The sequence below is a fragment of the Lucilia sericata genome, unplaced genomic scaffold, assembly GCF_015586225.1.
Source record: "Lucilia sericata isolate MDLA Ls3-8-SP2 unplaced genomic scaffold, ASM1558622v1 Contig000014F_arrow, whole genome shotgun sequence".
NCBI classification, from domain to species: Eukaryota; Metazoa; Arthropoda; class Insecta; order Diptera; family Calliphoridae; genus Lucilia; species Lucilia sericata.
Genome location: NW_023994053.1, coordinates 1,312,805 through 1,368,092, shown reverse-complemented (window position 1 = coordinate 1,368,092; position 55,288 = coordinate 1,312,805). Strand labels below are relative to the sequence as shown.

General features: G+C 30.9%; 1 protein-coding gene across 3 annotated transcripts; it reads left to right on the top strand.

Moving 5' to 3' along the window:
* The first annotated feature begins 241 nt into the window (after positions 1 to 241).
* Positions 242 to 17,618, top strand: LOC119605023 (beta-galactosidase). Of its 3 annotated transcripts, XM_037957969.1 has the most exons (7): positions 312 to 526; positions 1,778 to 1,938; positions 10,490 to 10,728; positions 10,855 to 11,005; positions 11,080 to 11,143; positions 13,949 to 14,366; positions 16,454 to 17,618. In XM_037957969.1, the coding sequence occupies exons 3-7, from the start codon at positions 10,490 to 10,492 to the stop codon at positions 17,493 to 17,495; spliced, it is 1,914 nt and encodes a 637-aa protein (XP_037813897.1). In that variant the 5' UTR covers positions 312 to 526; positions 1,778 to 1,938; the 3' UTR covers positions 17,496 to 17,618. The 3 variants fall into 3 exon arrangements, with proteins under 3 accessions (XP_037813891.1, XP_037813897.1, XP_037813904.1); XM_037957963.1 differs by lacking the exon at positions 1,778 to 1,938 and having other exon boundaries at positions 242 to 526; XM_037957976.1 differs by lacking the exons at positions 312 to 526; positions 1,778 to 1,938 and adding an exon at positions 2,751 to 2,769.
* Positions 17,619 to 55,288: the final 37,670 nt, after the last annotated feature.

The window sequence follows — 55,288 nt, the reverse complement described above, 5'->3', positions numbered from 1 at the left end:
CAAATCGAATTTCTTTTTATAATATTTCACAGAGATCTTAAATATACTAAGCCATTCCTGTAGTCAGATGTTCAAAATGTTATTTTTTGTTAAAAACGGTAATCTGGGACATTTAATTCCTTTACAGCACTGTCATAATACAATCTAACTTGCATGCATACATATTTACGTATGAATACATACATACATACATACATACATATACTATGTCGTATTTGTCTTTCAGTTTTGTATGCTTTGAAATTAAAGACGTGTTTGTTTAATTAAAATCATGCTCAGTTTCAAGTCCACACTGTTGTTGTCGTCTATCTGTTAAAGCGCCGGTTAAATAAAAATGTTTTTATTCTTAACATAGCAGTTTTGATCCAACTGAGGGATCGTACGGTTGTTTTACGAAAAAAGAAACAGAATTTAAAGAAAAGAAAGAATATTTTATACTCAATGAAGTTGTTGTGAATTGTTGTAATTTGATACGATACGACGATCAATAGAATTATAAAAACAAAAAATTGCAGACAAAACTAAAGTACGAAAAATATTAGTGAATTGTAAAATAAAACTTCTTATTTTGAAAATTTTTCAAAATTAAAAATAATTTAGAGTTTTACAAACATACATACATATAGTATTATAAAAATATTTAATATTATTGTAATTCCCATCTTTTGATTGATGATACAGCAAAACTATTTATTGATTACATTTTTTTGTCATTTACTATATTTGATGAAAAAAGAAAGTGTCATAAAAATGATGGAATAATTCCAATTTAACTTAAATAACATTTCTAAGACTTTAAATAACACGGGCCGACAAAATTGACGATTCCCAGAGACCAAGTTATACTTAACTAAAGGATTTGAGTTATCGTGTTCTAAAATTAAAAAAACACAATTTTTGGCCCTTTTTGAGACTTCATAACAGCGTCAAGACAACTTTATTGGTAAAATTTTGTATTCCACCTGAATGTCCATCTCAACTTCGAAATAACATCTGACATATCTTCTTTGTCATTCGCGATATCTTCTCCTAAAGCTTGAAAACTCCTGTCAGATGCTAAGTCTTTACTTTAAAGCTGACAGAATGGACTTTCAGATGGCATACACAATTTTATGCATAAAGTTGTCTTGACGCTGTTATAACGTCTCAAAAAGTCCAAAAATTGCGTTTTTCAAACTTCAGCATACGATATCTTGAGTCCCGGATGTGATGGAGAAATTCTGAGGCCAGATTCGGATTCAGAACAGCTTCTTCCCATAGAAAAGTACAATATGGTATGTAGGTTAAAAATTTGTCGGTCTGTGTAATTAAAAAAACACGAGAAGTTAAAAAATTTTTAATAAAACTTCATTAAGGGGAGATCACTTATAATAATTTTTTTCCCTTTATAATTTTTGTATCTTACTGACTGACATATTGTTTTCTATATAACTAAACAATTTCCTTCAGCCATTATCAAAAAATTTACGTTATTTTAACGCCAATAGCAGATTCTAATCGAGATATGACTATGGCATTACTGTTATTTCAGAAGAAGTCCTTTCTTTCGTCCAATAACTAAGAAGGTTTTAAAAATCAGTTTAAAATTTCACATAACTTTAAACAAATTTACATACTCTCGGAAAATGGAATTATTTTTATATATATATATATATATATATATATATATATATATATATATATATATATATATACAGTCCTTCTGACTGTCTTTTAAAAACACTGCAGGGTCAAACGAAGCGATCTAGAAAGTTAAAATTTTGCACAAATATTTTAGGTTGATGCAGTTTGTTTGGTATTAAAAATTATCAATATCGCTCCCAATTTCACCTAGCCCTTAATAGGTAAAATCGAAAGGACTATTTGCCGCATGTTCTAAAGATATACACATCCATACATATGTATACTTAAAGGGCCCTTCAGACGATCACACTTTACGTAAGTAAAGTCTAATGAAAGAGTAAAGGTCCAAACACAAACAATACTTTACGACGAACTGCGACTAACAGCTCGTGTTTACTGTATGTGTTTAAATGATAGCGGTTAACTTTGGCGTACGAAAGAGTAGAGAAAGAGAAAATGAAAACAAAAACAAAACTGTCAAAAATATTGTTTGTCCTTTTTATTCTGTTTAATTGTGATTTGTGCGTGTGTGAAAAACAGCATTTTTAAATTAAATATATTTTATATCAAATATTGAATTTTTTATATTATTAAAACATATTTAATTTTTTTCATACTTTATCAACGCAATGATTGGCCATCCCTTTTTTTACGTTGCGTAGCTGTCAATCGCAGTTCGTCGCAAAGTATTGTATGTGTTTGGACATTAAAATGGAACTACATCCGTATGTCAAAAGAGAATAAAATTCGTTTGATTTATATTTTTTGTGTTTACACGATTGGTATAATACAATAACAGAATAAGATGGAAACAGCTGTTTTTGTATGTGTTTACATAAAAATACATCCCTGATCTAATGCGATTTGCTTGTTTTTTAGAAGCACTTCAAAAATTTAAGAGTGCGTATGGCACTTTCATTACATTTACTACTTTCATTACATATGCGTTCTCTACTACACAAAATTTTGACAGATCATATTACTTGTGTGCTAGTGTGAAGGTGGCTTAAATGAAATTTTAAAATTAAGAACATAAAATTTATCTTTTATGCACTAATTTTTTTAATACTACTGGAACTTAAAGAAATTGCTAATAGTCTATTAAAAAATCTTGATATTACTTTAAGGTCCGTTATTACATAAAAGGTAATTTTAACTAAAATATGCAATAAATTTAAGTTATTATATATTTTCATTATTATAACATAAATTTTTGCACAAAATAAAACTTGGCCTACTTTTTACATTTAAGTAATTATTTTTTTCAATTGTAAAATTAAATTCGTAAAAAAAGGCTTTAAATAAAATTCAAATATTTAAGTGTTCAAAACTGTGAAGATGTCATTGAAATATTACCCATTTTCAATACCAAAGAAGCCATTTTAATGGCATCTAGCTGAGTTCTGAGGATCCAGAATATGTTAAACTTTTGGGAGTCTACAACCAATATTTTTTGTGTTACAAACGGAACGAACAAATATTGATGGTGGGTATAAGAATGAGAAAGAAATCAAATGTTTAAAAAAAACTACCTGCTGTAAGATTTCAGGAATTCCGAAAACACAGAATATAAAAAGAACTATTACTTGCAATTTCCATATCCACAAAAAAAGATTGTACAATTTTTTAATATAAATTAATTACCATACATTTGCATTTATTTATTTGATATTTTTTGATTGATGAATGGCCAACGAATTGTTTTTAAACATTTAAGAATATAAATAATAAAAAATACAATCAAGAACACTAACTAGAAAGAAAGAAAGAAAGTCGGTCGTAGTCGTTAATTCCCTAACTGAATACTCAATTAAATTATAAATAGTTGTGTGACGTTTTCAATGTCTGTCTGTGTGACGGTAAAACTGAGTGTAAATTTATAAAATTTGGATAAAATAACTACAACACTTTTTTAAATTTACTTTTTGGTTCTTTTTTTATTTAATAGGTCAGGGAATAAATAATTAAGAATATTTGTATATAATTTGGAAGAAAACAAAAATTGAAACAAAATAATAAATAAGAATTTAATTAACGTAAAATCAAATTTTTGTTTTGTTTGTTTTTTAAATTTGTAATAATTAAATCATCGTAAAATTCGTTGTTGTTTCAATAAATTATTATAAAAATGTCAAACTCGTAAATTTTCATAAAATCTTTAAAATGTCCGATAATATCAGAAATTAGTTACTTATATTAGTCGCACATTCTTTATTTGCAAAACAAATTGGCAAATGTTTTGATAAATTAGATTTTATATGACTTAAACTTTCTATTAATCACCTTAACCACAGAGTTCCAGGTGGTTTAGATTTAAAATAAAATTCTCGAGAGCTACTATTTATATACTAAAACCCTATGCATAGGGGGGGATGGTATTATGTGTTTGTGCTGATGTTTGTAACACACAGAAATACTGGTCCTACACTCACCTTTAAGAATTACTTTCTAGATTGATTTAACGATGTACGTGCTTGTCTCCATGTAAATAATGTTATTCAGTGCATAGTCTAGTTTATAGTCTAGTCTATAGTCTAGTCTATAGTCTCGTCTATAGTCTAGTCTATGGTCTAGTCTATAGTCTAGTCTATAGTCTAGTCTATAGTCTAGTCTATAGTCTAGTCTATAGTCTAGTCTATAGACTATAGTCTAGTCTAGTCTAGTCTATAGTCTAGTCTATAGTCTAGTCTATAGTCTAGTCTATAGTCTAGTCTATAGTCTAGTCTATAGTCTAGTCTATAGTCTAGTCTATAGTCTAGTAGTCTAGTCTATAGTCTAGTCTATAGTCTAGTCTATAGTCTAGTCTATAGTCTAGTCTATAGTCTAGTCTATAGTCTAGTCTATAGTCTAGTCTATAGTCTAGTCTATAGTCTAGTCTATAGTCTAGTCTATAGTCTAGTCTATAGTCTAGTCTATAGTATATAGACTATAGTCTAGTGTATAGTCTAGCTAGCTAGCTCAGTAGACACCGTAATTGGCAGAAGAGAACCTTTACAAAATGCACTCTAATGGTTTTGGATATCATATAGTCGGTCATGTCTGACACTTATTTTAAAATTAATATTTAATACAATAAGGGCTTTGAACGCTTTGACTTAAATTGTTCAAAATATTTAAATTTTTAAAGTGAAATTATTTAATAAAGTTCATTGTGTTTTACTTATTTACATACATTCTTTTAATTTTATTTTTAAACATACAATTCGTTATTATTTAAACAATAATTAAAACTCGTTTTAATAATATTGTTACAAATTCATTTAATATTTATCGCTATGGTTGCATATGTAGGTGGAATTTATTTTCCCCCGAATTCAGTATCTTGTAAAATTTTATTTTTAAAATTTGTATGAAATTTTAAATACTTTTTGTATAATTTTCATGCTTCCAAAATCTTTTGCAATAACTGATAAGTATGTAGTATATACGTCCATTAAGAAACTTTAACAAAATCCTATCAAGGAGATGTATTTCATTGAAAGGCATGGTCAAAGCATTTTATAGATTCTGTAAGTAGTGTTAGTAGCGGACTAACTGAGTTCCGTTTTTTGTCGTCCATTCGTCAATCGTGTTAGATACCCTAGACAGGGAATTATGCGTTAATTTTGCATTTGTTGACATATTAATTTTCCCGAATGCCCTGGAACCAATATTCATTCGACGCAAGATGTCGAATTTTAGATCACGGATGTGTCCCGCGAACGTATATCTCAGCCTGATAAACAATGCAGGCGATATCTGATGGAGACTACGATGTCATTGGATAAAATTGCCAAACCGGTAACAATTTTTAAGCCAGTCAGTGTAGACTAAGCGTACGTTGTTCTGAAGGAAAGAAGTCGATTCGGCAATAGCACTAGGTACAAGGTGGGGTGAGGTCCGCATAATCATTATGTTAAAAATTTGTTAATATAATTGAACAATTCTGAAATCCAATTGGAAATGGTAGATTATAACTTCCATGTAATACTTAGAAAGGAAACATTTTTAAAGGAAACATTATTTAAACAGTATATCGAGGGTTTATATTTAATAGTTGTTATCTGTCATTTTAATGAAAACTATGTAGACTAGATTAGAATTTCAAAATTCTAATGATTAAATTTTGATTTGAATATTGAATTGAGTTTGAGTTGGTTTTTGTTCATAGATTTTAATAATTTTATAAATAAACCCACAAAACATTTTAAACTGCAGATCACTATAAATTGACCTTATTGTATTAATATGTGCATATCATGTTCATTTTCAACATTAAATGATTTCTCAGAAATATAAAATTTTAATTAAATGTATGAGAAAATATTTTGTCGCTAGAAATTCAATATGTTTAATGAGTTTTAATTTTCATGCGGAAATGACAGTGGACAAAAAACTATATAATATAATACAAATTCATAAAATAAAGTTTTCAATATTTTTATTCCCAGTCCATAGTTGAAAGCGAAAGTAATTTAAAATATTTAAATATAATTTAATTGTTTTCAAGTTTTATTAATAAAAACTAAACATATTTTAATAAAATGAACAGACTAACATATCATTAATTTATGTCAATACTGTACTAACTAAAAGAAACCCTTTCCATATTAAAATTTTTAAGTTGGTTTAATTAACAATGTTTATAGGTACATATAATATTTGATTAAGGTGGAAGTACACAACACGCGTTTTACGCTTTTAAGAGTTTTCGCGCTTTATAAGCGGCAAGTTACACACCATGCGTTATTTTGATCTTTCTTTTAATGTTTTTTAAGACTATTACTGTTTTAAAGATCAAAATATTAGTTAGTTAGTTAGTTTGAAAGGAGGATGTATATACATCAAATCCGAAGAAATACACCTAGGCCTCTATAGGGCCTAATGTGCGCTCCTTAACCAGTGCCTCAGGTGGGAATCGAACCCACCACCTCCGGTCTACCAGACTAGAACACTAACCACTAACCTACTGGAGGCCAAATATTAAGTTATTGTATATTTTTTAATATTTTTCTTCCATTGTTGGAGAATTTGTTTTAATTTTAGTTTCTACACAAAACAAAATACAACCCTGATCAGCTGCCGACGAGTCAAAAAATGAAAGTTGTTAAACTTTTCGCGGCAGACGAGTTACAAACTACAATGTGTAACTTGTTAAATGAAAATACACTATTTCAACTTTTTTTGACAGAAGCCTTAACGCGTGTTGTGTACTTCCATCTTTAAAGTTTTTTGGTTACAAACGTCAAAGCTAAAACCAATGTTTTCTCTTATATTAGATACACATTATGTAATATACTCCACAAACAACGCTAGCCAAATTCCCACATTTGAGATCGAGTCAAATTAAATGAATTTATTTTACTTCCAATTCGTAACTTTTTTTCAAATAAATAGCAAGTAATTGCAGTCATTAAAACTTTAATTACACTTTATTCTAAAGTAATATAATTAGCATCTCCCAACTCTGATTTAATTTACTTTTAAAATAAACGATATGTATTGTATATGTATTTGAACCGAAATGTATTTTGATAATAGGAAAAACCTTGTTGAATTAAATTTACACTTAACATGAAAAAAACTCATGAACTTCCTAAGAAATATGTACATAAATATTTTATTTTACTTTATTTTTTAAGACCTGTTAGACAAATAAAATAATATTTATAAATATTTCCGTACAGTTACAGCCTACACCACTATAGTGGGGCGGTTATTATGCCTTTGTGTTGATATTTTTGAAAATATCGTATGGAAAAGTTTTCGAAAATACTTGTACCAAGATTCTATATAACCACATACAAGTGTTCTTTATGTATCATCCATCGGTTTTGAGTAACTATTAAGTATAGTGTAAATCGGAAAATTTGTTTGACCTTAATGAAACAGTTAAATATTGATACAATTGCACAGTTTGGTTTTATTATCAGGACAGTGTTGGTCATAAGGCAGTGCTGTCGTATTTTGCCGTCAAAAATAAAGTTAAAATCCTAATGTATACGTTTTGGACCCTTTTTAGATTCTAAAACGATCTAGCCATTTTCGTCTGGTCAAAAACACTATAGTGATCGAATGGGAAGTTCTAGACGGCTGCAATTTCCCACAAATAGTTTTTAATCGGTCCACAATTTCATCTAGCTCACACACATACGGTTTGAGTATAAGCGATGAAATAGAAAAAATAGTAAATTTATATAGGAACCAAAATCTCTGTATAAAATTTTGTGAATTTGGTCCATAGCAATACAATTTTACATATAAAAATTTTATAACAAAAATCTTTCTACAAAATTTTATGAGAAACGGTCCATAACACAGGAAAAGTTTCATTCGTTTAGCTTCCACATTATAGAAAATTTCGAAAGTTCTATTTGAACAAAAATTAATATAAAATACATACTTCTTATTGATTCTCATTTAATCAAAATTTTTAAGTTTATGTTTTCAATATTATATTAAATTCAAAATATATAGTTTGATGAACGAAAAAATACCAAAAGTCCCTTTCATTAGATTATCATTCACTTAGGTCCTTACATGTTAAATCTTATATTTCTATGTTCAACATCGTAAATAATTCAAAAAGTAGGTACCATCTGAAAAACGAAAAAGTCTCTCAATAAATTCTAATTTAATAAGGACCGTGTGTCATTTGTTCCGGTTCCCACTTGTAGAGAATCCAAAAGATAACATTACATTCTTATTCAATGATGACCGGTATGTTTAATAATCATGTGTTTTGAATTCATATTATAGAACATACAAAAAGTATCATTTGAACAAAGAAAAAGTACCAAAAGTGGAATTAATTGTATTTTTGTGGATGAAGTACTAATAAAAAGAGTACCATTCCCCCCTTTTCGAGGATTAAGTTTACAAAATGTTCCGTGTTTAAATTTATATATTACAGATAAAATTCAAACGGTTCACATCTGCATTCATTTGTTCCAGAAAAATTGTGCTTTCAAAAAGTACCAAACAAGTTACTCGAATTTACGTCAATAGATCGAAAAAGTTTTCTTAATGTGCTAAAAAAGTACAAAAAATGCCTTTAAACACAAAAAGGAATGCATTTTAAAAAACTACGAAACTGGTGTCTCATAATTTTGGAAGATATGTATGTCCAAAATATTTACAAGAATTTTATTATGTTTATTAGTTAAAAAGTTATAAATGGCCAAAAAAGGTACCAAAATCACATATGTTACACATTTTCATCCCTTAAAAGTTCGAATTTCACTAACTAACTAACGTAGTCCCATCTTCCTAGAGTTTAGAGGCAAATCGGTCAATATTCGCAACTTCTGTAAAATTACAGAATTTAATATTTTAATATTTGGGACACATGTATACAATAACGAGGACTAAAAGATCAAAACTTGGAAAATTGGTGGGTGATATGACTGATTTTTTTTTATTTCCATTTTCGGAATTAGCGCTTAATTAGCGAAAAATATTTAAAAAGATTTTTCATCATTGGTTTATGTAATTTTTATAAGTATACAAATACATGTATGGCGAAGAAATTCGACACAAACAAGTTTTAGTCCATAATTAACTCAATATTAAGCCCTCTTACAGAAATAATGTCAATGTGCTTAACGTGAACACTTGCCTCAACGGCCTTATTTCACGGTGGTCGTTTTCATCCATCCCTGAGTGTTCCTCATTGAAATCACTCAATTTTTGTACATTGTACATTGTTGCGGAAAGACAGGCAGAATGAGAACAATCTTAATGCATACCCCGACAAGGAAAAAGCAATCACCGATCTAAAGCCAATAAAAGGGGCGACCCCTACATCAGGTATAATCAATCTTCTGGCTTCTCACGTTAGTAGGTGACAGACCAGCCATTTGGTGTCATGAAACATCGCATTATTTAAAATGCAATACCCATCATCTAATGATCCATTCCACTGGAATTCCATAACATATTAAAGCCCGCTCAACCACACTACTGAAATGGCTCTGCTGAGTCAGCAACAGCACCTAAGGACAAATTGGCAGACCGAATCACGGACTCCATAACAATTTGACAAGACTTTTTTCACTTTCTCTCCACTTCACATTCCACCCATCTACTCCCCGAACGCTGAATTTCTGTATTATCAGCTCATCCCTAATATTTTATTTCACAACCTACCCTCCTAAAAACTAGGAACGATAACAGAAACATTAATCACTTCACCGTGAATCAAATCCAACCAACTGTCACTTTCCGCGAATTTGGGTATAAACCACAGTCACTAGGTAGATTTTACCGGCAGTGTAAATATTATACATATTTTCTGGTATAATATAAACAAACAGATTAATTGGACATCTTTTAAATTTGATCATGAACTTGACATTTTAAAAGAAAAGTAAGTCCGCACACAAAGTGACTTGTTGTGACGTGCCATTTAAGCAACAATTTAAAAGTGACAGACATCAGATAAATTCTTTGTAAAAACCAACACACAATAAGAATGATAATCATAAATAATATGCTCTGATCTACATTAGGTCAAATTAAAAAGAAAATAAAGAAGAAGAAAAAAAAAAAGAAAACGAAACTAAAAATAAATTATTTAAATTGATTAAACAAAAGAAAAATGTGCGATACGAACACTATGATTTGTAGTTAAAAAAAAGTAAATAAATCCATGATGCATGCTACTAGATATTATAATGCAACAAAAGAAAAACTCTTCCTGTATTTCCGTTTCCGTATTCTTTTCAAATCATACATTTGCAAGTAATTTATTTTATAACTACAACTAGTAGTTTTTACTATAAAAATATGAAATTGAATTGTTATTTCTTTAGTTTTGGTTTATTATTAGAAGCAGCTAAACATATAAAACATTATTTATTTTTTTTTATTTTACTTGTTACTAAAGATGATGTCCTGGAATGTGTTCCATTGGTTAGGTGCCGTTGTTTGCCTACAGCTAGTATTGTTTCAAATTGCCGATAGTAAACGCACATTCGAAGTAGATTGGGCCAACGATAGATTTCTAAAAGATGGTGAACCTTTCCGTTTTATAGCGGGTTCATTTCATTATTTCCGCGCTCATCCGGACACTTGGCAACGGAAATTGCGAACAATGCGTGCCGGTGGTTTGAATGCAGTTACAACGTAAGTAGTTAATTTATAACTGTAGAACACATTCATATATTATTAGGTGGATTCATCTTTCATACAAAATAAAGTTTGTTTAAAATTTGTTTAATTAAAAAAACGAATTAATTTATGATTTAAAAGTTATGTGGAATGGTCTTTACACAATCCCAAAGAGGGTGTTTATGTCTGGGATGGTATTGCCAATTTGGAACGTTTTATTAAGTATGCTATTGATGAAGATTTACTAGTTATTCTAAGGCCTGGTCCATATATTTGTGCTGAACGTGATTTTGTAAGTATTATTAATATTATTTGTTTATTTTCCTAATTAATTGTTTAATTTATAAAAATTATTTTTAATTTCAGGGTGGTTTTCCTTATTGGCTTCTGACAAAATATCCGGGAATACAATTACGTACTGCTGATATAAGTAAGTAGTAATATACTCAGTTTTATGGATCTTATATGCAAACATATAGCGGGATATCAATCATAGTTGCATCCGGTCTGAAACCACTCCCTGCTATTTATTAATAGAGTGAACTAATTCTTTTAAAATATCGTTGTACTCGGATGTTATTTTCTACACTTTAAAGCTATGTTAGTTTAGCGATCATGACGCTAAGATTTAAGATCTTTAAATTTGCTCATCTCGATAGATTTTTGAGATATCTTAATATAAACTTTAGAGAAACCCCGAAACAAAAAAGATGAGAGAATATTGATTGTATTATACCCTTTGTAACACATCTAAATTCTATTTTTTTACATAATGACATTCGATATCGAACAAGAAATCTAACATTTTGGGTTTATAACTTAAAATGCGTTTTTTTCCAAATGTTTAGCTTTTATTTTGAAGCAATTGTACAAAGGTCAAAAGTTCATTGTTAGCTATGACCTTTTCCTATCATTCTGCCAACATATCCGCTCCAAAAGAACTATTCGTATTTTGAGATCAAGAACGAATCAAACTAATTCCGAAAACTCTATTCCGAAGTGAAGCGTATACCAGAGAGAGAGAGAGAGAGAGAGAGAGAACTCTTGTTGAGTTTGACGAAAATGTTCATGCAGTAATGCCTCTTTAAGTTTTGGACTTTAAACTCTTATTTTTTTGAATTGGCCTGGGCAATCTTTATCTTCCGTGTCAAAATCACCAATTCTGAACCCAACAAACTATATCACATCAAGAACACTGAATTTTTTAGGAATTAAGTCCAAGAAACTGAGTTTCTTGTTCAAATTAAAGAAGTAAAGCAAAATTTTAATACGGTATCCTCCACGAACACTTATTGAATTTTTTTAGGAGTTACGTTCTTACTCAGTTTCCTGAGATCCTGAACATTTTTACTCACAAACATTTTGCATGAAAAGGAGCGCAAAGCAGGCTCTATAATTGTACATTTTCGAGGATGGGTTGGTTAGTGTGGTCTCCGAAAGAATAGTAGTTAGTATTCTAGTCTAATAGACCGGAGGTGGTGGTGCGATTTCCACCTGAGACACAGGCAACGGAGTGCAAAACAGGCCTGATAGAGGCCAAGGTGTATTTCATCAGATTTGATGTATGAATATAGTTGGTTCATTAGGCTGCGAAAGATGTACACGTGGGCTCTTTTATAAGTAGAATTTAGAAGAGAAATAGGAAAAAAAGAAATTGTATTTCCTACAAGAGTAGGAGGCAATGATATAAGTGAAGATTTAAGAGTTTAGTAGTCAAAAGATCAGAGAGTGATATATACATATTAGAGAGCCTTAGACTTAAGGAGCTACTGGACAGTGATGTTATATATAAGTGAAGATTTAAGAGTTTAGTAGTCAAAAGATCAGAGAGTGATATATACATATTAGAGAGCCTTAGACTTAAGGAGCTACTGGACAGTGATGTTAGGTTTTGTTTCTAGTTTGATTTCAGATAACTCTGAAGTATCCTCCAAAAATCAATGTTCCAGATATTGTAGGCGAATGTCCCCTAATGCTGGACAGTGACATAGAAGATGGCTAATTGCTTCATCTTCTTCTTCATCTTGACAGCTTCTACAGTAGTCTTTGTACGGTATTCCAAGTCTCATTACATGGTTACCAAATTTCCAATGCCCTCTGATGACAGCTATAATTTTGCGGCTTTATTTCAGGTTTTTTTTTTGCATTGTCCTCATACCCATTCGAATGCGATATTTGAATGTCTCGCCATACTTTTTGAGGAAGTCCGACATTCCTGGACTAGCCGTGAAAGTATACACCTATCAGGGACTTGATTGCAACTTGACTATCGGTAAAGAGTAGGATATCCTTTGATACCATTTATTACCAGATATCCTTTGATGCCAGAGCCAGTTTGTTGTTCTTATGACGAATATCTCGTCCTGAATTGGACTACACAATCATTACTGATTCTGAAAGTAATCCTGATTCCAAATTCTGAAATGAAAATGCCACTCCCTACGCTTTATCCTCGTATATAGCCATCCGTGTTCACGGATAGACTTATGGAGAGCGATCTTCCTTCAATCCCGCTTCATAAATCCAATTTATAAGTTCGTGTTTTATTTTGCTCCCATAGTAGTTCAGAATTTATATATTCATTCAATATTACTCATAAATTAATATTTATAAATCGAGTTCTTAAAAAATTTCAGAAATACCTCTTAAAATATATATCTTTTATCAAACAATTATTAAGAGATGTAATTTTACACTTGAAAATACTACAATATCATTTATCTCTATCATTATATCGTTTAAAATAGAATTTAAATTAGATCATTGCAATTCCGCGAATATTAGATATACATATTTACTCGGTCAATTTTATATGTAAATTTATGTGTTTGATTATATGTCGTGTCATAACAAATCGGTTGTGTGTTCATTAAATAAAAAAAGAGGCCAAATAAAAAAGTCAAGTTCATGATCAAATTTGTGTATTAAACTAAACATTTTACAGACAACAAAAATTACACTTTAAGACTCAGCACCCCCCATGTGTTCTGTCAATTGTAAGTGCAATGCACTTTTGTTTAGAATGTTTCTAATTTTCATTATTAATTTGTTTAGGTGAAGAGAAAAATATGATATAGTAAATGTTTTCTTTTCTTTTTAACAAGAGAATTTATGAAATTACAACTAAATATTTTAATTGAAGCAATTAAATCTTTAGTTTCTCTTTACTCCACAATATCAAAACTGCAATAAAATTAAATAAAGTTGTACAATTCAATTTTATGCCCCATTCCAGATTACCTATTTGAAGTCCGCTTATGGTATGCCCAATTAATGGCCAAGATGACGCCTTACCTGTACGGAAATGGTGGTCCCATTATTATGGTGCAAGTTGAAAATGAATACGGTTCATTTTATGCCTGTGATAAAAAATATCGCACTTGGCTGCGTGATGAAACATTGGCCCATGTTAAAGACAATGCTGTTCTTTTTACCAACGATGGACCCAGTGTTTTGTATTGTGGTCATATTGATGGTGTTTTAGCGACAATGGATTTTGGAGCTACAAGTAATGTAACAACTTATTGGAATAAATTAAGGCGTATACAACCAAGGGGACCATTGGTAAATGCTGAATATTATCCCGGCTGGTTGACACATTGGAGTGAAAAAATAGCCGAGGTTCCTGTAAATCCTCTGAAGAAGTCTTTAACGTAAGTAAAGGCAAAAATAAGAATTGTGTATTCTTAGTTTTTATACCCACCATCAAAAAAAGATGGGGGGTATATTGATTTTGTCATTCCGTTTGTAACACATCGAAATAATAGTCATAGACCCATAAAAGTATATATATTCCGGGTCCTTATTAAATTCTAAGACGATCTAGCCATGTCCGTCTGTCCGTCCGTCTGTCTGTTGAAATCACGATAGGGACCACACGAGAGGAGCTAGACAGTTCAAATTTTGCATAAATATTTTCTATTGTTAAGGTTTGTTTGGTATTGAAAATGGGCAATATCGGTCCACTTTTTCGGATAGCCCCCATACAAGTGGACCTCCAAAAAACTGCTTTAACGGGCATAACTGTTTTATAAGTAGGAGTATAGCGATGAAATTCGACATAAAGAAGTTTAATGTGAGCCAAAATCATTCTACCAAATTTTTTGAGGATCGGCCTATAAATGACCCTACCCCCCATATAAGGTCCCCTTCTGAAAATTACTTTAACACTCATTACTGATCCCAAAATGCAAGTATAGCGATGAAATTCGGTATAAGTATGTTTCTTACGAACCAAAATCTCTCTACCAATTTTTTTTAGGATCGGCCCATAAATGACCCTACCCCCTATATAAGGTCCCCTTTAGAAAATGACTTTAACACTCATTACTAGCCTAAAAATTCGAGTATAGCGATGAAATTCAGTATAAGTAAGTTTCTTACGAACCAAAACCTTTTAACCAATTTTTTTTAGGATCGGCCCATAAATGACCCTACCCCCCATATAAGGTCCCCTCCTGCAAATGACTTTAACACTCATTACTGGCCCTAAAATGCAAGTATAGCGATGAAATTCGACATAAATAAGTTTCATGTGAACCAAAATTTTTCTACCAAATTTTTTGAAGATCGGTCCATAATTAACCCTACCCCCCATATAAGGTCCCCTTTAGAAAATTACTTTAACACTCATTACTGGTCCCAAAATGCTAGTATAGCGATGAAATTCGGTATAAGTAAGTTTCTTACGAACCGAAATCGTTCTACGATTTTTTTTTTAAATCGGCCCATAAATGACCCTATCCCCCATATAAGGTCCCCTTCTGAAAATGACTTTAACGCTCATTACTGGCTAAAAAATATGAATATAGCAATAAAATTTACACAATTAAGTTCCTCGCGAGCCAAAATCTGTTTAATAACTTTTATGTGGATAGGTCCATAACTGGCCCTACTCCCCCTCTTGGGTCCACTTCAGGAATTAGCTTAAACGCTATTACTGTCTTAAAAATACGAGTAAAGCGATGAAATGCTACACACGTAAGTTTCTTACGAGCCAAAACCACTGTACCAATTTTTTTGGATCGGCCCATAAATGACCCTTCCCCCATATAAGGTCCCCCTCTGCAAATAACTACAATGCTCATTACTGGCTTAAAAATATGAATGTGACGAAAATTGACGCACATAAGTTTAATGCGTGCCAAAATCTCTCCACCAAATTTAGGGAAGATCGGTCCATAATTTACCCTACCGCCCATATAAGGTTCCCTTCAGAAAATTACTTAAACGATCATTACTGGCTTAAAAATATGAGTTATGAAATACGGTTATGAAATTCGCTCCGAATTTCATGCGGAATGTGTTGCTAATACATAAAAGGTTCCCTTCAGGAAAGAGTTTTGGTTAATAACTACGAGTGTTCCTTATTTAAAATACGAGTATAGCGCTGAAATTTTGCATAAACAAGTCCTATACATAATCTATGTACAAAATTTTATGAGTATCGGTTCATAATTGACGCTCACGGTTTAAGAATTGAAATAAAATATTAGTTTTTTTTTTTAAATTAATATTTTGTTAGTTCAAAAGAGCTCGGGCCATAATTGACTTAAGCCATATTCCAAATATCACGCTGATGTTTATAGGGGAGCATTCCTTTTACGGCATACGGTTTGATGGTGGGTATATGAGATTCGGCACAGCCGAATATAACACTCTTACTTGTTAACTTTAAAATCGGATATTTGAAATTTTAAAATACCCTTTAATAATTCGGTTTGACTTTCTTCATTTACAGTGACATGTTAGACGATGGAGCCAGTGTAAACTTCTACATGTATTATGGCGGTACCAATTTCGGCTTTACTGCAGGTGCCAATGATATGGGCCCTGGACGTTATCAACCGGATATCACTTCCTATGACTACGATGCTCCCATGACTGAAGCCGGGGATCCCACAACAAAATATTTTGCCTTAAGAGATGTTATAGCACGCTATTTACCTCTACCGAAAGTACCCGTTCCCGAACCACTACCTAAAAAGAAGTATGGCACCATTAAACTGCAACAATGTTGTACCTTACTCTCGGCAGAAGCTCGTAAACGTTTATCAACCGGCATAGTAACAGCCGATAAGCCCAAAACATTTGAGGCTCTCAATCAATATTCGGGACTAGTACTTTATGAAACCTACTTGCCAGCCACCAAACATGATCCAGCCATTTTGCATGTGCCCGGTTTACATGATCGTGCCTACGTTTATGTGGATGATGAATTTGTGGGTATTTTATCGCGTGAAATTCCCGTCTACGATTTACCCATTTCCATAAGTGCTGGTAAAAAGTTGCAATTGTTTGTGGAAAATCAGGGACGCATTAATTATGGTCCCATCATTGATTTCAAAGGCATTACTTCGGATGTTATGTTCGATAATAAGATTTTGAAAAATTGGAACATGACCAAATACCCCTTAGAATCATATGAAGATATTGAGGCATTAATCGAAAAGCAGGGCTCTAAACTAAATGAAATTGATTCAGTTAATATGTTACAAAATGGTCCCACTATTTTTTATGGTTCTTTCCAAATTAGAGATTTAAAACCGTACGACACTTATGTGGACACCACGGGCTGGAGCAAAGGTTTACTGTTTGTAAATGGCGAAAATTTAGGTCGCTATTGGCCAGTGGTTGGTCCGCAAATAACCTTATATGTGCCGGCAGAAGTACTTAAGGTTGGTGTTAATAATATTGTACTTATCGAATATCAACGTGCCTCCTCGTCGAGTGAGATAACATTTACTGATGAACCAAATTTCGGCAGCTCAAAGAAATATTGAATTTATTTTTAGTTAAGTTTATTTTTATTTAAGAATATTAATTTTATAATTATAATTAATGTTAAAAGTTTTAGGTTTTCTATTTTATATTTAGTTTTAATAAAAAATCAATTTATATGTATGTATGTATAGTTCTTTGAAGGGGATCTGAGGATTTGTGTACCTACAGATCAGGCATGGGGGTAATGACTATATTTTCAATTACAATTGCATTTGAAATAATTGTTATTGAAAGGTTACCAATCACAATTAGTTGTAATTGAAATGACGATTATTTGTAATTGAGGAACTTTTCAATTACTTGTAATTGAAGAATTTTCAATTACTAACTTTTTTCTTTATAATTACACTTTATAACCATATTCCCATATACAATTTTTTCTAGTTGTTATATATTATATACATAATTCATATGCAAGGAGCCACGCCCAGTATTTCTAGTCGACTTATTCTTAAACCAAATGTTCATATTGATGATAAAGCTACTTGTACAACAGTTTAGATTCCTACCTGTTGTAGTTCACATAGGTGTCTAGTTGTTCTTGCAAATTTGATGATTCTATTTTTAATAGTTTCCCAGATATACGAAATTTTGTATTTTATTCATATATGGGGTGTCACGCCCCCTAATGCTTATATGCCAATTTATTACACTAATGTTCTCATGGATGTCAAAGTTGATCTTGCTAAATTTATGGATTCTAGCTCTAATAGTTTCTCAGATATACGAATTTCCGTACTTAAATCACATTTTTGTCTAAAATATTCATATTATTACTAAAGTGGCTCTCATAAAATTTGAGGACTCTAACTTATACATATATTATCTCAGAAATACTAATTCAATATTTTCTGTATATAGGAAGTGCCACGCCCACTATACCCAGTCCGCCCAATTTGCCCACAATTGTTCATATCTATGTCAAACTTGTCCATACAAAACTTGAGGACTCTAGCTGTAACAGTCTCTGGAATAGACTACTGTTAATACTTACTTTGTTTGTGGGCGTGGCACTTTGCCTACTTGCAATATCAAATTACAAATAAATTCAATTTTGTATATGTAACTAACTAACTAACTAACTAACTACTAACTAACTACTAACTAACTAACTAACTAACTACTAACTAACTAACTAACTAACTAACTAACTAACTAACTAACTAACTAACTACTAACTAACTACTAAACTAACTAACTAACTAACTAACTAACTAACTAACTAACTAACTAACTAACTAACTACTACTAACTAACTAACTAACTAACTAACTACTAACTACTAACTACTAACTAACTAACTAACTACTAACTAACTAACTAACTAACTAACTACTAACTACTAACTAACTAACTAAACTAAACTAACTAACTAACCTAACTAACTAACTAACTAACTAACTAACTACTAACTACTAACTAACTAACTAACTAACTAACTAACTAACTAACTAACTAACTAACTAACTAACTAACTACTAACTAACTAACTAACTAACTAACTACTACTAACTAACTAACTAACTAACTAACTAACTAACTAACTAACTAACTAACTAACTAACTAACTAACTAACTAACTAACTAACTAACTAACTAACTAACTAACTAACTAACTAACTAACTAACTAACTAACTAACTAACTAACTAACTAACTAACGAACTAACTAACTAACTAACTAACTAACTAACTAACTAACAACTAACTAACTAACTAACTAACTAACTAACTAACTACCTAACTAACTACTAACTAACTAACTAACTAACTAACTAACTAACTACTAACTAACTAACTAACTAACTAACTAACTAACTAACTAACTAACTAACTAACTAACTAACTACTAACTAACTAACTAACTAACTAACTAACTAACTAACTAACTAACTACTAACTAACTAACTAACTAACTAACTACTAACTAACTAACTAACTAACTAACTAACTAACTAACTAACTAACTAACTAACTAACTAACTAACTAACTAACTAACTAACTAACTAACTAACTAACTAACTAACTAACTAACTAACTAACTAACTAACTACTAACTAACTAACTAACTAACTAACTAACTAACTAACTAACTAACTAACTAACTAACTACTAACTAACTAACTAACTAACTAACTAACTACTAACTAACTAACTACTAACTAACTAACTAACTAACTAACTAACTAACTAACTAACTAACTAACTAACTAACTAACTAACTAACTAACTAACTAACTAACTAACTAACTAACTAACTAACTAACTAACTAACTAACTACTAACTAACTAACTAACTAACTACTAACTAACTAACTAACTAACTAACTAACTAACTAACTAACTACTAACTAACTAAACTAACTAACTAACTAACTAACTAACTAACTAACTAACTAACTAACTAACTAACTAACTAACTAACTAACTACTAACTAACTAACTACTAACTACTAACTAACTAACTAACTAACTAACTAACTACTACTAACTAACTAACTAACTAACTAACTAACTAACTAACTAACTAACTAACTAACTACTAACTAACTAACTAACTAACACTAACTAACTAACTAACTAACTAACTAACTAACTAACTAACTAACTACTAACTAACTAACTAACTAACTAACTAACTAACTACTACTAACTAACTAACTAACTACTAACTAACTAACTAACTAACTACTAACTAACTAACTAACTAACTAACTAACTAACTAACTAACTACTAACTAACTAACTAACTAACTACTAACTAACTAACTAACTAACTAACTAACTAACTAACTAACTAACTAACTAACTACTACTAATTAACTGACTAATTTTGCAATAACAACAAAACTGTTTTTTTAGTAAAGTAATAAATGAGCCGACTATGGTCGAATCCCGAAAGTTACATTCCACTAAACAATAACAAAGCTTTCTTTAAATATTCTGCCATAGAGTTTACCTCCTACAGTAAATTTCTTTGGAATTACCTACATTCAAAGAAAAATTTCAGTTTAAACAAAATTTTATGATTTAATTGAAGAAATACGTTAAGTTATGAACGTAAAAGTAATTTTGTAAAGGGGGACCAGAAAATCCTCTTTTCAACATACGGATATGACTAGAGCGCCTTAGAATCTGGCACTTAGAATACATATATACTTTTGTAAATCTCTGACCAATCGATTTGGCCGATTAAAGTTTAATATAATTTTCTCAATATGTGTATATTATTTTTAAAATAAAATAAATATTAAAGACTCTCGACTATCAAAATGAATATGACCCTATTATTTGTCCCATGCTTGTATTGTATATATAGTATACATCTGGCAACCCCTAGGCTGTTACATTGTTATTGTAAAAATAAAACAAAACTAAATAGCTGAATAAATGTCCATCTGTACGTATGAATGTGTTTATTTTTATACAATTTAAAAAACGCCTTAACGTATGCTCTTCTTTGCAAAAGATGTCAAACACTGGTTTAGAATTACAAAACATTTTTCTTAACATTTTGTAGTTTATTTTTAAAGAATAACCAGCATAGACACATGTGTAACATTATCCACGGACAATAAGTCTTTTTAAATTAACGATTATTCGATTAATTTTTACGAGTTTTGAAGAAATATTTTTGGTTTTGAATGAACTAGCTTTTGGCTACTTTATTTAGAAAAATGCAATAAAAAACAACGAAATAACCCTTTTTAAACAGTTCTTTAAATATTTTCTTATATAACGAATAATTGCGAAATTTACAACTCTATTTTTATGACATCGACATGTTTAACTGCTTGATAGTGTAAATATTAAGATTTAAGGAACACAATGTGTTTAATAGTCACAATGGACTTACTTTAAATTTTAAACACATGACCATGTGTAATACAACCATACATCTATATGAACATACATATGTATGTATGTATCTTATAAATATGTACCTCTGTAGGTAGTTGTGACAGTTTCTATTTTGAAATAATTAAAACTTAAGATATTAAAAACAACTGCAAATAAATAAATAAGAAACCAACACTATATTTGCTGTAACAATGTTTCTTTCTACCTTTTCCAGTAAAATTAAAATGCTAAAGCCTACTTATTAGTATTATATTTAATACTTAAGCCTTTAAACTTTAAAATTGTTTAGATAATGCTACACAGAGGGAAAAAGAAATATACACGCCTGGTACCAAATTGACACCAAACTGTTTATAATTTATCAATAACATCCGTTGTAAAAGTATATACATATGTACGACAACACTATGTAATGTTGGGAACACAACTTTGTCAACATTACAACATTACATTGGCAACGGATTGTTTGACAATAGTGAGCTTACCACGTTTGTTAACGTTTAGACAACGGATGTGTATAAAATTTAGATTTCGACAACGAATTGTTGCAATGTTGTCAACATTACATAGTGTTGTCGTACGTATGTATATACTTTAACAACGGATGTTATTAAAAAATTATAAACAGTTTGGTGTCAATCTGGTACCATGCGTGTATAGGTATTTCTTTTTCCCTCTGTGTATAAGTTCTTAAATAATATTTGTACGCAATTGTTTCATTTCTTTTCTCATGTTTGAATTATTAACTACATAAATGTTTTGAAATTTAAACATATTATTGTCCTTTGTTTGTCCACAATTAATTCTTAAAATTATCGTGAAAAGTGGAATTTATTAATATATTATGGATTTTTATTTCAAAATTTCGCATATTTACAGCTAAATTGTCACAACTTAAAAATACAGTAATAAATTTTGTATTCAATGTCAATGTCATTATGCCCTATGGCAAAAGGGCCAAAAAAAAAAGAAATATGTATGTATGTTTTGAGCACCCACCCAGATCTTCAACTGTAATTGACCTTGAGTTATTTTCAATAATTTTTTTGTTATGGCGTCCGTTATATAAAACGCAGATTTCAGTTATAAATGTTATAAAGGAAAACACTCTCTAGAATATAGGTCCATATTAAATATGTATAACTCCCATTAACGCATTTCTCCGAAAATCAGTTTAATGAGCATTTACACCTATTTTGACATTTTGATAGATATTACAGACTTTATCTGAACATTTCTCTGAACATAAAATTTTTGCCTTATAACAATGTCAGAGAAATCATTGTCAGTACAATAATATTGTCATTTTAAGATAACTGTCTGACAATTTGTATTAATGGTGAAGTACTTTACGTGAACGCCGGCCGTGTTGGCCTATTTCACGGTGGTTATTTTTCAACCACTAGGTGAGCTTTTACAACGACTTACCACCGCCCCATTGGCTTTCTTACACGCTGGTGGCAATTTACGTATATGGCAATTCCGGTCCGGAGCTATCTAATCTCTAACCATTACTACCCGTTGCTTAACTTCCGAGATGCAAAACATCACTTCCGTTTACAACCACGCAGATGGGATGATCTCTGTTGAGTCGGCAACAGCACCTAGAGACGTAACCGGTAGACCGAAGTACGAATCCATCAAATAAGCCTAGACTTTGTTCTTACTCACAATGTGGTTCTCTAGTTAGACCCCATGTCTAACTAGAGGACTAGCCAAGGAATGAAGTGACATTACCAGTTTATAGTTCCGGCCACATTTCGCAACTTCTGTATTATTACAGAATTTAATATTTGGAACACAAGTATACAGTCTGAAGGACTAAAAGATGAAAATGAGAAAAAGTGGTGGTTGATACGACTTTTTTATTTCCATATTCGGAATTAGGTAAAATTATTAAATTTTTTTTTTCATCGTTGGCCTGTGTTATTACAGCTAACTTTAAACAAAATTCTGACATTTATATTTAAAGAATTTCTTGGTCATTCAACTTAAAATCACGTATTTAAACTACTTTTTGGGGTTAAATTATCTTATAAAATAGGGAAGAAAATTTTCACGTACACTTAAAATTAATACATTAATACAGTGATGACTAAAAGTTAAGCAACATTATTTTTGTTTCATAACAAATCTAAATATGTATTATGATTATTATTTACGAAACTAAATTTATATATTCTACTTTATAAATTTGTTGGAATTATTGAAGACAATATCTAAATAACTGTTCTCAGCAGTTCGACAAAGAATCAATGCATCCGAAAGAGACAGTGATTTTCACTAACGTCTTACCATCTGGTTGGCTTTAATTCGTCTTTCATCACTGATGTACTCTTTGTTAACGAGGGTGAAGATAATCGTCACTTTAGTGTCCCCTTTGTAAGCTATGGGGTGACGATTGCCTTCCTCGTAGAACAAGCACATGTTAAAATAGTTAGTTACCTGGGCAGTCGGTGGTTAGGGGTAACCCTAAGCGGTAGGTTAAATGAGTAGTTCTGGACTGTCCGACCGAACTGTTGGGTTACTGTGTTTAAAGGAAATCCCTATTGTAACAACATAATTAAAGACAATTAACATTTACTTTCTTAAATTTTGTAAAATCTTAATACAAGTTTTAGTTTCCGTTTTAAATTTCTTAATGAGTAAGTGTGTTCATCATGTGCAAGTACCTGTAAATTTGAATAACCAAACATATTCAAATGTATTTAAGATTTAAAAGTTTAAACTCACGTTTAAATCATTAAACTTCTTAATGATACCTTCTTAATATTTAACCTTATTTCTCAGTGTACTTACGAGCATTTTTCCTATTTTTATTAACGTCTCTTTTTTTGGAAAAATTCATTTAGCCACTTTTTTGTTTCTTGGAACAGAAAGTACAACGTGTCTTAATCATTGGGGATTAATTAACTTTACACATACTTTACATGTATGATTTTATTATAATAATAAGTAAAAGTGTGAATAAATGAATGTTAAAACGTTTAAATACCTCCAAATAAACCAGACATCATCATCACCATTAAGACAGAGAAAAAAGTAAAAATTGTTGTTTTATTTTTTTAAACTTTTTGTTATTTTAACAAATAAGAGTTCAATATTCGCCTTTGCCGAATCTTATATACACTTCACCATAGTTTAATTTTATAACATTTCAATTTATTCCATATTTTTTAACTCTACCGTTACTCTTAACGTTACAAAACATAAAAAAAACAACAACTAACACCAAAGCATGCACTAACATTATATTTTTTTGATGAAATTTTCAAAGGTTGTCTCGGATTTTTGCTTATATTTCCATTATTTATGGACGAATTTTGCTGAATTTAAATAGGAAACATCTCAAAAGCATGTCTGATAGAATTATTGAAGAGCTGCATCCCGAAGATATCTAGCGTTTTCACAAAATTGATTTCGACAAACACACAGACGGACGGACAGACAGGCGAACAAGGCTTAATTGACGCCGCTATCTAAAAGGAACCAGAATATATGTATATACTTTATAGGGTTGGAAAATTATATTGTGGAAATTACAAACGGAATGTCAAACTTATATATACCCTTCTCACGCATCCCCAGGGCATGTTTTCTTGTTGAAAGACCCTCATCTTGGTGTATTGCAATCCCGGAGTAAAGGGGTGCTACCAGTACCTTTAGTCTGCCTAGACTATAAACTAGTAATGTCATTTCACTCCTTGGCTAGTCCTTGGAATGATTTAACATGGGGTTCAACCAGGTATTACCGGTGGCCAGTTAGATTTGTCGTGGCTGGTCAGTTATTTGAGGTTCCTTCATGATCCACGTAGTAGCTGTGGTTTAAACCCAAATTCGCGGGAAGAGTAAGTTGAGGTTAAATGACTGATGCATGGTGAAATCTATATTTCGGGATAAGTTCGGAGCTGTTGCCGATTGACAACAGATACCCCACAAAGGAGTAACTGTGGGAAATGAGTTGCTGTTACTTGTATATGATACAGGATGAGTGTATTCCGTGTACTACTCATCCGCCCGTATACCAAGAGTGAGTCTGTGGTATGTGTGCAGGGTTGAATGGTGTTGGATAAAATGTATCTTATACAAGTGATACCATTTCCTTCCATGTCCACGTATGTTCAGAGTAAACTCTGTTAAAAACCAGATTTATTAACACTGTGTCACTGTGAGTAAGAACAGAGCTTATCTCGGCTTATTTGATGGATTCGTACTTCGGTCTATCGATTACGTCTGCACGTATACTGGACCGGAAATTCCATATACGTAAATTGCCACCTGCGTGCAAGAAGCACAATGGGACGGTGGTGATGAGTAGTTACAAAAGCTCACCCAGTGGTTGAAAAATACCACCGTGAAATAGGCCAACACGACAGATGTTCACGTAAAGCACTCGTCATTAATACCCTTCTCACGATGGGTGTAGGTTATAAAAAGAGCATATAATCTTTAATTTTTCCAAGTACCACTAAATTGTTTAGTTCTCTTATATTTGTAAATTATTTAAATCAATATATTTATATCCTACACCACTATGGTGAGGGGGTTATTTGTGCTGATGTCTGTAACTCTTAAAAATATTGATGCTACACCCACCTTAAAGTATACCAAACGGCTAAGAATCTGATTCGATTTAGCTATGTCCGTCTGTCCTTCCATACGTCTATCTGTGTATCCATGTAAAACTTGTGCGCAATTTTCAAGATAATTTGATGAAATTTGGCACATATTCTTCAAGGACGAAGCCTATTGAAAATGGTTAAAATCGCTCAATTATTTCGGCCAGTTCCCATATAACCGTACCCCCAGAATAGAGCTTTCGAGCTCATAATTATGTTAAATGTTCTAGTATCTCAACAAAAATCGGCAAATCTTAGTTTTATAAAAGTCTAAATGATACTGTCCACTAGGTCTTATATTAGTTTTGATCAAAAACTCTTTTTTTTTTTGTCGTTTTTGCAACAACATTCGAAAACAAAGTGTCAATGTATATAAGTACTAATGTGTTTTCTAAGTGATGCAGGCGGTAGGTAGTAGTAAGTACAGCAGGAATTTTACGCTGCGTATGAGCATTTTATCAATTATTTATTATGTATACGCCCTAAAAATTAGGATTTGTAGAAGTTTTCAAACAGAAACACGTAAGAGTGTTATATTCGGCTATGCCGAATCTTATATACCCACCATCAAACCTCGTTTGACTCGAATGAAACTTACTTATGTCGAATTTCATCTATATACTCGTATATTTAGGCCAGTTATAAGCGTTAAAGTAATTTTCTGAAGGGGACCATATATGGGGGGGTAGGGTCAATTATGGGTCGATCCTCATAAAATTTGGTAGATAGAATTTGGTTCGTATTAAATTTTTTTGTGTCGAATTTCATCGCTACACTCGTATTTTTCAACCATTAATGAGCGTTGCAGTCATTTTCTGAAGGGGACCTTATATGGGGGGTAGGGTCAATTATGGACCGATCCTCATAAAATTTCGCATATTGATTTTGGATCATAAGAAACTTACTTATGTCGAATTTCATCGCTAAATTAATATTTTTAAACAAGTTATGGCTATTAAAGCTGCTTTTCGAGGGTCCACTTGTATGGGGGCTATCCGAAAACGTGGACCGATATTGCCCATTTTCAATACCAAACAAACCTTACCTATAAGAAATATTTATGAGAAATTTCAACCCTCTAGCTCTTTCCGTTCGGACTCTATCGTGCTTTCAACAGACAGACAGACAGACAGACAGACAGACGGACAGACATGGCTAGATCGTCTTAGAATTTAATAGGGACCCAGAATATATATACTTTTGTGGGTCTATGACCAATATTTCTATGTGTTACAAACGGAATTACAAAATCAATATACCCCCCATCTTTTTTGGGTATAAAAAATTAGTTTTTTATTTAAATTCTATGAATAAATGGTTGAGATATAAGTGAAATCCCCCATATCTTTTACCATATTTTCGGATATATCTCGATATCTGAAGTCTTTAGGAATTTGATGTTAACAAATAGAGACATCTTCTCACGAGGGTGAAGGGTATAAAAACAATTTTACCCTTTTTTAAGTATATTCCAGAATTGGAAACAATTGCTTATATTTAATGAAGTTTGTAATGAAGTTTTTTATTAAAATTTTTTAATAATGAAACATTTTATACAAAAATAACACAGACCAACGATGAAAAAACTGTTTAAATAATTTTCACTAATTCCAGTGTTATTTCGTGTGCTGATTTCGAATATGGACAAAAAAGGTCGTATCACTTAAACCATTTTTCCAAATTTTTTTCTTTTTGTCCTTCTGACTGTATATTTGTGTCCTAAATATAAAATTGTGTAATATTACAGAAGTTGCGAATAGTGGAATTATTCTTTAAATTGTAGAATTGCATTCTGGACAAATTTAGAGCCATGGTGGTACCAAGGCTCCGAAGGGGAAAATTTTTACTAAATTTATATTTTTGGATCTTAACAGTAAATAATTGGAATGTGTATTAAATTATCCTTTCAATAATTTATATAAAACACAAAAATCTGTCAAAAATTGTAAAAGTTATTAGAAATTCTTTCGATCATTTAGTGTCACAAGATACTTAAATGAGAAATATTCTAATAAAATCCTGTCATTACAATAAATATATTCGTATTAACTTAAATGTGAGTTTTCATCTTCATTAGATAGTGTTAAACGTATTTGGAGTATAGTCATAAATGACGGCAGTTTCAAAACTCCAGTTTCAAACTTTTAACAATTTTGTTCAGAATATTTTAAAATTTTGAGAAAATCTGCCTGTGACTAATAGACAATAAAGAAGGGAAGATAATAGTAAAGAAATTAGGTCAATATCTTCCACTAATATTAATATTTTTGAAAATTAGACTTAATTCTTTACTTTTATGCAATTTATATAAAAAATCTTTTTAGAATATTAAAATTTCACATAAAAGGAAAAATACATCTGAAGTTTCGGTAAAATCTTATAAAGTTAACCCATAAACTGTAAAGTTCAAACTCAAGCTGGAAAATGTTCTTGAAACCACAGAGAAATATTAATATTATTAATTTAAAAATATATATAATGAAGACCGGTATTTATAATGACAAAGAAAAAATTTTAATTAACCCTTAAACGTAAATATATTTTTAATATTATATAAAATATCCGTAATATATGAACTAAAAAAATATTCAATGCCATTTTGCGAGAAAATTATGGGTGATAGAGAAAAACAAATATCAAATGCTAAAACCACAGCAGCTAAAAATACTATAAAATCAGTGGAATTTGTTTCAAAAGTTTTCACAAACGAATTGTTGGCCGGTGTAATCATTTTTAAAATATTTTAAATTTTTTTTTAATATATAATAATAAACACAAACCTCAAGAAATATTTTTTAATAATAAAAAATTTATAGGTTAACATATAAGTTTTTTGTATTTAGTTGTTCACTTAGCAAATTAAATTTTTATTAAAAAAATATCATCAGAATTGTAAAAAAATTATAAAATTCCTACCTGTTTTTTTAAGTTATTTATAAAATGTTTAAAATATAAGTATTTTTAAACAAATTTTGTTCTTTTTTCCAATTTATACACTGAGTTTATTTCAAAACAATTTCCGTAAATTATTTTTATAACATTTGAAATAATAAAAACACATGGAAAAAGACTGACAGGCTAAAAACGTTGTGGCTGTACAATTTATTTTATATTATTTCATATTTTTTTATTTAAACAAAACACTTGAAAATGTTTCCTTTTAGACAATTTCTATTATTTGTACACTTGGTAGAATATGTTAACACGCCAAAATGTATGCAACAACTGACATGAAGATCAACTGAAACACGTTGTTAAATAAGCGCCAAGTGCTGCTAACACACACATATACACTTGAAACACACACACACACATACATTTATATAAACATAAATATAACTGTAGAAAATCATAGAAGCAACAATTGGCTGTTGAAATGAAATAAAACAAAAGATGAATGTATTCAGCCTAAAAGTATGCACAGTTTATTGCAGTAAACAATAAGCACAAACACACATACTTCTAACAAAAAAGCACAACTAACAAACACACATTTATAATTCTATGCACACACACCGACACACAGAAATGACAAGAGAAAACAAGAGATATTTTTTCACAAAGAGACAGAGAGTGTGAATTTATCATAGAGATAATCTTGTTCTTGCCAGAGTGGGTGTATGATTTCTATGTTTTGACTTGTGGGTCTGTATGTGTGTTATACACATACCGTTATGGTCATGCGTAATGGTTTTTATTTACAATTATAACAATGACAACAACAAGAACAGCAATAGCAACAACAATAACCTAAAATATACAAATTGCATCAATGATAAGCAAACAATAGCAACAACAACTTACTACAACACACTTCACTTGAGGACGCGCAAATTCTATATGTATTCATTCCAACATTTAAAATCTAAACAAACTCACAACAATTATCATTATCTTTATATAAACATAATCATCATCAACATCATTTTCAACTAAAGTCTAGTATATCATCATGTGTAAAATCTTGTAATAACAACATTATGAGCTTTTATGCATTTATTATTACATACATATACATATGTTTGTATGTTTGTACATTTCCACTTTTACTATAAAAAGGACAAAAATTTACATACATTTTCACATACATATGTATGTACGTACGTATAGTATAAGTATTGTAATTTAAAATAGAAAGTTATACTTTTAGGCCTCAACAATATTCCTTAAGGGTCTAGTTTTATGAATGGAATAAATCTGCATGTAGATGTTTTACTAGTAAAGCATAAAGTTACAAATAATTAATTTTAAATAAAGTAATTTAGGACAACTATATTAGTTTTTACCTATTTTTACAATATTGGTTAAAAAGTAAGTATTTGTGCCAAGATTGAAATATGCAAAAAGTTGTTGAGTTCTTTTTCAATTTTAAATTTCTTTAAGTAGATTTGACATATGTACTTCTAAGGACACCAGAGACTAATAACTTTAAGATCAAGGTATTGCAGAGAGAAATTCAAGGTATACGAGAGTAACCAACTTAGAGCTCCATATCTACCTTCCGCTAGTAGACAGTTGTCCCACCATCCCGATATCAAGATTAAGACTGTGATATGCTTCTAATCCTTGGGGACTTTAACACTAGCCATCAGCCCTGGTCCTCTTGCCTAGGGGAATAACAAAGAGACGCATCACTAAACCAACAAGTTGAAGAATCCACCTTCTGCATTTTAAATGATGATACCCAATCATGAATTATAGGTAACTGAGCTAGCTCTCTACATATAACAATTGCGATCCAATTGCAAGATACAACTGACTAACTACACAACCTGAAGAGCAGTAGTTTCTCTAGCATTTGACCACATAACCATGACTATTTGATCCACCCAAAGATTTAATCGTCTCTGAATACCGACATAATATTAACCAAGAATTACTAAGAAAGAGGGTCATCACAGGCGGACTATACCGACTATACCTTCTGCAGCCCATGATGATTCATACGGATTATCTTACTAGATAAAACAATTGCGAGCGCTAGACTGATTAACTACTTAACCGGGAGTGCAGTAGTTTATCTAGCATCTGACCCCTTACCGATAACAATTTCTCTAGATCGACCCAACGACTTCATCGTCTCTGAACACAGAATTGATGACCCATACGAATTAAATCAACTCAGAGAAAGCAACCGGAACGGTTTCAGAGAATTCACCGATTGCATGTTCTATGATCTTCTAGCTCCCACTAATGTACAACAATCAAAAGCTAAGTCTGTGAAGCAATCATAACAGCAGCAGCTAGCTTTATACCGTACTTCCCAGCAGAAGCAGCGAGATAGACAGATGAGCGCAATTGGCAGACAGGTTAATGGGAACAAACATTTACAGAACTGCAACTTGAGCTCAGATGATGATTATTTTGGTCTCTATCCAACCCAACGAAGAAAGATGACTGGCTCGCGATCTCGATAATTAAACTCGAGAATAACAGACGCACAATCACATAGGTCCATATCGTTCATGTCAAATATTATGCCGCCCATCAGCCCGGCAATCTACGCAGTCAGACACCTAGTCTGTGCTACATGGAAAACAATTGATCGACCTAGTGTGGTCTTTCTGCCCAACTGTCAAAATACTGCCCTATGGATAGTAACGGGTTCTAATAACCACTGATCACCATATTAATGCGGAAATGAAGGTCCTCCCTGAAGAAACTTAATGTCATTATGTCACCGTAGGAGTCATTCCAGCTTTAACATCACCCAGTTGGATGCTCCTCAGAGGAATGCCAGAAAATATCTTCGTGTATAAGAAGAGAACATACGAAGTTAAGGTTCTGCTTTAAACGGCATTCATAAAGCAACAAGCTAAACGCCTACCGACAATGCATATCGGTTGGGTACCCAGACTTCACTTATTCAATTGGATTTACATATGAACTAATACAGGAGTAGTAGATCAGTATAGGAGAATTACAACAACAATGTATACAACAATCCAAAATTACAGGAGAAGATTCAGACGAATGTAGAGCATGTGAGAGGACAATGAAACAAGCATTTGCCGATATAGATTAGATTAGATTCTTTATTAATTTTTTCTTTAGTTTTACATTTTTATACAATAGTGCTTATATGTAATACACAAAATAATAAAGATATTACGGCATGGTTTATAACCGTCTGCCGGAAGTTTCCTATTAGAATTATAAATTAGATTTTTCTTGAAAAAGTATAAATTTATGAAAAGAGTTCTTAAAAAAAAAAAAAACAATTTAAAAATTATATTCATTTATTAGTATTTTTCTGTAATTTAAGGACTTTGCTATATAATTATATAATGGGTACCAATTTTCAATTTCCCCACCATTCAAAATTTCAAACATTTCACAATCTGCCAATCTTGAACAAGAAAATGACATATATCTAATTTCCCTTAACACGGGACATCTACCTAAGAAATGGAGTAGTGTTTCTTTTTCATTTAGATTGCAGAGCGAACATATTCTGCATTGTACTGACATGTATGGATTACCATTTAGGCAAAGAGTTCTCATTATAATTGATATCACATTACTGTTAAAGTTCTCATTACAGTACGAGTTTCCTTTAAAATGATCTAAATATACATATGTTATTCTCAGATTTTGTAGAGCAGAAATATGATAATCATATGTAATTTGTGTTTTCATTTTTTGTATCAGTTGAATACATGTATTATTCCAGATTATATATCCAATTATCAATATTTCTAAAATTTAGCTCGTAACTAGAGGCCCGTTCAGATAAGTCCTTATGCCAATAAATAATTCTGTTAATAATAATCTTGGAAAGTATATGTGGTAGTCTGTGTCTTTCCATATCGAATATTGTTTTAGAAATATATTTTAAATGTAGGCTATATGTATAAATATGCGCTTCTTCTTGTCCTGTTTCCAATGCTATCACGTAATTTGGTGTATTTTCAGGTAGCTTCAATAACCTTTTCGTAAAGAATCTCTGAATTTTGTTCACATTTTCAAAACCCCAAATTTGAGATCCATAGGATTCGATTGCCCTCACAACTGACAGAAATAAATTCCATTTTGCTTTTAGTGACACATCCCTCTTACCAATTAATTCTTTCCATGTAATATTAATACAAAATTTTGATGCGTCAATTCTGGAACATATGTGTTTTGTGAATACCATTGTTGGTGTTAACAGGAAACCCAAATATTTGTATACATTTACCATTTTGACTTCCTCATTATTAAATTTCCATTTTTCATTTGATGCCAACCGACCTCTTTTTCGAAATACCATTATATTTGATTTAGATAAATTTACTTCCATTCCCCAAATCTTACAGTCATTTTCTAAATTTCCAATCATTTTTGCAAAGTATATATATTGTCCGACAACACAATATCATCTGCGTACATTAGCACTCTTATATTTGTATCAGCTATAAATAGACCACCACCCAAGTTATCATGTAGATCATTTAAGTACATCGCGAATAATAATGGAGATAGTAAACATTCTTGTTTAACACCTGAGTTTGTAACAAAGTACTCTGAGAGTTTTGTCCCAGTCCACACTGCAGATTTGGTACATTTATATACGTTTTCAATAAAATTTACTATTTTTGTAGCAATTCCTAATTGATGGAGTTTATATATTAAGGATTTTCTTGGGACACAATCGAAGGCAGCTCTAAAATCAACAAAGAAAGCGTAAACCTTCTTCTTCTCATGGAATTTGATATTTACTATAGCAGTTAGATTATAAATATTATCAATTGTTGAAAATCCTTTGCGAAACCCAGCTTGAAACTCATTAAGTATTTGGTATTTATTTATCCACTCCGTTAGACGTTCGTGTATTGCTCCCATCATAATTTTGGCTATACAATTCATGAATGAAATGCCTCTATAGTTATTATGTAGACTTATATCACCTTTTTTGTATAAAGGTAAAATAATACTTTTTTCAAATTTTTCTCTTGAGCCATTTCCATTTAATAATTTTGTATAAACATCAGCCAATGATCTTAAAAATTCATCTCCTGCGTTTATAAAAAATTCATATGGTATTCTATCTTCTCATGGAGCTTTATTTTTCTTAACTTTACCAAGCATTAGTTTAATCTCTTGTATATTAAAAGGATTTTCAAGATCATCATCAATAATTCGATTTATTGCATACTCATGTACCATAGAATCAAGTGTAGGATTTAATAGTGCTTCGAAATATTCTTTAAAACAATAAGCATTTATATTACTTTCAATACAATTGTTATTTTGCTTTAATTCTTTTGCTAACTGCCACCATTGTTTGCTGTCAGTAATATAGTTTAGTTTCAGTTCTAGTAAATCATAGTAATTTTGCTTCTTATTTCTACACAACTCTTTGAATAATTCTTTCTTCTCTAAGTATCCTTGTTTATCCTAATTTTTTGAGTTTTTCGGAACTTATTTAAAGCATTAAAAGCTTTTTCTCTAGAAACTTTGCACTGCAACAAACTCAAGTTTTTCAGATTCTGGTTAACTCTGATACGGTGATTGTCTTTATTCTTTTCATTCCGCATCAGTTTAGGTATTAAAATTTTATTTTTTACGACCCTTAATGAATTTTGTATGTTTATATTTAATTGTATTGGTTGGTGATCTGACTAAATTTGACACTCCACTGTAAATGATTTTACTGCTTTAAGGATATTTAGTGAAACGGCACATACATCGTTTACCGAGTTTCCAGAGCTACCAATAAAACGTAAAGCAACCTTCTTCATCTCCAATTGTCCTTCCGTTCATAATAATCAGGCCGTAGTTATTACAAAATTCCAAAATTGCCGATATATGTATGTATCTTCGGACTCTCATGAATACCCTTACATAAAACAAACTTCCTTCAGAGATATTTCCTATCAATTGCGATGCGAGTAAGTTTCAATCAAATGTGTACAAAACACTACTCTCTATTCGTTGATGATGGACCAGATGAATTGTATCGAAAATTAATGGATTAATAGCAAGCCGAAAGTTAAAAAGTCATATAAGTTTCTCAGGTACTGTAATTTTCTATGCTTTCGGGTCACCTCTACTATAGCTTCTATTGTAAAAATATTACCACTTACACTTCTGGCCCTGTCTTTTAATATATGACTGCTCGCTCAACCTATTTTTCTTAGTACAAACCTCGTTCACGATCTTGACTGTTTTAACGAATTTAATCAAATTTGTTATAGTTTTCTCAACGAAGAAACTCCGATCTGAAAGAAGAGATCGTCTAAATTTCCAAAATAACAAAAAAAAAAACAAAAACAGAAAAGAAAATTGTCCCTTTGTAAATACCACATTAGACCCGTAGGTGTAATGTTTTAACATTAAACCAATGTGTACATTTTAACACATTTTGACGTCAGTAGTAGCTTGAGGTTTTCCTTCGTCCAAATAATCTTGAAGCACTATAATATGCACACAGAAAAAAATGAAATTCAAAATCAAACAAAAAATTCATAAAGCCAAGTATTTTTTTTACTAAAATAGGACCTATCACGAAATTCGTAAAATCAAGCACTCAAATTCGTAAATTCTTTATTGAAAAAATTTCAGGATTTTTCTTATTAAAATAATATACTATTTACGAAAAACATTAATAAATAGTCGCAACATTTCCAAACAATTATTTTACTAAAACAATAACGCAAATTATTTGTATTTGTACTGAAATTCAAGCAATTATTTTATCTGAAACAGATAAATTATTTATTGTATTTTGGCAATTATAATACACAAAATTCCTTATTGAATCTACAAAAATTTTGTTAAAAAATATATATTGAATTTTAACAAAAAATTTACTAATTCTATAAAATTAAAATCTTTAGAAAAAAGTACTTATATACTTACAACAATTTTATTTCACATTCTAGAAACTATTATTTTGTACTGTGAAAACTGAAATACTTATACATTAAATGTTATAAACCAAGTAAGAATTATATCAATTTATTTTAGTACATTCTAAAACTTGTTTTATTGTTGTATTCCATATGCTGACATATAAATAAAACTCAAACAAAAGCATTTATTGTACCAGTAAAAATATTTACTGAAAATTAAATCTATTTCAATAAAGTGTTTGTTAGAAAATATTTTCCTTCTGTGTGATAATCAAACAAATTCGTTATAAAACCAAATAAAAATATTAATAAAAATGGAAATTAAATTTAAGCAAACGATTGTTAAGAAAAAAATTGTGCATATTTTTTTCTGTGCATATACACTCTTATTGTTATTATTATTTCTAAAGAAAGTTATGTTTATATTTGGTTTGACTTTGTAAAAAAGGCTTGCAGCACAATAAGTATTTTTGAGGGGTAACTTTAAATTTGTCCAAAGAAAAATAAACTTATAGCCTACGAAATTTAGAAAACATAAAAATTTTACTCGTATCATAAAAAAATATTGATGTTTTACATATGGAAGTTAAAGTATTGGGAAAATTGGCAAAAACAAAATATAAAGTGTTTGTCTACAACAACCAAAAATGTGGTTGGTTGAGAAGCAAAGGCACGAGTTTTTGTTATATGAACTTTTCAACATGTTGCATTATTAATTGTCATTAATAATGCAAAATCAACAAATGTTTTCAATTTAAATATGAACGAGTGCGAGTACGAGTGATTCGTAGAAGGAGGTTGTTACGAAAAGTCATTTCAAAATCATTTCTAAGTGTCTAAAGAAAATTGTAGAATTTTGAAATATTTTCAATGTTAAATATGTTAACTATGTACGATCAAGTTAGTTAGTTAGTTAGTTAGTTAGTTTGTTAGTTAGTTAGTTTGTTAGTTAGTTAGTTAGTTAGTTAGTTAGTTAGTTAGTTAGTTAGTTAGTTAGTTAGTTAGTTAGTTAGTTAGTAGTTAGTTAGTTAGGTTAGTTAGTTAGTTAGTTAGTTAGTTAGTAGTTAGTTAGTAGTTAGTTAGTTAGTAGTTAGTTAGTTAGTAGTAGTTAGTAGTTAGTTAGTTAGTTAGTTAGTTAGTTAGTTAGTTAGTTAGTTAGTAGTAGTTAGTTAGAGTTAGTTAGTTAGTTAGTTAGTTAGTTAGTTAGTTAGTTAGTAGTTAGTAGTTAGTTAGTTAGTTAGTTAGTTAGTTAGTTAGTAGTAGTTAGTAGTTAGTTAGTAGAGTTAGTTAGTAGTTAGTTAGTTAGTTAGTTAGTTAGTTAGTTAGTTGTAGTAGTAGTTAGTTAGTAGTAGTTAGTTAGTAGTTAGTTAGTTATTGTTAGTTAGTAGTTAGTTAGTTAGTTGTAGTTAGTTAGTTAGTTAGTTAGTTAGTTAGTTAGTTAGTTAGTTAGTTAGTTAGTTAGTTAGTTAGTTAGTTAGTAGTAGTTAGTAGTAGTAGTTAGTTAGTTAGTTAGTTAGTTAGTTAGTTAGTTAGTTAGTTAGTTAGTTAGTTAGTTAGTTAGTTAGTTAGTTAGTTAGTTAGTTAGTTAGTTAGTTAGTTAGTTAGTTAGTTAGTTAGTTAGTTAGTTCGTTCCTTCGTTCGTTGTTTTTAAATCACTTTTCCCACATCACCCTTACTTATTTTAACATGCGTTTTAAACTGACATATCCTGGTATTTTCAATAGTTAATGTGGATATTTTTAAACATACAGAAATAATGATGAAATATTTTGCATTTCAAATATTTATAACACTCAACAATTGAACAATATATTCTATACAAACATATAAAAATGTAAATATACAAAAAATAAACATAATTTAATAATTCTACCCACAATATCCGGTTGTAAGCGGAAACCATTCAACCAGCCATTTCTACAAACACTCATTCATTCCATCGTTCACACATACACAATCACTCTCTGCCTAGTTATAAAATTTAGAAAATAACAAACACAATTTGAAAGTAATTTATTTATCCAGTCTGCAAGTTGTTTCTATGGGCTTTTTTTTGTCACACCGCTTCATTTTATTATTTTGATTTGTTTTGTTTAAGTTTATAATTAAACAATTAACACAATATTATTGGAATATTATCTATGAACACTTGTAAATAACAACAAAAATAGAACAAAGAAGATGTTGAAACAACAACATTTAGCCAGCATATCGTATGATAATTTATGACTGTAGCTTTGGTGTCAATCAGTCCTTTCTGCTGTTAGTGTCTATCTGTACGTTCGTTTTTGTTTGCATAATAAAAAATATATCGATTCAATTGTTTGACATTTTATTGGAACCATCATAAACCATTTATTTATTATTGCTCTTGATTTAACTTTATTTAGCTGGTTTGTTGAAGTTTTCCGCAAATAAGTCTTATTTTTGTCATTGCATGTATATTTTTGTTTTATCACACTCCACACCATGGAGCATAAAGGTGGAATAGGTTCATTATTAAGTATGTAACGGCTAAAAGGAAGTAATAGACAAAAATATAATAATATAATAAAATATATATTGTTATTTTTATATGTATTTCAAATGATACATATACTTACAAACATAAATATACATACATAAGTACAAATTGATAAATATTATTTAAACCTGCAAGGTCTATCTATCTATCTATCTATCTATCTATCTATCTATCTATCTATCTATCTATCTATCTATCTATCTATCTATCTATCTATCTATCTATCTATCTATCTATCTATCTATCTATCTATCTATCTATCTATCTATCTATCTATCTATCTATCTATCTATCTATCTATCTATCTATCTATCTATCTATCTATCTATCTATCTATCTATCTATCTATCTATCTATCTATCTATCTATCTATCTATCTATCTATCTATCTATCTATCTATCTATCTATCTATCTATCTATCTATCTATCTATCTATCTATCTATCTATCTATCTATCTATCTATCTATCTATCTATCTATCTATCTATCTATCTATCTATCTATCTATCTATAGTTCTTTGTTCTATAGTTCTTTGCATTGATCTTCCCGGGATCTTTTCTTGACAATACTTAACCTCTTTCGTGTTGTTTCGGCGGTTGCATTCTTGTCTTCTAAATAATAAGGTTCAGATTTACTACCCTAACACACTGGATTCCAGCTACTTAGTATATTGGAAAATGGAGATTTCTTTTTGGGTTCATTCTCAATGATCAGCTCATCGAGTGATCGGATTATTTTTGCCTTTGGTGTTTGCAAGGCCTTACCCAATCTGATCTTCTGGTAGAGCTTCTTCAATTTCATCATTTATTCTCTAAAATACTCGCAGCGCCATCTGAGCACATCCTTCTCTTTCACCTCTTCATATATGCCATTGACACTTGACTCATTGTCCGCCATGGAAGACGATCAAATAATGGCGACAGATCACTTGCGAATTGACCAATATTTACCTTCAGCAATGGGGTATTGAGGTCTGCACCGAAGCTTTAAAATTGTTTATTTTTTTAATTTTCCTTAACACTCCCTCGAATCATACATAATGGTAGGGTATTTGTGCAACTATAGTTAACTATAGTTATTCCACATTTTAATTGTACATATACATTCATAAATCACATTGACTATGCACACTCACTTCTACATGAATATTTTCATTTTCAGCATATTAATTGAATATTATTAATTATTAACTGATAAGAAGAAAGTATGACTGACACTTTATTCTCTTTTTTTTTTGTATTTTTATCACACCAAAGTATTGATTTTGATTGTTTGTCTTTTTCAGTTAAAATAAAAAAAAATACATTTTATTTCATAATGCAAATAAATGATTGCTGTAGTTGTTGGCAATAATTGATTGTCGAATAAAACGAAACGTGACTTCTTTGAATAAAAGGATTTTTTAAATAAATAAAAAACTAAAATAAAACTTAACTGAAGGGGTTAACAGATGTCCATTGTACATATTATGCGTCACAGCATTTTATTTTTAACTAAAATAAAACTTTTTTTAATTTTTTAATCTATAATTTAGTCAAGAGGCTAGAAAGAAGCTTAATTTTAATAAAACAATTTTTGAAATTTTACAAGAGAAGTGAGGTTTGATTTTTTCTATCTCCCTTATTCACAAACAAAATTTTTATTTTATAAGCGGTTTATAAATTAGATTTTGTATGGAAATTTTGTTTTATAAACCTTTGATAAAATAAAAATGTTGTTTGTAAATAAGGGGGTATATCTTTTTATTTCAAGCAAATAAAATGTATTCCTCTTCTTCTTTTTTTATTTGAAATGTGTATTTGAATATTTAAGTAAATATTAATCATAAATTTGAAATTCTTTACCTTGTTCACATTTTGCAAATAAAACAATTGTAAAATTTGTTATGACAAAAAGTATAAACAATAATAATATCATGCAAGAAATACAAAACATTTTAAACACTTTTTTAAAGGCAGGATATGTTTATTTAATCATAGCATTTGTGCTACTATATGGCATTTGTTATAACTTTCAACTCATCAAAGTTTTAAAAACAAAATTAAAGTTAATTTTTAAAATATTTTCTCAAGTTTAGAACATGTTTAAAATCGAAATTTTTCAATGAAATCACACACCGAATTCGAACTGGGTAATAATTCTAAGAATATACTGCCTTCAAAATTCGTTTAAACCCAACAATAATTCGCATTTCGTATTTGAACACAAAAATGGTTAAATGTTTTTATTTTCTTCAATTGATTGTTTACATACATATATAACAAAATTTGCGATTTTGAAGATTTACATACGATATTTTATTAGCTTCAAATTCACGTAGACATTTTTTGTAAATATTATAAAAGAACATTTTTAAATAAAAGAATATTTGTAAAGAAAATATTTTAGCTACTAACAACAGATGTTTGTTAAACTTCTATGATTCTATGGTCAATTACTATAGTAAAATCTTTAGCTGATCGAAATGTATGAGATTTTAACAGTGAACAGAAACTAATCTATATATTTATGTATACTTTGCGACCAACTATACACATATACATATATATGTTTACTATTGGATTACCAGCGGTTAAGGAAGTAATTTAAAATGACAAACAAACATGACCGCCAATGCTTTGACCTATAAGTTTTTTACAATTTATTTTTAAATGAATTGTTTTTTAATTAAAATCAATATATATTAGGATTGATCGAAAAAAAATAGTTTTTCAAATCTCAAATTTAAAAACTATATACTACACTAAAGATTAGATTATATATTAGACTATAGATTAGACTATAGACTAGACTATAGACTAGACTATAGACTAGACTATAGACTAGACTATAGACTAGACTATAGACTAGACTATAGACTAGACTATAGACTAGACTAGACTATAGACTAAACTATAGACTAGACTATAGACTAAACTATAGACTAGACTATAGACTAGACTATAGACTAGACTATAGACTAGACTATAGACTAGACTATAGACTAGACTATAGACTAGACTATAGACTAGACTATAGACTAGACTATAGACTAGACTATAGACTAGACTATAGACTAGACTATAGACTAGACAATATAGACTAGACTATAGACTAGACTATAGACTAGACTATAGACTAGACTATAGACTAGACTATAGACTAGACTATAGACTAGACTATAGACTAGACTATAGACTAGACTATAGACTAGACTATAGACTAGACTATAGACTAGACTATAGACTAGACTATAGACTAGACTATAGACTAGACTATAGACTAGACTATAGACTAGACTATAGACTAGACTATAGACTAGACTATAGACTAGACTATAGACTAGACTATAGACTAGACTATAGACTAGACTATAGACTAGACTATAGACTAGACTATAGACTAGACTATAGACTAGACTATAGACTAGACTATAGACTAGACTATAGACTAGACTATAGACTAGACTATAGACTAGACTATAGACTAGACTATAGACTAGACTATAGACTAGACTATAGACTAGACTATAGACTAGACTATAGACTAGACTATAGACTAGACTATAGACTAGACTATAGACTAGACTATAGACTAGACTATAGACTAGACTATAGACTAGACTATAGACTAGACTATAGACTAGACTATAGACTAGACTATAGACTAGACTATAGACTAGACTATAGACTAGACTATAGACTAGACTATAGACTAGACTAGACTATAGACTAGACTATAGACTAGACTATAGACTAGACTATAGACTAGACTATAGGCTAGAGTATTGGACTATCGACTGGACTATACTAAAAATTAGACTATAGACTATAGAAAATCAGAAATTGATCAGCTTTAACTTTATTTCCTGATTAACGTTTCACTCCTGAACCTTTCTAATGTAAATACTTGCATATTCAGATAAATGTATAAGCCTATTCAAACAAGCATAAAGAAAAAAATTAATGTTATACATTTGTGGATGTTTGATTCAATCTTTTTCTCGGTTCTTCATCTGCGTATTTGCTTTAACCGAATTAAATGGATACAAAACAAAATAACTATAACAACAAAAATCTCATTCGCAAACAAATAAAATTAACATTTTTTTACGTGTTAACAATTCCACTATTTGTTATTGACACACAACAATTGCTTGCATCCTTGCTGCTGCTGTTGCAGATGTTGCAACGATTGAATAGGGAAAAATTCTCGCACTAGTCAATCATGAACAACAGATGTTAGTTTAACTCTTGCACATACGAGGATTGCTATTACTGTGTACTTACATACATTTAAATAAAATTCAATAACATTTGAATTTTAATAAGTTAATACAGATTATTTGGCGGAAGATTTGAAATATTTTAAATGGCTGAAATTTTGAAACTAAATCTAAACACTTACTAAACATTTTATTTAAAAGTTTTATTCTTAAACTTTTATAAATCTTAAGATCATTTAAACAAAAAGAACTAAGCGAATTTTAAGGTTATAGTTGTTAAAACTCCGATCAAATATATAAAACTAGTTACGTCACACACAACAGGCAATGTAAAATATTTAACTACTAGTGCTGCCACCTTTTTTCGGAAAATTCTTTAGTATTTAACCGAAAATCAATTCCCTTGACGTATGTAGAGTTATATAGTGGTAAATACAACAACCATTTCAAATTGAATTATTTCATCCTTTTTTTTATCACACTACCACAAATTCCTCTACGTTCCCCTGAATTCCTAGTGGCAATATGTAGACGCGACTGACCTCTTAAAAAAAAACACATTTTTGTGGGCGATTTGTGTTGGCGACCTAAAATGATCAGTAGTCGTGATGGAATGTAAATACAGATGCAGTTTGAATTGCATATGTTGATATAATTTAATTAACATTATTGCTTTTGTTATTTGTATTTATACATACGTAATATATTGGTTTATATATGAGTTTAAATTATATCTTTGGTAGAAATTTGTATACACTTTTATACAACAGCAAAAAGTTTAAGTTTAATTAATAGTGAGCCAAATATCGTATATAATACATACTTATTTATACATATACTATCTATACCCCGTGTGCTTTGCTACCCTAAAAGCAATATCTCTATATATAAAAAGGAATGTGTGTTTGTTTGTATGTTTGAACGTTATAGACTACTAAACGGCTGAACCGATTTTCTTGAAATTTTTACAGCGTATTCCTGCATGTCTGGAATAGGTAATGGGCTACTCTTTACTTTGAAATTTCAAGTGGGCGCGGAGCCACGCCCATATTAAGAAAATATTAAATCCGTATATTTGAGATAATATAACAGTTAGAGTCCTCAAATTTTGTCGGAGCCACTTTAGTGTCAATATGATTATTTAGGACAAAAAGGAGGCGGACTAGCATTAGGGGGCGTGGCACCTCACATATAAATTAGATACAAAATTTCGTTTATCTTGGAAACTATTACAGTTAGAATCTTAAAATTTTACACGAATAACATTAACATCCATTTAAACATTTTGGGTAATATATTGGCGGTCTACCCGTGAGGGTAGCGGCTCCTCCCATATTAATTAAATACAAAAATTCGTTTATCTGGGAAACTAAAGGAACTAAATTCTTCAAATTTTGCACGAAGAACTTAAATATTTATTTGAACATTTTGGAGGAAAAAAAAGCGGACTTTCATCTGAATTAAATAGAAATATTCGTATATCTGAGAAAATATTAGAGCTAGAATCTTCAAATTTTACTTGAAGAATTTTGACATTCATCTTAACATTTAGAGTATAACGGGCGGACTTTCAATGGGGAAAATTGCACCTCCCATATGTATTAAATATAAAATTTCGTTTATCTGGGAAACTAATAGAAATTGATTCTTAAAATTTTGCTCAAATTATTTTAATATTCATCTGAACATTTTGGGGATAAAGTACGGTCTTTCATCTGGGGAGCTTGAAGCTCCCACTGAAAAACTATTAGAGCTAGAATCTTCAAATTTTACATGAAGAACTTTGACATTCATGGGAACATTTAGAGAATAACGGGCGGACTTTCAAGGGGTGGCTTGGCACCACATATATGAGTTAATTACAAAATTTCGTGTATTTTGGAAACTCTTATATTCTTCAAATTTTTCATAGATAGATAGAAATTGGAGATGGATAAAAACAGGCGAACTTTTAGGGTAGCAAAGCACACTGGGTATAACTAGTATGTAAATAAAAAATCACTTAACGATTTTGAAGATTCTAACTAAAAAAGTTTTCCACATATACAATTTGTTACATATGAGAGATGCCACGCAAATTATTGCAAGTTCGCCAATTTTCCCGAACGTTAATTAAGATTTTAATGTAATCTAAAGTAATAAAAATTTTAATAGTCTAATAGTTTACCAGATATACGAAATTTTGTATTTAATTCATATGGGAGGTGCCAAGCCCCCCATTGAAAGTCCGACCATTATTCTCTAATTGTTCACATGAATCACAAAGTTCTTCATGTAAAATTTTAAGATTCTAGCTCTTATAGTTTCCGCCTTTATAGTCCGCCCTTTATTCTAAAAAATATTCAGATGAATATTAAAGTTCTTCTTACAAAATTTGAAGAATCTAGTTTTATAGTTTCCCAGATAAACCAAATTTTGTTTTAATTCATATGGAAGGTGCCAAGCACGCCATTGAAAGTCCGCCCATTATTATCTAAATGTTTAGATGAATGTCAAAATTCTTCATGTAAAATTTGAAGATTCTAGTCATATGGGGCCTCCAAGCCTCTCCAGATGAAAGTCCGCCCTTTTTTTCTCCAAAATGATCTGATGAATATTAAAATTCTTCGTGCAAAATTTGAAGAATCTAGTTCTATTAGTTTTCCAGATAAATGAAATTTTATATTTAATTAATATGGGAGGTGCCAAGCCCCTATTGAAAGTCCACCCGTTATTCTCAAAATTTTCATATGAATATCTATTTCTATTTAAATTATATGGGGGCTCCAAGCCCCCAGATGAAAATCCGCACTGTTTTTTACCAAATTTTCAGATGAATATTAAAGTTCTTTGTGCAAAATTTGAAGAATTTAGTTCTATTAGTTTACCAGATAAACGAATTTTTGTATTCAATTCATATGGGAGGTACCGCTCTCCTCATTGGTAGTCCACCAATTTATAACCCAAAACATCGATGTTAAAGTTCTTCGTTCAAAATTTTAAGATTCTAGTTGTAATAGTTTCCAAGATAAAATAATTATTCTACTTAATTTATATGGGAGGTACCACTCCCACTACTGTTAGTCCGCCTACTTTTTGTCCTAAATAATCATATTGACACTAAAGTGGCTCCTACAAAATTTGAGGACTCTAAATGTTATATTAGAGCCGTTTAGTAGTCTAGAAACTTCAAATATACAAACATACATTCATTTTTATATATATAGATAAGAATATGGTTTTCTGTAATGGAAGTGATCACAGATTTTCTTTGTTTTCGCTCTATCTCTTATAGTTTCCGAGAAAATTGGACTTTTAAGTTTTCACTCAAAAATCGGTTTTTTTTTTGTGGGAAATGGAAGTCATCACAGAGTTTCTTTGATTTCGCTCTATCTCTTTGGGAGTTGGAAGTCATCATAGTTTCCGAGAAAAATAGACTTTTGTATTTTCACCCAAAAATCGGGTTTTCTGTGGGAAATGGAAGTCATCACAGAGTTCATTGTTTTCGCTCTATCTCTTATAGTTTCAGAGAAAAAATGCACTTTTATGTTTCAATAAAAATATGGTTTTCTGTGGGAAATGGAAGTGATCTTTGTTTTCGCTCTATCACTTATAGTTTCTGAGGAAAATGGACTTTTATGTTTTCACACAAAAATCGGGTTTTCTGTGGGAAATGGAAGTGATCACAGATTTTCTTTGTTTTCGCCTTATCTCTTAGAACATGGTCCAATTAGTTTTAGACTTATTCCGAAACTTTATCGGCTTATGTAGGGTAGAAGGGGGACCATAGCCACTTTTTTTTTGAGGCGGCCTTAAATTAAAAGCACAATACATATTCTTAATTTTTTTCTTGGTTTGGATACTTAGATATGTTGGCTTTAGTTTTATCCCTTTCAATCTTTCCTAAGTCATCCTCATACACATATTTTTTTAACTTTTCCGCACTGACCAAAAACCATGGGGTAAATACCCCAAGGGGTGGGGCAGATTTGTCATTAGTAAAATAAGCCAAAAAAAATAAAAAGTAAGAACTTATTTTGCTGTTTTATATTTTAATTCACTAAACAAAGTATAATAAACTAGATATTTATTGTTTATTTCAGATAACTAAAAAAAAAAAATTAAAACAAATTATTAATGATTTTTTCTATATTTTAACAAAATTTTGTTCTACATCACCAGCATTACATATATTTGGCGCATGTGCCCCACGGGCAGTTCTGGGGTTTAGTTTAAATTTTTTTCGGGCTTCAAATTATATTATCGAAAATATTATTATGTCTTATTGTTCACTATTATTGACGTTCTAATACTGACCAATATATTTTTTCTATCACAAAAACTAAAAAAGTTAGCACAAAAAGTCCACACAGTGAAATATTTTCACAGCCCTTTGAAAAACAATTAATCACGTCTGCCTCCCATCATATGTAAAGTTAATCTTTCAAACTTTCAGGGATGATAGATAATCGATAAACGAAAATAAAATTTGATAATGCGATAAAATCGATTACTCGGTTTTCAAGTTATTCGCTTTGGCAGATGTGCCCCTATGGCGAATGATCCCCCATCTACCCTACCAATCCTGAAATTCGTTTATAAGCTCTTCTGAACATATAGTTATATCTAATAATTCTTCTCTGATTCTATTGACGAAGGTAGCTTTATTACCTTATTTAGTATTAAGGAAATCCCCTGCGATTAGTGTTTGTACTACCCCATGCTACATGGTGGGAGTTGGCATCACAACCTATTACAATTTTCTTATTTTTCCTTTGTGCCTCTTCGACCAGTTTCATCAGCCCCGACGTTGGTGGTAGTGTCGGAGAATCGAAAGGCAGGTAAACAGATGCAAGTTATATGTTGCCACGACCTTGCTTCAGCACTGTTGCATCCAATGTGGATAATCCTGTTGAGAGGAGAAAACATAAGTTCTTGTGACATAAGATACATGTTCTCGGTCGAGACCCTGTATCAGCGTAGAAAAGTGGGAAATTTACGTGATTTAATCCAGAAACCTTGTTGCGAATCGTCCAAGGTTCCTGGATTAAAGCTATATGTATCTTACCTGTGTTAATTTTAGCCATCAGAGCGTTGGTAGCTGTCTCGCTCCGATGTTCTGTCTTCTGGCGAGTGAGTGATTTCCTCCACGCTTTTAGGATTTGACTCCTCAACTTGCCGCCGGTATTGGGTTATTTAGGCCCTGCAGCGTAACTTTCATCTTTTTATTTTCCATGTTGTTTTTTTCAGTTTTTTGATCCGCGAGGAATATAATATTCCCAGGTAGTGGACAATCTGCCCTCCCTTAGCTTGAGTCAAACTAAAACTGTGGGAGGACCATCACCACCCCCTATCCGCCACCCGGGGACGCGCTCGGTAGGAAAAACGGGAAAACTTCCCCGACATCGGGTTTTCTGTGGGAAATGGAAGTGATCACAGATTTTCTTTGTTTTCGCTCTATCTCTTATAGTTACCGAGAAAAATGGACAGATTTTCTTTGTTTCCGAGAAAAATGGACTTTTATGTTTCAATAAAAATATGGTTTTCTGTGAGAAATGGAAGTGATAGATGAATTTTTGTATTTTATTCATATGGGAAGTACTGCTCCCCTCATTGGTAGTACACCAATTTATAACCCAAAATGTTTACATGGATGTTAAAGTTCTTCGTGCAAAATTTTAAGATTCTAATTGTAATAGTTTTCAAGATATAATAATGTTTTTATTTAATTTATATGGGAAGTGCCACGCCCTCTGCTCTACTTTTTGTCCTAAATAATCATATTGGCATTAAAGTGGCTTCTACTTAATTTGAGGACTCTAACTGTTATATTATCTCAGATATACTGATTTAATATTTTCTTAATAGGGGCGTGGCTCCTCGCCCACTTCAAATAAAAAGTAGCCTATAACCTCTTCCAGACATACAGGAATACACTGTGAAAATTTCAAGAAAATCGGTTCAGCCGTTTAGTAGTCTATAAACTTCAAATATACAAACATACAAATATACATACAAACACACATTCATTTTTATATATATACTAGCTATACCCAGTGTGCTTTGCTACCCTAAGAGGAATATGTATAAATAAATACCAAATTTATTATATGTTACATATGAAAGATGTCAAGCTTATTATTGCAACTTCGCCAGTTTCTATCTATCGCCAATTTCTAGCTATCTATAAAAAATTTGAATAATATAAGAGTTTCCAAGATGCACGAAATTTTGTATTTAATTCATATACGTTGTGCCAAGCCACCCATTGAAAGTCCGCCCGTTATGGTCTAAATGTTCACATGAATTTCAAAGTTCTCCATGTAAAATTTGAAGATTCTAGCTCTAATAGTTTCTCAGATATACAATTTTTTCTATTTGATTCATGTGGGGGCTTCAAGACCCAGATGAAAGTCCGCTTTTTTCCTAAAAAATGTTCAGATGAATATTTAAGTTCTTCGTGCGAAATTTGAAGAATTTAGTTCCATTCGTTTTCCAGATAAACGAATTTTTGTCTTTAATTAATATGGTAGGTGCCGCTCCCCTCATGGGTAGTCCGCCAATTTATTACCCAAAATGTTTAGATGGATGTTAGTGTTTTTCGTGCAAAATTTGAAGATTCTAACTGTAATAGTTTCCAAGATAAACGTATTTTTGTATTTAATTTATGTGGTAGGTGCCACGCCCCCTAATGATAGTCCGCCTACTTTTTGTCCTAAATAATTATATTGACACTAAAGTTGCTTCGACAAAATTTGAGGACTCTAACTGTTATATTATCTAAAATATACGGATTTAATATTTTCTTAATATAGGCGTGGCTCCTCGCCCACTTGGAATTTCAAAATAAAAAGTAGCTTATTACCTATTCCAGACATACAGGAATACGCTGTGAAAATTTGAATAAAATCGGTTCAGCCGTTTGGTAGTATATAACGTTCAAACATACAAACATATAAACATACAAACAAACACACATTCATTTTTATATATATAGATATGTAGATGTACATATGTATTTATTAATAAGAGATTTTTTGGTATATAAAGAAAATTAAATGTATCAATCTAATGAACACACATAGGAGTTTCTGATTGTCCATTTCAAATAATGCACAGATTAAGGTCATATTGATGATTTCTAATTCCACGGATAATTTTATTTTTGGAAAAATTAAATGATTATTTTAAAAATTATCCTTCATTTGTGAAAAACACCCGATTAACACAGAATATCGAGTCCTATCCAATCTCGAGCAAACAGAAAATATTTGCCACGAATATTAAGATCATATAGTTCCCTGAAGGACTAGTTCTTAAAGCATGTTACTGACTCTGTGTTAGATTTCAAATTTTCTTTTCATTCTTGCTCTCACTATTTAATAGTGATTGACTCGAGGCGAGGAAGTCTTCCTCTGATGAGGATCCGAGCTTATGCTTATTTTGATATTTTTGTTGTTTTAGGTTTTTCATAATCTTGGTCCTACTTTTTACCACTAATACCAATCACGTTAACGTTACTAGTGGGGGAGTGGGATAATAGGGGAAGGAAAGGATTGAAAGGGATTTGGATTGGGAAAAGGGAGGATAACTTTTGGTCATGAAAGACAGAGAACTAATGTAAGCATTAAGTCACTATATCGTGGTAAGATTGTTATGCAATGAGTAAATAGAGAATATGAGATGCTGCAGGTAAATTTGTTGCAATGAGGAGACAGTAGAGAAGGGGGAAATTATTATAGTGATAATATTGAAGAGAAGAAATTACTTTAAACTTTAAAATTTAAAGTATTCTTCTATAAATTAAATTCAAGAATAAAACACTCAGGTGTAACTTCTTCATCGAATACAAGTTGATCAATGTAATATCAGCAATGGTATCAACTATGCTGCACAAATCATCTGCAATTGGGCATTGTATAATGCTAAAGTGTTGACATCCCTTTGCTAAAGCTCTGCTATACCCCGCCCAGATTTGAAACAGTTGTCGATTTTATGTCCAAGAGATCAGCTAAATAAACATTTCATAATTTTAGAGCCACCACGACTTAATTCAATTATTAATAAATTAAATCAAAATGGTCTGTAATAACATAAACCACATGTTATTGTTAGATTAATAAATGTTTTATTAACGTTTTTTTTTTTTAATCAGACTTACAAATGCATAATAATTTTGTTTTTATTTGTCTTGGTTTTTTTTGGGCAAAAGGAATAAAATGTCCAGTTTCTTTCTTGTAAATACAGGACATTTTTTAAAGGAATTAAAAAATCAACTAAAGAATAATAAAAACAATGAAAATCATGTTTTTATAAACACGCATACTTGCACAATTACTAGCTCTCTCTCTCTCTCTTTCCCGCACACTGACATACAGACATACTCAATTCTGGTAGGAGAAACAAAAAAAAACAAAACGCCTAAAGTCATTTAAGTAGTTAAATGCTTTAATAGAAAATTTAACCTCTATAAAAATTGTTATGACCAAAAAGTACTTTCTTACTTTTACTCGCGTACTTGTGTGTATGAATTTACAGAGTGACATGTGCTCACTGTGTGACTCAAAATTGAATTGTGCGGATTATAGGGCAAAGTATATAAATCTGTGAGGTTACTAATGTCTGTGCCGATCTGTCTCTCCAATTAAGATGTAATTCAACACCTCAGGAACAGCAGCAGCAAGAACAACCTTCGTGACTCATATTACCGATTGCGTTCCAGAGACCTGGGGTGATATCTTTACTACAATTTGATTACAATAGTTTCCAAAATTTTCCGACATAACTCTGAATATCAGTTTCAGTCTGCACAGTTGTTACGGATCAACAGCCCTTTTCCTCTATATTTATGGTAGAAATTTTGCATTGCGACCATATCATGGAAAACTTAGACTATAAGCTCCAAAAGCTTATATTACTCAAAAAGCTATTGTCCCGACATTAGGTTACAACACTTTCCATCAATTCAATCTCTCAAGTTCAGAAAAAAATAGATAAACTCGTTACTGACAGAACAAAGCGACAAGTTCACGTCCTGCAACCAGAATGATGTGCAAGTGCACCAGATAAACCAATAGAGAGACCGCATCTAATTATATACGCAACCCGGCTAGTAGTGATACTGGTAAACGTATGAAAAACATCTGCAACAACGTTTCGTTTCTATAACTTTGACTGAAACAAACTCTTGAGGCTCTTCTCCTTCCCTAGCTGCCAGGCCATTGAACAGCAACTCATTACCAGCATGGATTCCGCAACAATAACCAAAATTGCAATTTAAAACCAACCAACCAGATAAACCGATATATAGACCGCATCTAATTATATACGCAACCCGGCTAGTAGTGATACTGATAAACGTATGAAAAACATCTGCAACAACGTTTCGTTTCTATAACTTTGACTGAAGCAAACTCTTGAGGCTCTTCTCCTTCCCTAGCTGCCAGGCCATTTAACAGCAACTCATTACCAGCATGGATTCCGCAACAATAACCAAAATTGCCATTTAAAACTAACCAAGACCTTGTGAAAAGACTATCTATATGATGTTTGCGAAAACCTTAGATATGTCTGAGACTTTCACACTCTTCCAGAACATTCTCTTATCCACAATCTTCAACAATGAAAATTCTCACAATCCCATGGAGTTAAGTAGGAGGTTCTACAACACGGTAGTCTATCGCAAGTACTGGTAGTGATTAAATGGCCTATGCGATCTGATAAATGGTAATCTCGGATAACTATACAAATTGTTCGTAGTACATAATCTACAGTTATCACCAACGAAGTATTCGACAACAGTCTTCACCACCTGCTGGGGAAAAAGTTACTTCAGGAAAGTCTCAGTTTAAAGCATAATATATACTAGGAAAAACTGCTGGATTTCGTAATAAATACACATTTATATCAATTAAAGGATATCACATGAATGTCATATATGGTGGTCTTCCACTTACTATCCACTATCGGGCCTCTTGTGAGCTTCTTTACACGGAAATGTTGGTCAGATCAATGTTCGTGAGGGATGTTATATCTAAAATAAGATCCTTAGATAATTGTATCTAATTTCGAAAGCCTGTTAATGTCAAAGACAACGTTTCACTGTCTTCTCCACATGATCTGCCTTCTTCTGCATCCGGTTTTGAATCAGGTTAACTTCTGCCATTTCTCTTTCCTTTTTAGAAAGTAGCTCTTCATTGCTGATTTTTTCCGAGTGGACTGGTACCCATATGATGCTTACCTCTTGAAGAGTATTCGGTTAATGCTCTATTACAATCCAATATGGTCTTAGAATTAACCTTCTCCTGTTGACGACATATTTATCTGTATGTGATCGGGCACAAATATCGGATTTGTATATAGCTTTACAATGTGTCCATTATAGATTGATGACGTGTCTTATGGTCAGTTCACTTAAAACTATGAGCCGTTCCGACACCAGTGTTGCCTCGAATTTTATATATGTTTAAATAGGAGGAATATCCAGCAACGTTTCCAGAACTTTGGTTGTGCTCATAGCCCCATATATGCCAAAGCAATATGTACACAGAACTCACTGTAATAGTATTATGTTACACAGTTTGTCCAAAGAAGTCCACCAGATTATTGAAGCATAAGTTAGAATTGGTATAATCTAGCATTTATAAAGCGCCATTTCGTGCCCATGGTTGTTCTATAGCGTCCAGCACAGATGTGCCTTGATGTAATGTATTCATTCTAATTTCGTTCAAGAATTAAACCTAAGTACTTAACTCTGTGGGTCACCGGTATCTTCTTGACTAGGAAACAGGGTTCAATTTACTTAAGAATTTTTGCCATTCTTGTTAGTTGTTCTAACTATTTTAAATCACCCTGTACTCCAAAATAGCGGAAAACAACACAATTTAAATGCAAATTATGATGAGAAATCTTAAGATAAAACCTGCACAAAGAAACACACAAAAAAGCAAACAGTCTTTAGCCATTTTTGTAAGTTTAAATTTCATAAAAAAAACGGCAAAGTGTTAAGCAGGACAAAACAACAATTTAATAAGAGTGTAATTGCAGCACAAGAATTGTTATAATTCCTTTGTCAGGATGTTTGTATAATGTCGATTGGTGGGTTATACAATAATGTTGCATGTGGCATTTGTGTTGAGTCCATGTTAAATATTCCCCGTTTTAAAATGTAATTTTTCTTCTTAACCCTCCAGCAATTCGTATTCCTTTTTTGCTGCTAAAAGAAGTTTTACTTCAATACTTGGTATATCCGTTTCCGGCTTGTTTTTTGTCTAAGTATTATTAAGTGTGTAGGTGTAAAATAGATGTATGTATGTATGTATGTGGGTATATGTATTTATATAAAAAATTATTCCTATATATCGTTGCTCACCGAAAAAGAAGAAGAAATAAATGTTTTGAAAACAAATCTCACTTTTCATAAGTTAAAAACAGTGGCATTTGTTGCATTGATTGCTGTGTTCGACTACGTGCTGCAGCTGATTGCATCCTTTTCTTCGTTGTTGCAACAGCTACAAACACAAAAAATTCGTTTGTAGGCGAACGAGCATCATTAACTTTTATAGCTCAACATTTAACTTTAATCTTAGCATTATTTGACTTCTTGGTTGGTACAAGTAATTGTGATTCTTTTATTGGTTTTATTTTTAAATCGCTTGGTTTTATTGTAAATTTCAATTAATTGTTTAAATTAAATAAGCCAAAGTTAGAGGAGGCATTAATTAACACTACTATTTAAATGTTAAAGTTTAAAAATAATATCTATGTAGTTAACACTTAGGAAACTATAGATAAATAAACTAATTTAATAGTTTATAATAGAATTTTATACCGAAAACCATTTAAGTGGGGAGATTATGCATTAGTTCTGATGTTTGTAGCCCCTTAAAATAATTGTCCTCACCTTTAAGTAGACTAATCGACTCGACATTTATTTATGTACAGTTAATCTCAAAAATAAGTATACAGAAATACAGACAATTGGTTTTATTTAAAAAAGGATATTATTTTTTCAAAAATCAAAAAAGTAACACATTTATTTATTAAAAACAATTATGATAATTATTATTCACTACTTTTTTCCGGGTTATTTTGGTTACTAGAGTTCTCATTTAAGGTGCAAAATTTACGTCACAAAAGTAAGTATACAGATAATTTCAATTTGTATTTGGCTTAATGATATTAACAAAATTCATGAAAATTTTACCTGTTTGAATGTAATTATTTTATAATAAAATATTCTGTACACTATAACATGGAAAAAATTCACTTTTTGTTCCGAAAAATTTAAATTTTTGTTAATTGATCTGAATATTATTTATAGGAGCATTTTTTGCCTATTTAAGAACATCTGATTATTTAAACCCCCGGAGTTTTGGATCGGGTATTCAATAATATCCCTCGTTTGTTCATTATGATGCATTGGAAGACGATATTTTAACTTTTAAATTAATTGTTTCTTTACAATAATTGCAATCCATTGCGGAACATTGCCGTTTTTAACATAGTATAGTATTTAACGGTGATTTCCTAAAATTTATATCTTAAAATGCGATGTTAATAATATTTGTACTAGTATCCATTAATTAAAACACGTTTTTTGGTTCCAATCATCCATTACACACTCCTAAATACTACCAATAATCGTCAAATGGTGACCATGTCAATAACTTACACTACATATCGGTTCTGAAATTGATTATTGTCCAAAATAGTAAGATTTTTATATTAAATCAGGCTCAATTGGTGGTATGAATACGAATTGAACA

What these genes read in the sequence shown, in the direction of transcription:
- LOC119605023 (XM_037957963.1), top strand. Translation starts at nt 10,490, where the DNA reads ATGATGTCCTGGAATGTGTTCCATTGGTTAGGTGCCGTTGTTTGCCTA. An exon ending in TTTGTGCTGAACGTGATTTT is followed by an intron (nt 11,006 to 11,079) that starts GTAAGTATTATT and finishes TTTTAATTTCAG; the next exon opens with GGTGGTTTTCCTTATTGGCT. An exon ending in CCTCTGAAGAAGTCTTTAAC is followed by an intron (nt 14,367 to 16,453) that starts GTAAGTAAAGGC and finishes CTTCATTTACAG; the next exon opens with TGACATGTTAGACGATGGAG.